Genomic DNA, 68,248 nt, shown 5'->3' on the forward strand with positions numbered 1-68,248 from the left:
AATTAAATTGTGATCAGTTTAGTCTGATTTTGTTTTCTTTTTAGAATTTTTTTTTCAAGAACCAAAAGTTAAAAAAAAAAGTATAGTGTGTTCCTTTGTACGTTTCTCCCAGTATTCCCCAGTGGTCACACCTTGCATAACTGCAGTACAATATCAAAACCAAGAAATTGAAATTGGTACAATCCACAGAGCTTTTTCAGGTTTTACCAACTTTACATGCACTTATTTGTGTGTGTGTGTAATTCTATGCAATTTTACCCTTTTTTCAAATGAACTATAACTGTTTTATTTTAATGATTGCCTTGGGATTTATAATATCTGTATCAGTCTATCTTCAAGTGATACTGTGTGACTTCCTGTATAGCACTGGTTCTCCCCTAAGGACAATTACAGATCTTTTTATCACATCTGGGGGGTAGGGACAATGGCATTTAGTGCGTGGAGGCCATGAGTGTTACTAAATATCCTGTGATGCAGAGGACAGCCCCATACAACAAGGAATTATCTGGCCCAAAATGTCAATAAGATTACAATTATAAAAATCTACATATCCATCTGGTGTCATTTTTCTTCTGCCTGAAAGACTTGAACATTTCTTGTAGTGCACATCTGCTAGTGATGAATTCTTTTTGCTTTTCAATGTCTGATAATGTGTTTTGCCTGTTTTTGAATGATATATTGGTTTAGAATTCTAGATTGGCAGTTTTTGCTTTCAGTACTTTAAAGATGTTGCTCCATTGTCTACATGCTTGCACTGAATCCAGCGAGAAATGTTGTAACCCTGTCCTTCTTCCTCTGTACATGTCTTACCTTTGGCTGTTTTGTAACTTTCTCTTAACTGTTTTTGAGCAATTTAATTCTGATGTACCTTGGAGTAGTTTTCTTTGGATTTATTTTATAGCTTATTGTTCTCCATTACTGAGGCAAGCCCCTTCTGAGTACTTTACCCAATGCACAAAGAAATTTTGTTTTTTCTGTCTGGCTGTGGGAACTGGCGCTATTTTGGCTTTGTTTTTGTGCCTGGAACTGTTCACTCAAATCCTTTGGAATGGTTTTCCTTAGCCTCAGATAAGCTTCATCATAATGTGCCAGTCAGTAGTACTCTGAATATCTTAGGGGGACAATTCACAGATTCCCCCCAATTCTGTGTTGTTCTCTTCCCTCCAGGACTGCCTTGTGAACCCTACCTGTCTTGGTTCTCCTTAGATTATCAGCTCTCATTTGAGTCAAGAATTTTGCTGGACTCCACCTTGTTCCTCCTCCCTGTGCCACTGCAGATTTTCTCAAGGCAACAAACTAGGGCACTTAACAGGGCTTACCTCACTTGTTTCCTATCTCTCAGGGATAGTTGTCTTTCATTGCTGATATCAATGTCTTAAAAGTCATTGTTTCAAATATGTTGTCTGGGAATTTTATTTCAGGCAGCTGTGAAATTCTGGTCCCTGTAACTCTGTTATGGCCAGAAGAAGGGGGTCTGACTCTCCTTCAGTTTTATTCATGTCTAAGTATTTTATAATTTTTGTTTACTTCTTTACCCATGAATTATTTAGAAATGTGGTGTTTAATTTCCATATGTATGTGAGTTTGTTAGTTAATTTAACTTCTATCCTAATTGCATTGTGATCAGTACAGATGACATTTTGTTGCAGTCTGGACTTCCCTGGATTGTTCCTTCTCCTCAATTTCACTAGAGGGACAGGCTGAAAGCCCTCACCTGTCAGCTCTCTCCAGGAGCTACCTTCAGCTGAAGAAGTCTACCTCGCCCAAAAGCATGCTTCTCTTCAGGGTGGTTTAGTGAGGCTTGTACTCAATAACTGGTCAATAAAGGGATAGGAAGGCCCAGACCTCTCACATCAAGTTTGGACAGTTTTGAAAGGTCATCCCAGTCTGAGTCTGAAGCCAACAAAGGCAACACAGGTAACTCTATTAACTGCAACATAGCTAAATCCTCCCACTACTAATCTTGCTTCCTTCCCTCTGTTTACAGGTGTTAATCCCAATACTCTCCAATAAATTTGCTGCCTTTTAAGTCTGTCTCAGTTTATTTCCTGAAAAGCTCAATTTAAGAGTTAGATAAATCATAGGAAAGTTCCATGTAAACTAGGAAATGTGCATATCTAATTTTTTTTTGGTATCATTAATCTACAATTACATGAAGAACATTATGTTTACTAGGCTCCCCCCTTCACCAAGTCCCCCCCACATACCTCTTCACAGTCACTGTCCATCTGCGAAGTAAGATGCTATAAAATCACTACTTGTCTTCTCTGTGTTGCACAGCCCTTCCTGGGCCCCCCACGCACTATACATGCCAATTGTAATGCCCTCTTTCTTTTTCCCTGCCCTTATCCCTCCCTTCCCACCCATCCTCCCCAGTCCCTTTCCCTTTGGTAACTGTTAGTCCATTCTTGGGTTCTGTGATTCTACTGCTGTTTTGTTCCTTCAGTTGTCCTTGGTTCTTATACTCCACATATGAGTGAAATCATTTGGTACTTACCTTTCTCCACCTGGCTTATTTCACTGAGCATAATACCCTCTAGCTCCATCCATGTTGTTGCGAATGGTAGGATCTGTTTTTTTCTTATGGCTGCGTAATATTCCATTTTGTATATGTACCACATCTTCTTTATCCATTCATCTACTGATGGACATTTAGGTTGCTTCCATATCTTGGCTACAGTCAACAATGCAGCGATAAACATAGGGGTGCGTCTGTCTTTTTCAAACTGGAGTGCTGCATTCTTAGGGTAAATTCCTAGAAGTGGAATTCCTGGGTCAAATGGTATTTCTATTTTGAGCATTCTGAGGAAACTCCATACTGCTTTCCACAATGGTTGAACTAGTTTACATTCCTACCAGCAGTGTAGGAGAGTTCCCCTTTCTCCACAACCTCGCCAACATTTGTTGTTGTCTGTCTTTTGGATGGTAGCCATCCTTACTGGTGTGAGGTGATATCTCATTGTGGTTTTAATTTGCATTTCTCTGATGACAAGCGATGTGGAGCATCTTTTCATGTGCCTGTTGGCCATCTGGATTTCTTCTTTAGAGAACTGTCTGTTCAGCTCCTCTGCCCTTTTTTAATTGGATTATTTGCTTTTTGTTTATTGAGGTGTGTGAGCACTTTATATATTTTGGATGTCAATCCCTTGTCGGATCTGTCATATATGAATATGTTCTCCCATACTATAGGATACCTTTTTGTTCTATTGATGGTGTCCTTTGCTGTATAGAAGCTTTTTAGCTTGATATAGTCCCACTTGTTCATTTTTGCCTTTGTTTACCTTGCCCGGGGAGATATGTTCATGAAGAAGTCACTCATGTTTATGTCCATGAGATTTTTGCGTATGTTTTTTTCTAAGAGTTTTATCGTTTCATGACTTACATTCAGGTCTTTGATCCATTTCGAATTTACTTTTGTGTATGGGGTTAGACAGTGATCCAGTTTCATTCTCTTACATGTAGCTGTCCAGTTTTGCCAGCACCATCTGTTGAAGAGACTGTCATTTCCCCATTGTATGTCCATGGCTCCTTTATCGTATATTAATTGGCCATATATGTTTGGGTTAATGTCTGGAGTCTCTTTTCTATTCCACTGGTCTGTGGCTCCGTTCTTGTGCCAGTACCAAATTGTCTTGATCACTGTGACTTTGTAGCAGAACTTGAAGTTGGGGAGCGAGATCCCCCCCACTTTATTTTTCCTTCTCAGGATTGCTTTGGCTATTTGGGGTCTTTGGCAGTTCTGTATGAATTTTTGAACTGTTTGTTCCAGTTCATTGAAGAATGCTGTTGGTAATTTGATAGGGATAGCATCGAATCTGTATGTTGTTTTGGGCAGGATGGCCATTTTGACAATATTAATTCTTCCTAGCCAGGAGCATGGGATGAGTTCCCATTTGTTAGTGACCTCTTTAATTTCTCTTAAGAGTGTCTTATAGTTTTCAGGGTATAGGTCTTTCACTTCCTTGGTTAGGTTTATTCCTAGGTATTTTATTCTTTTTGATGCTATTGTGAATGGAATTGTTTTCCTGATTTCTCTTTCTATTAGTTCATTGCTAGTGTATAGGAAAGCTACAGATTTCTATGTTAATTTTCTATCCTGCAACTTTGCTGAATTCCGATATTAGTTCTAGTAGTTTTGCAGTGAACTCTTTTGGGGTTTTTATGTACAATATCACGTCATCTGCAAATAGTGACAGTTTGACTTCTTCTTTACCAATCTGGATTCCCTGTATTTCTTTGTTTTGTCTGATTGCCGTGGCTAGGACCTCCAGTACTATGTTGAATAACAGTGGGGAGAGTGGGCATCCCTGTCTTCTTCCCAATCTCAGAGGAAAAGCTTTCAGCCTCTCGCTGTTCAGTATGATGTTAGCTGTGGGTTTATCATATATAGCCTTTATTATGTTGAGGTACTTGCCCTCCATGCCCATTTTGTTGAGAGATTTTATCATGAATGGATGTTGAATTTTGTTGAATGCTTTTTCAGCATCTATGGAGATGATCATGTGGTTTTTGTCCTTCTTTTTGTTGATGTGGTGGATGACGATGGATTTTCGAATGTTGTACCATCCTTGCATCCCTGCGATGAATCCCACTTGGTCATGGTGTATCATCCTCTCGATGTATTTTTGAATTCGGTTTGCTAATATTTTGTTGAGTATTTTTGCATCTATGTTCATCAGGGATATTGGTCTGTAGTTTTCTTTTTTGGTGGGGTTTTTGCCTGGTTTTTTATTAGGGTGATGTTGGCTTCATAGAATGAGTTTGGGAGTATTCCCTCCTCTTCTATTTTTTGGAAAACTTTAAGGAGAATGGGTATTATATCTTCTCTGTATGTCTGATAATATTCCGAGGTAAATCCATCTGGCCTGGGGGTTTTGTTCTTGGGTAGTTTTTTGATTACCGATTCAATTTCATTGCTGGTAATTGTTCTGTTTAGATTTTCTGTTTCTTTTTGGGTCAGTCTTGGAAGGTTGTATTTTTCTAGGAAGTTGTCCATTTCTCCTAGGTTTTCCAGCTTGTTAGCAAATCGGTTTTCATAGTATTCTCTAATAATTCTTTGTATTTCTGTGGGGTCCGTCATGATTTTTCCTTTCTCGTTTCTGATTCTGTTGATGTGTGTTGACTCTCTTTTTCTCTTAATAAGTCTGGCTAGAGGCTTATCTATTTTGTTTATTTTCTTGAAGAACCAGCTCTTGGTTTCACTGATTTTTTCTATTGTTTTATTCTTCTCAATTTTATTTATTTCTTCTCTGATCTTTATTATGTCCCTCCTTCTGCTGACCTTAGGCCTCATCTGTTCTTCTTTTTCCAATTTCGATAATTGTGACATTAGACCATTCATTTGGGATTGTTCTTCCTTCTTTAAATATGCCTGGATTGCTATATACTTTCCTCTTAAGACTGCTTTTGCTGCGTCCCACAGAAGTTGGGGCTTTGTGTTATTGTCGTCATTTGTTTCCATATATGGCTGGATCTCCATTTTAATTTGGTCATTGATCCATTGATTATTTAGGAGCATGTTGTTAAGCCTCCATGTGTTTGTGAGGCCTTTTGCTTTCTTTGTACAATTTATTTCTAGTTTTATACCTTTGTGGTGTGAAAAGTTGGTTGGTAGGATTTCAATCTTTTGGAATTTACTGAGACTCTTTTTGTGGCCTAGTATGTGGTCTATTCTGTAGAATGTTCCATGTGCACTTGAAAAGAATGTGTATTCTGTTGCTTTTGGATGTAGAGTTCTATAGATGTCTATTAGGTCCATCTGTTCTAATGTGTTGTTCAGTACCTCTGTGTCCTTACTTATTTTCTGTCTGGTGGATTTGTCCTTTGGAGTGAGTGATGTGTTAAAGTCTCCCAAAATGAATGCATTGCACTCTATTTCCTCCTTTAATTCTGTTAGTATTTGTTTCACATATATTGGTGCTCCTGTTTTGAGTGAATATATGTTTATTATGGTTATATCCTCTTGTTGGACTGACCCCTTTATCAATACGTAATGTCCTTCTTTATCTCTTGTTACTTTATTTATTTTGAAGTCTATTTTGTCTGATACTAGTATTGCAACACGTGCTTTTTTCTCTCTGTTGTTTGCATGAAATATATTTTCCATCCCTTGACTTTTAATCTGTGCATGTCTTTGGGTTTGAGGTGAGTCTCTTGTAAGCAGCATATAGATGGCTTTTGCTTTTTTATCCATTCTATTACTCTGTGTCTTTTGATTGGTGCATTCAGTCCATTTACATTTAAGGTGATTATTGAAAGATTTGTACTTTTGCCATTGCAGGCTTTAGATTTGTGGTTACCAAAGGTTCAAGGTTGGCTTGTTTACTACCTTATTGTCTAACTTAACTCACTTATTGAGCTATTATAAACACAGTCTGATGATTATTTCTCTCCCTTCTTATTCCTCCTCCTCCATTTTTCATATGTTGGGTGTTTTGTTCTATGTTCTTTTTAGGAGTGCTCCCACCTAGAGCAGTCCCTCTAAGATACTCTGTAGAGGTGGTTTGTGGGAGGCAAATTCCCTCAACTTTTGCTTGTCTGGGATTTGTTTAATCCCTCCTTCATATTTACATGATAATTGTGCTGGATACAGTATCCTTGGTTCAAGGCCCTTCTGTTTCATTGCATTGAATATATCATGCCATTCTCTTCTGACCTGTAAGGTTTCTGTTGAGAAGTCTGATTATAGCCTGATGGGTTTTCCTTTGTAGGTGACCTTTTTCTCTCTCTGGCTGCCTTTAATACTCTGTCCTTGTCCTTCATCTTTGCCATTTTAATTATTATGTGTCTTGGTGTTGTCCTCTTTGAGTCCTGTTTCTTGGGTATTCTGTGTGCCTCCATAGTCTGAGCAACTATTTCCTCCCCCAGTTTGGGGAAGTTCTCAGCAATTATTTCTTCAGACGCTTTCTATCCCTTTTTCTCTCTCTTCTTCTTCTGGTACCCCTATAATATGTATATTGTTCCTTTTGGATAGGTCACACAGTTCTCTTAATATTGTTTCATTCCTGGAGATCCTTTTATCTCTCTCTGTGTCAGCTTCTATGCGTTCCTGTTCTCTGGTTTCTATTCCATCAATGGCCTCTTGCATCTTTCCCATTCTGCTTATAAATCCTTCCAGAGTTTGTTTCACTTCTGTAATCTACCTCCAGACGCCTGTAATCTCCCTCCGGACTTCATCCCTTAGCTCTTGCATATTTCTCTGCAGCTCTGTCAGCATGTTTATGATTTTTATTTTGAATTCTTTTTCAGGGAGACTGGTTAGGTCTGTCTCTGCAGCTCCTCTCTCAGGTGTTGTCTGAACTATCTTGGACTGGACTAAATTTTTTTGCTTTTTCATGGTGATAGCAGTGGTTGTAGGCAGGTTGCAGGTGTGTCAACTGGGAGAAGAAAGTCCTTTCCTGCTTGCTGGATGTCTTGCCCTTCTGTGCTGCCTGTGTCGGTTACCTGCACTCCTGGAGCATTCACTGGGTTAATCCCCTAAGCTGCTGTGGGCGGGGTCACCGTCAGAGCAGCGTGGAGCCCTGCAGGGAGTGGCAGGCATGCCAGGTGCACTCCTCCGTGATAGCAGCACCCCTGCAGGGCAGCTGTGTGCCTGCAGTGGCCTTTGGGTCTGGCCCAGGTGGCTGTGCGTTGGGCTGGGATTCCAGTCGGCTGCTGGGAACGTGCCTGCGCCCTCTCGCTCTGCTGCAGGTGCACGCGAGGCTCTCCCGCGTGGGCCTCTACCAGGTTCCTCTGTCTCCACTGCTGCCGGTGTGCACGAGCCGCACCCGGGCTGTTTGGTCGCCACCGCTGCAGGCTCACACAAGCCTCTCCTGGTCCCGTCTGGCACCATTGGTGCACGGATCTGCTCCCGGTCCCTTTCAGCACCACCGCCCCCAGCACGTGCTGCCACTCTCCCACTACTGGGCTGGTGTGTCGGGGTCTGCACCGGTTGGAGGAATGACTGGCAGGCTGCTTAGTGCCGTGAGGGGCTTCAGAGCTGCACTGCCTCCCCAGGGTTTAGGGCGCCTAAGGTTCCCCGGGACTCCCAGCTCCTGGCTAAGTGTGCTGGGATGATTTCATCCAGCTATGGGGTCCCTGTCTCTTTAAGACTTGCAGAAAGCACTCGGTTTTGTCTCAGGGGCACCGGTTGCAGGAACCTGCCCACAGGTTTTGCTTTTCCATTTCTCTAATATCTAGCCCCCCATGCACCTTGTGTCTGTGCTGTGGGTGCAGATTTCTAGAGCTGGTTTTTTAGCAGTCCTGGGCTTTCACTCTCTCCCTGTTCCGACTCCTTTCTTCCCTCCAGGTTCTGGGGTGAGGGAGCGTTAGGGTCCCGCCTGGCCGTGGCTTGTATCTTACCCCCTTCATGTGATGTTGTTCTCACAGATGTAGATGTATCCTGGCTGTTGTACTGCATCCACAGGTGTCTTTTTTAGGAATAGTTGTATTTATTGTATTTTCATAAATATATATGTTTTGGGGAGGAGATTTCCTCTGAACTACTCACGCCGCCATCTTCCCGTGATCCTCCCCACACCTAATTTTATATTACTTTCTTGGCATGGTGTCTCCCAAATTTGAACCTTAAATTACCATAAAGATTCTAGTGGTTACAAATTAGCAGGGAGACTTCTCTTTTCCACTTAAAGCCCAGGACAAGTTCCACAAACTTCGCTGTTTTTGTCTACTCCTGATGACTTTTTTCTAATGCATGCTTTCACTGAGCGTATAGTTCTATAAACATCTGGGCTTCTTGTGGAGCTTTCAGTTTCAGTTCTCTCTCTTGCAAGCCCAAGGACTCAAATTTTGCCCTCCAGCTGATAAAAATGTTAAGTTCCTTGGTTACCAAGATCATTAAGCTGCCTCATAGCACCCAGTGCATCATCACCTGCTTAACCTTTCTGGCTTCCACTTCCTCTTCGTTTTAGGCTCTGAAGATTTACTTTACTTTCTTGAAAGCCCTTTAAAAGGATGTTTAAGTTTTTCCCAGCATTTCTAAGTTCTGTAGCCAAGGGGCTTTACAATTAGCTAGCTTGCCATGCTGTTCTGCCTTTTAAAAATAAGACTCTCTGCTCAGTTCTTTGATTAAACCAACACTGCTAATGTGATTCATTTTCTTTCAGACTGGGTGCTAATTTGTCATGATTATACAAACTGGTATATGTCTGAATTATTTTGTGATTTGTAGGTTCTTCTAGGGAAAAATGAACAATCTTAAAAATAATCATGTAAAGAGTCAAGGCTCCTAATTTAAAATTTTCTTCCAATTCCCACTGTGAAAATTTTGTTTTATATAGATTCCTAGGCCCTGTTCCAGAGATGCTGATTTGATGGGCCTAGGAAATTGATCTGTATGTATGAAATTACCTCTGTGACTTCCAGATTTGGAGTCCACTGGCTTCAGTTTCAGAGACTCATCACAGCTTTTGCACATCTACAACCCATATAGTCAAACTGTGCCATGTTCATTTGAAATGGTCAAAGACATTTTGAGGAGTGGGAACTAATCAGGTCTTGTATGTGTTACCCAGGAATGTGTCTGTCATCTCCTTTTTTACCCCTCACAAACCCACCTTCTGGGACAGACAGACTTCAGGGAACAGTTAGCTTTTACACAGCTAACTGGGGTTTACATATGGTACAGTTCTGAAATGCAGATGTGGCAAGAGAGAGAGAGTGGGACAATAACTGGCTCTGTAAGTCCTCTGAGGAAATAAGAGGACACTTTCTAATGACTAGAGAGTTCTCTTTTCTGTATTGTATGAAAATAACAAGCTTCATGTTGTGTTTGAATCAGAAACAAGCCAGAATCACTTCTTCATTCCAAAAAACAGCTGCTTTAAAGAAGACTGAACTGTTTTCTTCCCACTCTGAACAGAGGAAATGAAAAAAAAAATTCAGTGATGCCTTTAATAAGTAAATGACAAGTTATTTAACAAGTAGACATTTATTGAAGGAACTTTAGCTATTTCCTGCAAAAAGTTTTATGACTCATTTTGTAATATCAGAGGTATCAAAGACAGTCTAGTTTGTAAAAACAATCTACTAGTATGAGTATACTATTTTATTTATATTGAATAGAAAAAATTAAAAGAGGAAATCTGTCACCAATACAGAACTGAAATGAAATTTAGTCATGGGATTCAGATTCAATGGAATTACTCGGCTTTTTAAAGTTCTTTTTTATTTCAATTTTCTTCTCAGTTGCAAGTCAGACCTAACACAACATCAGTGAAAATCATCTCTAAGTCTAGGGAGACACTGTCCTCTCCATGCAGGATTCTTTGTCTTTATTTCCCCCCTCAATCAAGGCTATATAAGATTTTATTTCACACTTTTTCTCTCAGCTAAAGAGACATATATTTTTCTGTTCCACACAAGAGTAATCCTATACAACCAGGATGTCTGTGTCTAAAAAAAAAACTGCCTTTTCATATTCCTCATGAGTATTCAGGGTACTAAAAGCAATAAATGAATAAATGTGAGTGCACAGGAAGCCAGTAGACAAGAACAGGGATGGATAATACACATTGGTCTAGTAATGTACATTTCAAAAGAACTGGGTTTTTGGTGCAGAACAGACATGGCAGTACAGACAGGTAAATGGGTTGCAGGAGACAAAAACTAGCAACTGAGGGAATGCAGAGGGAACATTGCTATTAAGGAACAATCAGGTTTCCATTAGAAGAAGGTTAAAAAACAAACAAACACATTCAAAGAGACAGCCCCTGAATTGCAGAATGTATGGTAAAAGGCTTGAACTGCATAATGAAACTGACTGAAGTAAACAGCTGGTAGTCTTGAACAACAACTGGAGGAGGGTAGGTGAGATTATTATTTTTCAGAACACTTATCTGAAAGGGTACGGGACCACATGTCAACATTTACTCCTGCAGCTCAAGACAGGTATCAGCTGAGAAGATAGATGAGGGCCTCCTTTTCTTCAAGGTTCTGTTATCTTAACTTCCCTGGGGCAGGAAGTGTGAAGATCTGTATTCACATCTCAGTTTGAGATAACATGGTATCCTTCCTAAGGTATGCTTGAAGATTACAGTTTTGTGAGATGAAAAACCCTATTTGAAGAATCTCAGACACTATCACACAATGATAGGAAAATGTTTGGTCAGAGAATATCTATTTACTAAAAAAGGAAGCATCAACAACTCTGCTCAGCAATAATCAATGCTCAAAAAATATCCCAACAGGCACACACAGAAAGCTAATTACCTATTTTCTTAAAGTAGTTTTGGCAGGGTCAGTAGACATTAGTCATGGGGAATTTCCACATAGGCAGTCAGCAGGTGAGGATGGCTGGCATGACAAAAGGCATGGAATAATAATTACAGACGCTTTCTTTAAAAGGACATGTAACAAGGGAAAAATGGACTTGTCCTTACTACTGCAGTTCTGTTTAGCCACTGTCACATGTGGGTTACCCTACCGTCATGTCCACCCAGACTCTTGGGGAAGTGTCTACCCCAAGGTGACTACTTATGTAATAGACCTATCTCCTGAATGCAGCAAATCTGTATCAGAGCCTCCAAATCTTACTCTAAATAACTATGCAAAGAGGGAGCATTACATCAAAAAATTATATGTACGTCACAATCCTATCAAAATAAGACAAAACTAAACAATCCTTTTTCATACAAATATACTCTTCACACCTTCCACTTCTTTCTTCCCAGTAACAGCAAGGAAGAAAAATATAATCCTTAAAACTGGATTGCAAAAACATCCAAAATTTATAAAAAACTCACATGACTCAACACCCAGAAAGCAAATAACCCTATAAACAAAATGGGCAGAGGATATGAAGAGACAGTTCTCCAAAGAAGAAATTCAGATGGCCAACAGGCACACGAAAAGATGTCCCACATCGCTAATTATCAGGGAAATGCAAATTCAAACCACAATGAGATATCACCTCACACCAGTTAGGATGGCCACCATCCAAAAGACTAAGAACAACAAATACTGGTGAAGATTCAGAGAAGGGGGAACCCTCCTACACTGCTGGTGGGAATGTAAGCTAGTTCAGCCATTGTGGAAAGCAATATGGAGGCTCCTCAGAAAACTAAAAATAGAAATACCATTTGACCCAGGAACTCCTCTCCTAGGAATTTACCAAAGAAAACAACTTCTCAGATTCAAAAAGACATATGTACCCCTATGTTTATTACAGCACTGTTTACAATAGCTAAAATATGGAAGCATATAAACAGTGGAATATTATTCAGCCATAAGAAGAAAACAAATCCTACCATTTGCAACAACATGGTTGGAGCTAGAGGGTATTATGCTCAGTGAAATAAGTCAGGCAGAGAAAGACAAATATCAAATGATTTCCCTCATGTGTGGAGTATAACAAAGCAAAACTGAAGGAACAAAACAGCAGCAGACTCACAGACTCCAAGAAGGGACTAGTGGTTACCAAAGGGGAGGGGTGGGCAAGGGCAGGTGGAGAGTACAGACAGGCAAATGGGTTGACGGAGAAGGGGACTGAGGGGTATTATGATTGGTGCACATGATGTGTATGCAGTCATGGGGAAGAAGTGTAGCACAGAGAAGACAAGCAGTGACTCTGTGGCATCTTACTACACTGATGGACAGTGACTTCAACAGGGTATGGGGGGTCTTGATAATATGGGTGAAAAAATATGTGATAACCACAATGTTTTTCATGTGAAACCTTCATAAGAGTGTATATCAATGATACCTTTATTTAAAAAGCTTTTAAAAAACCCTGGATTACAAGATGCAGAGATAGGCTGATAAGCATCTTCCTTCTGAAGACATGATGAAATAATTTTAGATTCAATCACCCTCCTAGAAGTAGCTACCCAGAAGAATCCAACTGGTCTCCCACTCACATACAGAACCACCATGATGGGCAGAGGTACTTTGTTATAATGAACAAAGTACTGACTTGAAAGTCAGATCTGAGTTCAAATCCTAGCTCCACGTACTTATTAGCCAGTCATCTAACCTCACTGAAACTCAATTTTCCTGGACAAATGTTATGAGGTCTGCATGGGACAACACATCCTCAATTAATTCCTGAAACAATAAGTCACTATGTACATTGACAAATGTCATAGGCTAAGGAATTTGCTGTATACAAAGAAAGAGGAACGGTCATGTTAAGAACGAGGAGATTCGAAGTGTTCTCAGATGGATTTTGAGCTGACTTCAAAGTTTAAAATATTGGTTGAAAGTGGGTTAAGGCCTTCAGAGAGGCTGGATATAAAGAAAGGCAGAAGAAGCTAGAAAGTCCCTGAAGCATTGACTGCTCAGCCTCCTTCCTTCTTTTGGGAGGTTTTTCTCAATGATAAAAGAAAAAAGGAGAAAGATGAGAAAGCCTCAGCTCCCTTTGTCACTTCCTGACTTGGAAGGAATTATTTAAAGAAAAGAGTTTGCTGCTGTAGCCACTATCTTGCAACCATGAGATTGTAAAAAAAAAGAAAGCTAATATGCTGAAAATTGTGGAGCTAAGAAAGAAATGTGAATTGCTGAGTTGCCAAATCAAATTTGGGACTGCTTACTTCTAGACTTCCCTTTAAGTAAATAATCAATGTTTTAAAGTTTAAGCTGTTTGGTTCTTGGTATTGTGTGCATTACACCTGAAAATATTCTATATGCTACCTCAGGTAAAACTTCTCTTGAATCACTCTCATGAATCATTTAGAAGCACTACTCCAATGGCCTATATTTAAGCTATTATGATACCATGTGCCAGACTTGTCACACATTACATCCATTATCTCAGTTCTCACAACAACCCTATGAGGTAGGTAGTTATTCCCTTTTTACAGGTAAATCTGAGGCTCAGAGCAGTTAAGTGATGTTCAAAATTGACAAGCTAATGCATGGCAGATCTGGGATTGGAACACATGTATCTGACTCCAAAGTCCGCATCTGTGGCTACTAAACTCTACATAACATATGAAGGAGGGTTTTCTCCTAGTTTTAGATTATTCTGACTGTCTCTCTTTAAAGGTCATGACTCTGCAATTGTTTCAATTTCATATGGGGACATTTTTTTCTTGTTTTGTGGACATATATGGAAAAGATGGAGCCTAGATAGTTCTTAGCTCCCGAAGATCCTTCTAATCTGTGGGAGAGGAGGATGTAGTAAATTTTTGCTGTGTTCTTTTACCCTGAAAGTGATTAAACAAGTAAATTATACATTATGTTGACAACTGTAAAATCAGTACCTTAAAGCTGCAAAGGACCAATGACTGGTGTTTATAATTTAATAAACAAGAAACAGGGTCTAAAAGGAACTGACTTGCTCATGGTTCCACTGCCACTAAGTACCAATATTCGGGTGCAAACCTAGGACTTCAGAGTCTATGTTCTATGCACCATTCATAATAATGAAAATGAACATGTGCTCATTGCCTTTAAAAATACCATTATTTTCCCCTGATTATGAAAGTAGTATATTCTCATTGTAGAAAGTCTAAAAGGCATAGAAAAGTATAAAGAAGAAAATAGAAATAACCTATCATACTATCACCCAGAGATACTGTGAATGTTTTGGTTTGGAATTTTTTCATTCCCATTTTCTCCTGTGCATAAATGCTTCTTAAAAGTTTGGGTCGTACATCATTGTCTTTTCTTTCATTTATCTTCCGTTGTATCCACATCATTTCCTCCATGGCATATAGTCTTTAAAAATGTTAAAAATGGCTGCAAAACCATCATATGGATAGATCACCATTCATTTAAATCTTGTACTGTTGAAAATCTAGCTTTCTTCCTTCAGTTATATATGATACTGGCATGAATATCTCTTTTGTTAATCTTTGACTACTTCTGATTACTTTCACTGTACAGATTCTTAGAATAAGTTGCTGCTACTAAAAATAAACAGCTTTTCCAAAAAGTAGCAATTAGTCCTACTACCAACAGTGTATGTTATTTATGGGATTTCTTTCTCATTATGTTTTCTCTGGTGTTGAATAAGCTGTGAGCTATAACGATAGCCTTTCCCACACTCACTACACTTATAGGGTTTCTCCTTCGTGTGGGTTCTTAAATGTAGAATAACTTGAGAAGTTTGCCTGAAGGTTTTTCCACATTCATTACACTTATAAGGTTTCTCTCCAGTGTGAACTCTCTGATGATCAATAAGGTTTCGGTTAGAAGTAAAAGCTTTTCCACACTGATTACATTTGTAAGGTTTCTCTCTACGATGAAGTCTCTGATGTTCATTAAGGGTCTTCCTTAAGATGAAAGCTTTTCCACACTCACTACATTCATAAGGCTTCTCCCCTGTATGAATTCTCTGATGATCCATAATCTTTGTATTAGAAACACATGTTTTCCCACATTCCTTACATTTGAAAACTTTTTTTCCTTTGTGCATTCTCTGATGTTGTGTAAGGTTTGAACTACGGCTAAAGGCTTTCCCACATTCAATACAAGTATAGGGCTTCTCCCCAGTGTGAACTCTGTGGTGTGAAATAAGACCTGAACTCCGACTAAAGGCTTTCCCACATTCCTTACATTCATAGGTTTTCTCCCCACTGTGGATACCCTGGTGGCGAATGAGGTGTGACTTACCACTGAAAGATTTCCCACATTCACTGCACATGTAGGGCTTCAGTCCAGTGTGGATTCTCCGATGAACAACAAGGTTGGAGCTATGACTGAAGGCTTTTCCACACTCCTTACACTTATAGGGTTTCTCTCCTGTATGGATTCGCTCATGTACTATAAGGTTTGCACTCTGACTAAAGACTTTCCCACACTCAGTACACACATACTGTCTCTTTTCAGCCTGAATTCTCTCATTTGCTGCAGAGTAGGAGCACTGAGTATCACCCTTTTCAGATTCTTGGTCACTCACTTTTGTGAGTGTTTTATTGTCTTTTACTGTCTTCTGTTTCAAGTTTCTTGTCTTTCTCCTCATTTTCTCTTGCTTGGAGCATTCCAGTGACCTCCTGAGTCTTCTCTTTCCCTTTAGGGCAGCTTTCTAAATTTTTACTTCCTTGACAACACCTTTGTGGAGTTCTCTTAATGTGAGGTTCTGATTTTTTTCAAGAATGATACTTCAAAATTAACACCTCCTCAGTCATAGGTTCACCATCTGACAGAAGAAACAGAGACTGCACTTGTCACCTGTTCTCTATACTAGACAAAGAATAATTATCCAAGAAAAATAAGATGTGGTAGACCTCAGGGTCTCACATGGAAGGGACACATCAAGAAATATGAGAAACATGAGGTTACACAATGAGGCCAAGGTAAAGGCTTATTGAAAGCCAGGGGCTAACAGATCAACAGGCTCAGCATCAGAATAAGCAATGAGTAATACAAAATCCACTGATTTTTTCCTGTCTCAGGCTCTACTCCTAGAATTGGGGCCATCTAATTCCTGATCTGGTCCTCAGAAGAAAAATGAACTGTAAGACTCTTAGTTCAATAGCTCAAATGACTAATCTTCAGGTCAGTTTGGCTTTTAGTTTTTGCTGACCTATCCCCTTTGTACCAGTAGTATAGTGGGTGGCACAAAATAGGTGCTCAAGAATTGTTTTGACTGCAATTATCTTAGGATATGACTAAGATTTCATCTTTTGCTCTAAATCCAAGTACTAGGCCCCTGTCTACATCCCTGTTCTTAAGCTCTGTCTTGATAAGAGGTAACACAGTTCTTCCAATTTGGGGGCCTAGTCACATCATACTCTACTTTGTTGGGGCTGATCTGTAGGTGGATAGAGCTGTATGTGCTCATTCAGTCTGTTGGCTTTTCTCCAAGCTATCCCTCTGACAAACTATCACAGTCTACTGGGTAAATCTAAGCTGGGGAACAGGGCTAGTTAAAGCATGGCAGGGGAAACCCCTGACAGGATCTTGCATGACATAATTTTAAAGTATCTAAAGATGGCAAAAGGGTGAGAACAGGGGACAGCACAACCAAAAGGGCTGATACATGAAACCAGTGTCAGGAATGAGCAGGAATTTCCCTAGCAGATCTCAAATCTAGAAAGGGTTGGGTCATAAAAGAAAACTCAAAGATGATTCCATGGTACTAATACATGACTAATTTTTCCTTTTACATATTCCTTTTCAGACTTGTCCATATTCAAAGTTATATAGTTATAACATATGGTAGATATGATTTTGCATCCTACTTCTTCCACTTAATTTTTATAAGCATTTTTCCACACTATTTAATCTTCATATGATCACTTTATGACTGCATAATACAATTGCATTCATTACCTATAATTTTTCTATGAGACATTTCTATTTTCCCTGAGATTAACCACTATCAGTAATGCTATCATGATCATTTTATACATAAAGTTTTCATACTATTGAAATGTATTCCTAGGATGAAAGTTCCACAAGTGAGTTATTGGGTCAGACAGAATGAAAATGTTTTGCAGCATTGCCCCTTGCTTTTCAAAAATGTTTGTTTGATTTCCACTATCTCATGGCTTTCTAATAAACTGAGTCACAGTTTCTCAAGAAGAGACATATCCAATAGTGAGTGCTTAAGACCTTCAAGAAAAAACTATAGAGGTTAGAGTTCATGCCTCAGAAGTCTGGGTGCCACTGATGCCATACATAGGCACATCTACACAGATTAATGCCCAGGATATGAAGAGTAGGCACAGTAAATGGCAGAGCAGGGGGAGGGGATTCTTGCCAGGATCCTGAGTGCACTCACATCCAGCTGCTGCTACATCTCCTGATCAGAGAAGGAACCGTGGATGAAACTCAGTGAAAAGCCACGGGACTGCAGAGGAGAGCGGACAGCAAGTTAAGCCACCTCCAAAGTTGGCTCTGAGAAAGTTGATGGTTATATCTGAGTTTCTTTTCCATTTCTTACCTTCTCTGAAGCGATCTCTTTTCTTCATACAGGTCTTAAACTAGTAAATATTGAGCACTCTACCCTGTATACATCTCTGTTCTAAATCTAACACAGGTAATGTTTTAAAAAGCATTGTTGCAGAAAAGTAGAAAGTAACTATTTGTGGTATGAATGACTGGATTGGTGAACACCTGGGTGAAGTTTACATATTTACTGTTAGGAAGACCTCTCATTTTACTGGCAAACTGTCTTCGGCTAACTAATATTAATTCTTCTTCCTTTTACAGTACCACTTATTAAAATTTGGGAAATGACTTCAGAGAAACAGATTCCCATCATTACTAAAACAAAGCATTTTGGAGATTCAGATTGAGACAATGTCTTGAAGCTAGCACCTGAATATCTAAATTCTAGGCATGGCTGACCCAAAGCTCCCCACTTGGCTAGTACAGTAACTGTTCTATCCTTGAAGGGTAATGTGGAAAAGATCAGCCCCACTGCCTTCCAGAAAGAGGTGTCCCAGACAAAATGTTAATAGCCAGGTATTTGTACAGCTCTGTAAGAAAGCAACAAACAAAATTAACGCCAAAAAGGCGGGGGGGAGCACAGCTATGCACTGAGTGTGTTCCTGCCAAAGTCATGTTGAAGCCCTAAAAGTTAATATGATTATATTTGAAGATGTGACCTCTAAGAAGGTAGTTAGGTTAACTGCAGCCATAATGGTAGGGCCGTGAATCCCACAGAATTAGTATGTCCTTATAAGGAGACATAAAAGACTGAGAGAAGATTAAAGATGGTCGATTAGAAAGCCAAGATGGAAAAACCTCCTCCCAAAAACACATAAGAGGAAAATACAGCAAATACAACTAGGCCAGAAAATGACATGAAGTCTGCAGAACAAACCACCTACACCTGAGGAAGAAAGGACCACACAGAAAAGGGTGAGGTGGCAAAGCCAAGATCAAGTGGGCCCCCAGACTACATGCAGAAGAGGAATGGAGCAGGGAGGGGGAAGGTGCCCAGGAGTGCTGCATACCTGGCCCAGGAGATCTTCTCCGGAGAGAGAACCTACATTACAATGGGCTCTGGTGATTATCAGGGCTGGACACCATGGGCAGGTGGAACACTCTGGGAAGCTGAGACTCCAGCCAGGGTGGAGGTCTGGCACGCTCCATCAGTCCTGAGACTGAAAGCAGAGGTAACAGTTTGAAAGTCTTGCCAGCAGTGGGAGGGGTACTAGAGGGGATGAGGGTTGGACATAACTCTCTCCTCAGGAGAAAGGGCTGGTGGAGGATACCTCCCCCAGCCCTTCCTCGGTCCAACAGATCGGAAGTCCAAAAAGCTCCATCTTCCTTGCTGGCAATACAGCCCCAAGGCTCCTCCCTGTACATGATGCCAACAAACAACACATGTGGCCCAGAGGCAGCATCAGAGCTTGCTGCCTGACAGGCAGAGACCTTGCTTGGTTGCATTTCAGCCCAACTAGAGAGGTGCCTGGAGTAGCAAGCCCCAAGCACACCTCCCTCCCTGAGGGTTTCCAAAACCAGTGCTGCATGTTGGGCTGGGGTATACTGGTCTGCCCACTCCATTTTCCCTTTAGCCCTGCCATTGCTACAGGCCAGGAAGAGGGAGGCCCTGCCCACAGCTAGCTCAACAGAGATTCCTGAGCTGATCACAAAGGCAGATCAAGCACACTTCCCACCCAGACTTAGACCACTACAGAAGCGAGACAGAAAGGTGGCACAAGCCATAGCATGCGAAGAGTTGTGCCCCCCACAAAATACAACCAAGCATTAGGAAGTAAAGAATCCTGAGCTTCTGGGCACCATAGACACCTTCATCATAAAGCTATTACTCTTTAGACCAGAAAGCATAGCAGTGACATTTAATACAAAGTTAGAAACATAGAATCCTTGGCAAAATGAGTAAGAAGAGGAATTTGATCCCAACAAAACTACAAGACAGAACCCCAGAAACAGGGCTAAATGAAACAGATATCACCAAACTTCTTGATTATATTTCAAAATAAAAGTCATAAACATGCTCACAGATTTACAGAGAAATATTCAAAATCTCAGGGAGGACTTCAACAAAGAGAAAAAACTTTAAAAAGAGCCACTCAGAGCTGAAGAGCACAGAAGCTGTAATGAAAAAACATACAATAGAGGGATTTAAAAGTAGATTAAATCATGTGGAGGAGATAGTAAATGAAATAGAAATTAGAGAACAGGAAAACAAGCTGAGGAACAGAGAGAAAAAAGGATCTCTAGGAATAAAAGAATGGTAAGAGAGCTATGTGACCAATTCAAATGGAACAATATTCACATAACAGGCATACCACAAGGAGAAGAGAAAGACAAAGGGATAGGAAGTCCTTCTAAGGAAATAATTGTTGAAAACTTCCCCAATCTGGGGAAGGAAATAGACACTCAGGTCATGGAAGTGCAGAGAGCCCTAACAAAAGGAACCCCAGCAAGACAAAACCAAGACATAAAACAACAAAAATGGCAAAGATCAAGGACAAGGAGAGAGTATTGAAAGCAGCCAGAGAGAAAAAAGATCACTTACAAAGGAAGCCCCATCAGGCTATCAGCAGACTTCTCAACAGAAACTCTTCAGGTCATAAGGGAGTAGCATGATATAGTTAATGTATTGAAACAGAAGGACTTGCAACCAAGAATCCTCTACCTGGCAAGATTATCATTTAAATTTGAAGCAGGGATTAAACAATTTACAGACAAAGGTTGACGGAATTCACTACCACTGAGCCAGCTTTACAGGACATCTTAAAGGGACTGCTGTTGACAGAAATGACCCTAAGGCTAAATAGCTTTCACCAGTTAAAATAAACCCAGAGTAAAGGTAGTAGACCAACTAATTACCAGTAAGTATGAAATTAAAACAATACAAAAGAAGCAAAACCAACTATATACAATATCAGTCAAGGAATACACAGAAAGTGCAGATTATGATATCTAACACTAAAAATGTGGAGAAGGAAAAAGAAGGAAAAAATGTACGTTTAGAATGTGTCTGAAATAAGAGTAACCAGGTGAGGGGTTAAAGATGGTGGTGTGAGAGGAGAGACAGAGGCTTCCTCCTAAAACTGAATACAATTAGAAAATTTAATTGGCGCATCCTGAGAGAGCAACAGGGAAGAGGATGGCGTCAGACTGCACACAATTGGAGAAAAGAGCAGACCTCACCAAACGGGGTAATGTACCAGAGCCATGACCTGGCAGGACCCAAGCCCATCCCCCACCCCAGCTCACCAGCGGGAGGAAGAGAACCGGAGCAGGGAGGGAGCGGAAGGCTTGGGACAGCTGAATACCTAGCTCCGGAGATCTGCTCTCGGAGCACAAACCTACACTTCATGGTGCTTTCATGAGACTCACATGACTACTGGGTTGGAAAGTTAATACAGGCAGAGTTCCTGGGCAGACTGGGATTCCAGCTGCTTGAGGAAAGCAGGGGTCCATATCTGGCTGCTCTGGGACAAAAACATACCTGTGTAACTGGTCCACTGGCTCAGGCAGTGGAGACAGGCACAGGAGCCAGGAGGTGGAGAACAGCTCTTTCCTCCCCCCAGGTAGTAGTACCGCTCCCCTGCGACCCCCGACATTGCTTCAGGGGCTGAGCAGCTCCAGAACAGAGCTTCTGGACACTAGATGGCGCCATATACAAACATGAAATGCCAAAGGAACCTTGTCCAGAGTAAAATTATTAATACAACTCCCGAGAAAGATTTAAATGATATGGACCTCGTGACTCTTCCTGAAATAAGAGTAACCAGAAATTTAAGATAGATTATTATTTATTAAAGAGGCTATCCTTGAACCTCTACTAATCACAAAATAAGGCATACAATAAATACACACACATACAAATAAAAGAGAGAAATCCAATTACAACACTAAAGAAAACCATAAATAAGAGAAAAGCATAAAAGAGAAAGGAACAGAGAGACGATATAATAAAAAAGCCAGAAAACAATCAAATGTCAATAAATACATATCCATCAGTAATCACCTTAAATGCAAATGGACTGAATGCACCAATTCAAAGACATAGAGGAAACAAGACCAATCGATATGCTGCCAGCAAGAGGTTCATTTCAGACCTAAAGACATACACAGACTAAAAGTGAAGGGATGGAAAAAGATCTTCCATGCAAGTAATAGGAAGAAAAAAGCAGGAGTAGCAGTACTTATATCAGACAAAATATATTTCAAAACAAAGAAAGTAACAAAAGACAAAGAAGGACATTACATAATGATAAAGGGGTCAATCCAACAAGAGGACATAACCATTATAAATATCTATGCACCCAAAATAGGAGCACCTAAATATATAAAACAAATACTAACAGCATTAAAGGAGGAACTAGATTGCAATACATTCATTTTAAGAGACAGTAACACACCACTGACATCAATAGACAATTCAACCAGACAGAAAATAAATACAGAAACAGACGCACTGAAAAATATACTAGATCAAATGGACTTCATAGATACCTACAGAACACTCCACCCAAAGGTACTAGGATAAAGAATTTTCTCAAGTGTGCATGGAATATTCTCCAGACTAGATCACGTACTAGGCCACAAGAAGAGCCTCAATAAATAAAAAAGATTGAAATTGTAACAAGCAACTTTTCAGACTGTAATGATACAAAAACAGAAATAAATTACACAAAGGAAACAAAAAGACATACAAACACATGTAGGCTTAACAACATGCTTCTGAATAATCAATGGATCAACGAACAAATTAAAACAGAAATCAAGTAATACATGGAGACGAAATACACTACAGCCCAAAATCTGTGGGACATGGCAAAGGCAGTTCTGAGAGGAAAGTACATAGCAATATGGGCATACCTCAAGAAACAAGAATAATCTCAAATAAACAACCTAAAAAAAACAAAACAGGAAGAGAAGAACAAATGAGGCACAAAATCAATAGAAGGAGGGACATAATATAGATGAGAGCAGAAATAAATAACAGAGAAGAATAAAGCAATAGAAAAAAATTAGTGAAACCAGGAGCTGGTTCTTAGAGAAAATAAGCAAAATAGATAAACTCCTAGCCAGACTTAGCAAGAGAAAAACAGAGTGTACACACATAAACAGAATCAGAAAGGAAGAAGGAATAACAACAGTGGATACCACAGAAATACAAAGAAATATTAGAGAATACCATGAAAAATTATATGTCAATAAACTGGACAACTTAGAAGAAATGGACAACTTCCTAGAAAAAATACAACCTTCCACGACTGACCCAGGAAGAAACAAAATCTGAACAGACCAATTAATAGCAATGGAATGGAATTGGTAATCAAAAAAGTCCTGATAAAAAAGAATCAGAGATTCAGGATGGCGGCCTGAGAGGTGAGACAGAAAACTCCTCGCAAAACCACAAAGAGTACGAAAATATAGTTAATTGATACAACCCTAAAATAGCAACAGGAAAGAAGGCTGAACCAGACTGCACACAGATCTCATGAACAGAGCAGACCTCACGAAACAGGGTAACGTACCAAGCCTTGATCCGGCAGGACCCAAGCCCTTCCCCCACCCCAGCAGGAGGAAGAGAAACAGAGCGGGGAGGGAGTGGAAGCCTGGGACTGCTGAACACCCAGCCCTGGAGGTCTGCTTTGGGAGCAGAAACCTACACTGTGTGGTGCTCTGGACGTTGGGGAGCTGGGACAGGTGGAGTGCTTGACAGACTGAGATTCTGGCCATTTGTGGAGGAGGGGATCCACACCCGGCCGCCCTGAGACAAGGAAAAGGCAGACACCCTGTGAGGATTCCTAGCAACTGAAGCGGCAGGGTTTGCACAGAGCCTGCTGCATGGGAGAAGGGGTAGGGGGCAAGGATGTCTGGATGCACTCTGCCCAGCAGGTTAGGAACTTTCAGGAACTTCAGACACTCCATCCCCCTGGCTGGCTGCTCAGCTCCAAGGCCCCCAACTGTGACACGCTGCCTGCCGAGCCTCTCTCCTGGCCTGATAGCACCAGCTTGCAAAGCAGCAGTTACTGTGCTGGTGTCAGGCCAGCCAGAGGGAGGCCACACCTACAATAGCCACAGACGCCAACCACAGAGGCTTACACCTGTGTGCTCGGCCCACTGGCTCTGACACTGGAGACAGGCAACGCAGACGGGAATCAGGAAACAGCTCTTTCCTCCCCCCAGGCACTAGCTCCACTACCCTACAACCCCCAACCTCACTCTAGGGGCTGAGCAGCTCCAGAGACGGGAGCTTCAGGGCACTAGAGAGCACCACATAGAAAGGTGAAAAGTCACAACCTGATTCAGACACAAATATCACAAACCCCAGAAAAAGGGCCACTGAACAGATCAATCCTCCTGAAAGAGAGTTCAAAATAAAAATCATAAACATGCTTATGGAGTGTTGAGGGGGAGAAGCCAAGATAGTGGCGTGAGTAGGGCAGCAGAAATCTCCTCCCAAAACCATATATATTTTTGAAAATACAACAAATACAACTATTCCTAAAAGAGAGATCAAAGGATACAGTACAACAGTGAAGCTACATCTACATCTGCGAGAACTCAGCATCTCATGAAGGGGGTAAGATACAAGCCGTGACCTGGAGGGACTAAAGCACTCCCCTCATCCCAGCTCCCTGGCAGGAGGAAAGGAGTTGGAGTTGGGAGTGAAAGCCCAGGACTGCTAAACAACCAGCTCTAGTAATCCACACCGGGAGCGCAGACACAGAGTGCACAGTGTGCTGGATATTAGAGAAACGGAAAAGCAAAATCTGCAAGTGGGTCCGCCACAGCAGGCTCCCCTGGGACAAAAGAAAAGCGAGTGCTTCTTGAAAGTCTTAAAGGGACAAGGGCCTCACAGCTGGATGGAATCGTCCCAGCACACTCAGCCCAGCAGACTGGGATTCCTGAGGAACATCAGGCACACTAACCCCCTGGGTGGCAATGCAGCTTTGAAGCCCCTCAGGGCGATAAGCAACCTGCCATTTGTTCCCCCAGAGCAGCACTGCACTGCCACAGTGGCAGAGCACCCAGAGTGGCCCCACCCACAGCAACCTCCCAGAGTCTCCTCCGAGCACACAGCCACCCGGGCCAGACATTGGCTGCCACCAGTGCACAGCTCCCCAGCAGAGGCAAAGGAGGCTGGGGCAAGGCGTGGAGGGGTGCCATTCTAGCAGGAGAGCACATGCGGAGCACCTGCCACTCCCCGCATGGCCCTAGGCTACCCTGAGGGCTGCCCCTAGCGTGCAGGTAACTGACACAGGCAGCGGAGAAGGGCAAGGCAACCAGCAACCAGGAAGGGACGTTGTTCTCCCAGCTGACACATGAGCCACCTGCCTATGACTACCTCTATCGCCATGAAAAGACAGAAGAATTTGGTCCAGTAAAGAATTACCCAGACAACCCCCAAGAGAGGGCCTGGTGAGACAGATATAACCAATCTTCCTGAAAAAGAATTCAAAATAAAGGTATAATCATGCTGATGGACCTGCAGAGAAATATGCAAGAGCTAAGGGATGAAGTCAGGAGAGAGATTACAGAAATGAAACAATCTCTGGAAGGACTAAAGAGGAGACTGAATGAGCTGTAAGAGACTGTTAATGGAATAGCAAACAGAGAACAGGAATACAGAGAAGCTGAGGCAGAGAGAGATAAAAGGATCTCCAGGAATGAAAGAATATTAAGAGAACTCTGTGACGAATCCGAACAGAACAATATTCACATTATAAGGGTACCAGAAAAAGGAGAGAAAAAGGGATAGAAAGTGTCTTTGAAGAAATAATTGCTGAAAACTTCCCCAAACTGGGGAAGGAAATAATCAGTCAGACCATGGAAGACCACAGATCTCCAAAAAAGGGAACCAAGGACAACACCAAGACATATAATAATTAAAATGACAAAGATCAAAGACAAGGACAGGGTATTAAAGGCAGCCAGAGAGAGAAAAAAGGTCACCTACAAAGGAAAACCCAGACTATCGTCAGACTTCCCAACAGAAACCTTACAGGCCAGAAGAGAATGGCATGATATATTTAATGCAATGAAACAGAAGGGCCTTGAACCAAGAACACTGTATCCAGCATGATTATCATTTAAATATGAAGGAGGGAATAAACAATTCCCAGACAAGCAAAATTTCAGGAAATTTGCCTCCCACAAACCACCTCTACAGGATATTTTAAAGGGACTGCTCTAGATGGAAGCACTCCTAAGGCTAAATAGATGTTACCAGAGAAAATACAATCACACCAAAGAAAGCAGACCAAGCAAATACTAACTAAAGGCAAAAATTAAAATCAACTATTCACAAAAGCAGTCAGAGCAAACACAAAAGAGTACAGAATAAAACACCCAACATATAAAGAATGGAGGAGGAGGAATAAGAAGGGAAAGAAATAAAGAATCATCACACTGTGTTTATAATAGCTTATTAAGCGAGTTAAGTTAGATGGTTAGATAGTAAAGAAGCTACTCTTGAACCTTTGGTAACCACAAATCCAAAGACTGCAAAGACAATACATACATATCTATCGATAATCACCCTAAATATAAATGGAATGAATGTAACAATCAAAAGACACAGAGTAATAGAATGGATAAAAAAGCAAGACCCATCTATATGCCACTTACAAGAGACTCAACTCAAACCCAAAGACATATACAGACTAAAAGTCAAGGGATGGAAAAAGATATTTCATCCAAACAATAGGCAGAAAAAAGCAGGTGTACCCATACTTGTATCAGACAAGATCGACTTCAAAACAAAGAAAGTAACAAGACATAAAGAAGGACATTACATAATAAAGGGGTCAGTCCAAAAAGAGAATATAACCATTATAAATACATATGCACGCAATACAGGAGCACCAACATATGTGAAACAAATACTAACAGAATTAAAGGAGGAAACAGAATGCAATGCACTCGTTCTAGGAGACTTCAACACACCACTCACTCCAAAGGACAGATAAACTAGACAGAAAGTAAGTAAAGACACAGAGGCACTGAACAACACACTAGAACAGACAGACCTAACAGACATCTATAGAACTCTACACCCAAAAGCAGCAGGATACACATTCTTCTCAAGTGCACATGGAACATTTTCCAGAATAGACCACATACTAGGCCACAAAAAGAACCTCAGCAAAAAGATTGAAATTCTACCAATCAACTACTCAGACCACAAGGCATAAAATTAGAAATTGTACATAGAAAACAAAAAAGCTCACAAACACATGGAGGCTTAACAACATGCACCTAAATAATCAATGGATCAATGACCAAATTAAAATAGACATCAAGCAATATATGGACACAAGTGACAACAACTGCACAAAGGCCCAACTTTTGTGGGACACAGCGAAGGCAGTTCTAAGAGGAAAGTATACAGCAATCCAGGCCTATTTAAAGAAGGAAGAACAATCCCAAATGAATAGCCTAAAGTCACAATTATTGAAACTGGAAAAAGAAGAACAAATGAGGCCCAAAGTCAGCAGAAGGAGGGACATAATAAATATCAGAAATAAATAAATAAAATTGAGAAGAATAAAACAATAGAAAAAAATCAATGAAACCAAGAGCTGGTTCTTTGAGAAAATAAGCAAAATAGATAAGCCCCTAGCCAGACTTATTAAGAGAAAAAGAGAATCTACACACATCAACAGATTCAGAAATGAGAAAGGAAAAATCACGACAGACCACACAGAAATACAAAGAACTATAAGAGAATACTATGAAAATCTATATGCTAACAAGCTGGAAAACCAAGAAGAAACAGACAACTTCCTGGAAAAATACAACCTTCCAAGACTGACAAGGAAGAAACAGAAAATCTAAACAGACCAATTATAGGCAACAAAACTGATTCGATAATCAAAAAACTACCCAAGAACAAAACACCCAGAACAGATGGCTTCACCACTGAATTTTTTCAGATATATAGAGAAGACATAATACGCATTTTCCTTAAAGTTTTCCAAAAAATAGAAGAGGAAGGAATACTTCCAAACTTATTCTATGAAGCCAGCATCACTCTAAGACCAAAACCTGGCAAAGACACCACAAAAAAAAGAAAACTACAGACCAATATCCTGATGAACATAGATGCAAAAATACTCAACAGAATATTAGTAAACCGAATTCAAAAATACATCAAGAGGATCATACACCATGATCAAGTGGGATTTATCTCAGGGATGCAAGGTTGGTACAACATTCGAAAATCCATCAACATCATCCACCACATCAACAAAAAGGACGAAAACCACATGATCATCTCCAAAGACGCTGAAAAAGCATTCAACACAATTCAACATTCATTCATGATAAAAACTCTCAACAAGATGGGTATAGAGGGCAAGTACCTCAACATAATAAAGACCATATATGACAAACCCACAGCCAACATCATACTGAACAGCGAGAAGCTGAAAGCTTTTCCTCTAAGATCGGGAACAAGACAGAGATGCCCACTCTCCCCACTATTATTCAACATAGTACTGGAGGTGCGAGCCATGGCAATCAGACAAAACAAAGAAATAGAAAGCATCCAGATTGGTAAAGAAGTCATACTGTCACTATGTGCAGATGACATGATACTGTACATAAAAAACCCTAAAGACTCCATTCCGAAACTACTAGAACTAATATCCGAATTCAGCAAAGTTGCAGGATACAAAATTAATATACAGAAATCTGTTGCTTTCCTATACACTTACGATGAACTAGCAGAAAAAGAAATCAGGAAAACAATTCCATTCACAATTGCATCAAAAAGAATAAAATACCTAGGAATAAACCTAACCAAGGAAGTGAAAGATCTATACTTTGAAAACTACAAGATACTCTTAAGAGAAAGTAAAGAGGACAGTAACAAATGGAAACTCATCCCAAGCTCTTGGCTAGTAACAATTAATATTGTCAAAATGACCATCCTGCCTAAAGCAATCTCCAGATTCACTGCAATCCCTATCAAAATACCAACAGCATTCTTCAATGAACTGGAACAAATAGTTTTAAAATTCATATAGAACCCCAAAAGACCCCGAATAGCCAAAGCAATCCTGAGAAGGAAGAATAAAGCAGGGGGGATTTCGCTTCCCAAGTTCAAGCTCTACTACAAAGCCACAGTAATCAAGACAATTTGGTTCTGGCACAAGAAAAGAGCCACAGACCAGTGGAACAGAATAGAGTCCAGATATTAATCCAAACATATATGGTCAATTAATATATGATTAAGGAGCCATGGACATACAATGGGGAAATGACAGCCTTTTCAACAGCTGGTGTTGGCAAAACTGGACAGCTACATGTAAGAGAATGAAACTGGATCATTGTCTAACCCCAGACACAAAAGTAAATTCAAAATGGATCAAAGACCTGAATGTAAGTCATGAAACCATAAAACTCTTAGAAAAAAACATAGGCAAAAATCTCTTGGACATAAACATGAGCAACTTCTTCATGAACATATCTCCCCGGGAAAGGGAAACAAAAGCAAAAAGAACAACTGGGACTATATCAAGCTGAAAAGCTTCTGTAGAGCAAAGGACACCATCAACAGAACAAAAAGGCATCCTACAGTATGGGAGTATATATTCATAAATGACAGATCTGATAAAGGGTTTACATCCAAAATATATAAAGAGCTCATGCACCTCAGCAAACAAAAAGCAAATAATCCAATTAAAAAATGGGTAGAGGAGCTGAACAGACAGTTCTCCAGAGAAGAAATTCAGTGGCCAACAGACATATGAAAAGATGCTCCACATCGCTAGTCATCAGAGAAATGCAAATTAAAACCACAATGAGATATCACCTCATACCAGTAAGGATGGCCACCATCCAAAAGACAAACAACAAATGCTGGCGAGGATTCCAAGAAAGAGGAACCCTGCTACACTGCTGGTAGGAATGTAAATCAGTTCAACCATTGTGGAAAGCAGTATAGAGGTTCCTCAAAAAACTAAAAATAGAAATACCCTTTGACCCAGGAATTCTACCCCTAGGAATTTACCCAAAAGAAACAAGTTCTCAGATCAAAAAGACATATGTTTATCTCAGCACTATTTACAATAGCCAAGAAATGGAAGCAACCTAAATGTCCATCAGTAGATGAATGGATAAAGAAGATGTGGTACATATACACAATGGAATGTTATTTAACCGTAAGAAAACAAATCCTACCATTTGCAACATGGATGGAGCTAGAGCGTATTATGCTCGGTGAAATAAGCTAGGTGGAGAAGACAAGTTATCAAATAATTTCCCTCATTTGTAGAGTATAACAATTGAAGCAAAACTGAAGGAACAAAACAGCAGCAGAATCAGACTCCAAGAAGGAACTAGTGGTTACCAAAGGGGAGGAGTGGGGTAGGGTGGGTGGGGAGGGAGGCAGAAGGGGATTGAGGGGTATTATGATTAGTACACATGATGTGTCGGGGGTCATGGGGAAGACTGTAGCACAGAGAAGACAAGTAGTGAACTCTAGCTTCTTACTACAGTGATGGACAGTGACTTCACTGGGGTGTGTGTGGGGGGTTGATGATATGGGTGAATGTAATAACTACAATGTTTTTCATGTGAAACCTTCATAACAGTGTATATCAGTGATGCCTAAATAAAAAAAATAAATAATCCATGAGGTCCCAGAAGTCCCTGAGACTGATGGGTTGAGTGTTCTGATCTCAGGATCACCATTGATTTCAGGCTGTGAAGAACTCACAAAGGGCAGAGTCCTAACCGCAGAGAGAGGTTTTACCTAAGGAGGAAGTATTCCTTTAATTCACCAGCATCACCTGCCTGTTCAGGTTCCTCTGAGCAGTGATCACATGGTCCTTCGTTATTGATTAGCTGCAATGGAGTAAGGAGCAAGAGGCAATACCTGAAAACCAATTCCAGAGAGACAGATGAGTGAAATATAAAATAAACAGGAAAAATAAATGAGAAAATATCAGGGAACTAATTCATTCTCAGGGAGAGAAAGGCCTAAGCCATGAACATAAAATAAAGGCTGACATTGTAACAGAAAAGCTAATAGATTTGGCCATATAAAATTTTCTGTACTTATAAAAAAAAACACCATCACAAATCTGTAATACAAGCTAAAGTTGCCTTATACTAGAATTATCTGTGTGTATGTCTGTGTCCTTTCTTCCTGCATGTACACAGTAGGCTCTAAGTCCCAGAGATCCCAGAGAGCAGGGCCCATGATATTCACATATGGATATAACACAGTGCCTAGCATAAAGAGGGCTCAGCAAATGCTGTTTGATTTGAAATGTTAAACAAGTTCAGGGTACTATCTAATTTTATCTGGGTGTAGGGGTGGTGACAAGAGCCTCTGCCACATATGCCCATCACCATCCCTCCTTCACCCGTTCAACCCTTTTGAGCTTCATATTGTCTGAACCCCATGACAGTATACTACTTGCAATCTTGGCAATTCTCAGAAGAGCCATCCAAGGGCCTAAATTCCCTAAGAGATTGACATAGTCCACTACTCAGATTTTCAAAATGTCAAAAGCTGAAAGGAACCCTCCAGCCTTATGTCAAACTAGAGATGGGAAAATCAGAACATAGAGGAGAGCTTGGACTCAAAGTCTTAAGTCTCCTGACATTCAAATGTGAGTTCTTCTGTATCACGATTACTTCCAGCGCATAACTCTACTCCTCAAGGTCCAGAGGCCCCCTCCCACTTCTCTTCTCCATAAATAATCTAGAAATGCTCCCTTTCAGCCGTGGTCCCCATATTCTCTAGCATGCAGGATTCCTATCCCCAGATTAATTTCACAATATAGGTCTCACCTGCCCAGGACAGACAGCCTTAGTCCAAAAGTTCTGCCCAGCATATATCCTGCCTAAAATCGTCCTTGGGTTTGGTGAGAAAGTTCCTAATGGGGTCTTGAGTCACTGTAAACAGACAGAAATGACTGAGTTCTCTGAGTGCTCAACTCCAAGAGGACAGTAAGGGCAGGGTCCCATCCTACACAACTGTGGGCAGTACAGATGATTTTTATTTTAACAATGAGGAAATGAAGCCCCCAGCTTGAAAGACTTTCCAAAGGTTATATGCTAGTGAGAGACAAGACTTCTGTGTCTGAAGGAAATCTTCATGCCATCACACCACAGTCACTCCTTTTCACCTATTCTGTTCGTATCTAAGTCTCCATATTCTCCTCTAACTGCAATATGCATTCCAACTGCAATCCAGCTTTCCAGTGAAAGTATGCAGAGGAGGGATGAGAGAGGAACTTTGCAGTCAAATGTCTTTAGAAAGAGAGGAAGAAATAAGACTTTAGAGGGGCGCTAGAACTATTTCTTAAAAAATTATTACCCACTTCTTAGGATTACTAGGGCACAAAACCTGTTTTGTTTTTCCCCTTTCAGATTCCCAGATTCTGCTTCTAACTCTCCAAGTTTATTCCATTTCTTCCCAGAATATAGCTCTGTCTTGTACACGGCTGTAACCCCAGGACAGAATACACCAGTAGGTAGGTAGTCAATAAGTATTTGTTGAATGAATAAAATAATCTTGGCAAGATTCTGCCCTCATCTCCAAGTCCGTTTCCTCACTGATGAGCTGGATTTAATATATCGGACAGGTGACTTGAGTCAAATACTCCGGGATTGTGGAATTCTTTGAGCCTGGGCCGGACCTCGACTGTTATGACCAGGGCTGCCCCCTGGTCGGGGGCGGGGATGACACGGTTCTGTTACTACTCTCAGGCCAGTCAGAGCAAGCAGCTCCGCCGAGTGGGAGACCCAAGACAAAGAGGCAGCGCCAAACGAGGACGGGGAGGGGGCCCCAACTACCCCCGTGGGCCGCCGCGCCCCCGTCTCCGTAGCAGGGAGTCGGGCAGTGGGCCTGGATCCCGGCCGGTGCCCCCCAGCCACTCGCAAAATTCGGCCCGAACCCCCACGCCAGGTTGCCGCAAACCCCCTCACCGACAGCGCCCGACCCGCATCTTGGAACGGAGCGGAGGAAGAACTACGTCACCGGCTCCCTAGTAACTCCGGCCTGGCCCTCCGGTCCTTCTAGGCAGCGGGAGGTTCGGGCATCTCTGTGCCCCTGAGGCCGGAGCTCTCCCTGCCGGCGCTAGGGCCCGCGGACTCCGGGGGCGCTCTGGTCCCGCCTCCCGCCCAGCTTTCGCCCTATCACTGGCTAGGAGGACGAAAGGGCTTGGAGAGTTCAGCCCATGAAAAGAGGGCTCAGAAGGGGTGGAGCCCGGAACACCCGTTGGAGCGGGAAGGGGAACCATTGCATTGGACAGCCAGTTTTCCTTCCCCTCCCCGAAGTCGCACCGCTAGCTCTGGCTGCTGAGCAGAAATCATCTTTCCGCGGATACCGCGCCTTTCAACCTCAAAGCCACCATCAGCTACCGTTTACAGCAGCATAAAAATATACATATTGGGTGTCTACTTTGTCACTGTTCTGGGCTCCTTAGATACAGCAATGGAGAAAATGAACTTGCTGCCCCATGAGCATTACTTTCAAGTCAGGCGAGACAATGATACATACGTGAGCGATTAGGGTATGTGGGGAACTGAGGCATTTGGGGATCCTAATGGATCATCTAAAGCAATGCCCTTGAATCAGGAGGGAGGGGGCACACATTCTGGACTTTAAAGGCCATAACGGCTTTGGATGTATCCCGAATAACTTGGAGGGTTTCGGGACTGAGGAGTGACATAACCTTTTAATTTTTTCCCTGGCATACGTACATATATCAAAGATTAGCTACCAGGAAAGGAACCAAGAAACTCGTTCCTGTAAATTGTCTTGCTCTCAGTCTTCATGCAACTAGACATAAACCTTGCGTGCAAGTTTCACACAGGGACATAACATTATAAAAATTTGCTCCAGCTGCTTTGTTGAGAATAGTTTGAAGGTGGGCAATAGCAGAAGCAGGGAGATTAGGAGGCCATTGCACTCTTCCAGATGAGACATGATGGTGGCTTGGTCTAGTTTAGAAGTGAGGTAATGAGAAATAGTTCTGCATATGAGAAATAGTTCTGCATATATTTTGAAACCATGCCCAGCATGATTTGCTAATTAATTGGTTGTTGGCTAAAGTTCAAAGTTATTGGTATGAGCAACCAGAATAGATTACCTTTTGGAAATAGAGTAAACTGAAAGAATAGTTTCAGGGGATATGGATTAACAGTTTTGTTTTGGATGTAAGTGAAAATTGCTAATTAGACATTCAAGAGGAAATGTCAAACAGGTGGTTAGGAGTACAGAGTTTGGTACTGAAGGCATCACCACCAGAGCTGTAAATCTGGGAGGTGTCACTATATAAGGTAGGATGGGATACTCCAGGGAATGTTTGTAGATAAAGAAGTTGTCTGAGATTGAGCTTTGAAGCTCTTTATCTATCAACAAATATGTATTGAATACTTAAAGTATACCTGGAGTTTTTCTATCTGTCAGATCAAGTAGGTGGCACAACTCTGCCATGTTCTACAGAGACTGAGGAACAGATTCAGAGAAATCATGACCTACACTTCACACCCTCCAGTGGATGCTAGAAGTCAGGAGCACAACTATTGCCACTAAACCAGGAAACTCTTAAGAATATTCATGTATATTAGGACAGTTATAATCAAGTTAAAGTCCTCTTTTTCACCTATTTTTTTAAACTGGGGGAGAGGTCATTAATTCTGATTCAAGCTGCTAACTCAGCATTTGGCCCCAGCAGTAATGATTACTCATTGATATTCTGAGAGCCCAATAGTTCTAAATTTTAGAGAGTTTTAAGAATCACTTGGATATACGTTAAAAGTGCAAATTTCAGGGGCTCCTATCCTTACTGCAATTTCCCACAAAGGCAGTTCAATCCAGATATGCCCTTGAGTTAAACTGATATTAAAACAATACCAAAATAATCCATTAACATTATGGGCTAACTTGTGTCCCCCACAAATTCATACTAAGTCCTAACCCCCAGTACCTCACAATGTAACTGTATTTAGAGATAGAGCCTTTAAAACGATTAAGGTTAAGTTTTAAAGGTTAATTAAGGTTAAATGAGGGTATTAGGATGGGTCCTAATCCGATATGAAAGGTACCTTTATAAAATGAAGAAATTAGGACCCAGACTAACACCAAAGAAAGACCATGAGAAGATAGAATAAAGTGCCCATTTACAAACCAAGGAAAAAGGCCTTAAAAGAAATCAACCTGCTGACACCTTGATCTCAAACTTTGAGCCTCTAGAGCTATGGGAAAATTGATCTCTAGTTTAAGCCACTCAGCCTGATGCTTTGTTATGCAGCCCCAGCAGACTAACATACCTGACTTTCTTGAGGAGCAACAAATTTGGTGGTGACCAACTCACAATCCCAAGGAAAAAGGGTGTTCCAGTACCAGGAGATGCAGAGCAGGTGGCATGTCGGGGAATGGCTTTGCAAACTTGGCATCAATTTTAGGCCCATGACTTTATAGTTTCTTGTTTGGGGCAGGGCAGCTGAAACACATCTTTACCTCTGTCTCTATACAAGCTGTTCAGAACTTACTGTAGCATATCGCTCTTGACAAATCAGAGCTCCCTGACAGACGTGCAACTTCTCATTCTTACAGACTGTTGGGAATTTTTCAGCTGTTCCTGATCCTACTTGTTCAAGTATCCCACATGTCCACTCTAAATGGAAACCTTAGGGAAGGCTAAAAGGTGAATTGTTGTCAAGTGACTCTCTATGGAAAGTCTTTTAAAGAATAACCACAACTATCTCATTGTTCTAGTGACCCTCACTAGGATGGCCATAGTAAATACACAGCTTAAACTGGAGAATACAGTTGTCAGTGGCTTAACTTTAGCACCATACCAGCTGCCATGACCACTTTCTCCATAAAAGGCCTCTGTAATAAATAGGCTGCACATATCTCAAACCCTAGAGGCACCAGTAGTGCGGTCCCTCAGTAAGAGCTTGATTGTCATTAATTTGTGAACATTGCTGAGGCTGACTGGCTTGCCATAGGGTGCTACAGGCATGGTGTAACTGCAGTTGTTCTGCACCCCCCTCCCATGGGGAGCAACATAACACTGCTGTCTCAGTAAAGGAATATAGCATTTTTCAACCTTCCAAAAATGGGAATCAAAGTATGTAATATAAACCCAGATGTATATAACCTGGGCTGGGCATGTAGACATGCCCCATGGTCCTGAACATCTAGCTGTGGTTACCATTCAGTTCGAGAGGAATACATATTATCTTGTTGATTTTAGTCCAATTATTTCATTGTACCCAAATCTTGAGTAACTACTGGCCCTGTGCATCTCTCAATTTTGGGGGTAAAAGCCTGTAAGCCATCTCTATAAAATGCCACCTGTACATTCATTCCTAGAAACTTTCAAGTCTATGGACTGGGCCACCTAAAGTGGAGATTTTTATTCAGCTGACAATTCCTGACCAAGCATAACTTGAGGAATACCCACAGATTAGAAGAGGCAGTTCACCATACATTTCTCTCCTACTGTGTTGTCATGTAAAGCATTCACATGCCTTAAAAGAGTATCTCTACCTCACCTTACTTGGCACACACCGGGGTGCATAAATTAGTGAGAAGACTGTTGTGGTTCAGTGAAGATTAAGTCCGTATTCTATACTAGGTCAAACACTTGGACCATTAGGAACCTGAAGCCAGGTGACATCCCAACACCTTCCAGCTAGCCCCATCAGGAAAGAACATATTCCAACATTAGGGGCAGGGGATTTATTTTCTACAGAGTAAACCCACTCTGTGGGTATTCACCAATTGTCCCTAGCTCCTAGAGGTTTCCAGGAATGTGTCCTTGGTATCACCCCAGGTCAGTGCCTTACCAGAAATGTCTCCCAACATAGGACAGTACTCAGTAACTTGTCAGTACCTACAATCTCTTGACCTTTCCTACTGGATTTAAAAGCTGAATGACCAGGGTTAGAGATACACATAGCTGTGGAGTATTTTCCTTCTGTGTATAAGAGTTAAGAGGGCAAGTGCCCACCTCCTAGCACCTTTACCATATTTGATCACTTGAATTATCTACTGGGTATAAATACTAATTTTTAAAATAAATCAGAAGTTCTTTATGCCATTAATTGACAGTCCAGTAAAAGTTTCCAGATATATATTACTAAAAAAGTAAAGAGAGGTTAAAAACCTAAAGTGCAACCACTAAAGAAATAAAAATGTTGTTAGATATGTCACTCCCAATTCCTTCCCTCCCAAAAATATCAGGCTGAGTTATTTCTGGCCTTCAAAGAATAATTCCCACATTATGTAACTCTTCATAGAAGTAGAAGAGAAATAAACATTCCAAATACATTTTGAGAAGCCAGTAAAACCTTAGTAAAGTCAATCTAGTTCTACACATGACAAATAAAAACCACCACGAACAAATGGATTTTATTCCAGGAATGCAAAGGAATTTCAATTATTAGGAACCTTCTGAAAAAAAATGAAGTACAAAAAGAATAAATGATATGACCCATAAAATCACACTAATAATTTTTTTTTTAAAACTTGGCAAAACTTAGCTATCATACTAATAAATACAACAATAATGGCTATAGCGTGTACTAAGTGCCAAGCACTGTTTAAAGCACCTTGTACTCAGGAACTGATTTTATCCTCAACCCTATCAGGTAGCTCGATTTTATAGATGGAAGAACTAAGACATGAGGAAGCTAAGTGACTTGGCCAAGAACACAAACCTAAGAAGAGTGGTGGAGACAGGATTTGAACCTACTGTGCTACACACAAACTCTGGGTTCTTTATTGTACCATAATGCTTTGCTTCTTCTAAATAGGAATACAAGGAAACTTCCTAAACATGATATTTATAAAAAACGTACAACGAAGTAACAGTAGTGAGACTTCTAGAAGTACACATAGAAGATATTAATGAGGCCTTTTTGTGATATTCTGTAAGATTCCACTTTCATTTTTAGAAGCTTCTAGTCTGGTTGGCAGCATGGGGGATATAATGCCCAATTTAAGGATAGTTCAGTTGGAAAGCTGACTTAAAATATATTATTTATTAAACAAGTATATGAAAATTATTATCCATGTGCTAAAAAAATAGCTATCACACCTACCCTCAAAAAGCCTACAATAGTTTACACATATGCATTGAGAAAAACTTACAAGGCAATTCAACAATTGCATATTGTAACAACAACTAAGGTCAAATGAATAGAAGCTGAAGAGGAATGAAGAGGCATTTGAAGAAGAAAATCTTTCAGGGATGAGGAGGATCTGGAAGGCTCTAAGGTACATAGATTTAGCAAATGGGAAGAAAAGGTCACCTAGGTAGGGAAAACAAGTGCAGAGGATCTGGATTAGAATCGAATTAAGAAGTATACAAGAAGGGCCATATCCAAGAGAAAGGAAAAAATTAGTCTTGGAAAATAACGTTCTGTAAATGCTAAAATAGATTAGTGGGAAATGAAAAGGAAAACACAATCTGTCCTTGAAAAGAGTCTGATTATGGTTTGAATAAAAATGAAACCGGTTTTTAAACAAATGAAAGAAAAAAGGACATCCATCAAATACATGAATGTGTAGTCCTTATATCCCTAAAGGTGGGGAAGGACTGTATTGACTCCCTCTCCCCAACCTTTGAGCCAGCAATAAAGGACATGGCCTACTTTGATTAGTGGTTCCAGGAGATTAAGATGACTATCCTTCTTATAATGAAAACTTAACTCAAATTCCATCCTCTATCTTGGAGAATCAGGCCTTAAGAAACTGATGGAGCCACACCTGAGTGCTTATCACCAGTGTGAGTTCGCTGGTGGTGATTGAAAGTGGAACGCTGGCTGAAGGCTTTCCCACACTCAATACATTCATAGGGTTTCTCTCCAGTGTGAACTCTCTGGTGCACAATAAGTTGTGAGCTGTCACTAAAGGCTTTCCCACAATCATTGCATTTGTACGGTTTCTCCCCAGTATGGGTTCTCTGATGCACCATAAGACTGGAACTATAACTAAAGACCTTCCCACACTTATTACATTCATAAGGTTTCTCACCAGTGTGAATTCTCTGGTGTATAATGAGGTGTGAGTTTTGATTGAAGGATTTTCCACACTCATTGCATTTATAAGGCTTTTCACCTGTGTGAAGTCTCTGATGTCGAATAAGACATTTACTCAAACTGAATGCCTTACCACACTCATTACATTCAAAAGGTTTTTCTCCGGTATGAATTCGTTCGTGGTCTATAAGCTGAGAGTTCTGGTTGAAAGCTTTCCCACACTCACTACATTTGTATGGTTTGTCCCCAGTGTGGAGGCTTTGATGTCGAATGAGACATTTACTCCGACTGAAGGCCTTGCCACATTTGTTACACTCATAAGGCTTCTCCCCAGTGTGGATTCTCTGATGGTCAATAAGATTTCGATTAGAACAGAAAGCTTTCCCACATGCATTACAGTTGTAGGGTTTCTCACCACTGTGAAGTACCTTATGTCGGACAAGACTTTTACTCCGAATGAAGGCCTCCCCACACTTGTCACACTCATAAGGTCTTTCCCCAGTATGGGTTCTCTGGTGGTCAATGAGTTGTGAACTCTGAGTGAAGGCTTTTGCACATTCATTACATTTATATGGTTTCTCCCCATTGTGGAGCCTCTGGTGCTGAATGACATGGGAGCTGTGCCGATAGGTCTTCCCACACACACTGCATTCATAGGGCTTTTCCCCTGTGTGAATTCTGAGATGAACTATGAGCTGAGAGGTCTGCCTGAAGGTCTTACCACACTCATTACACTCATATGGTTTCTCTCCAGTGTGGATTCTCTGATGGCCAATGAGGTGTGAACTCCGACTGAAACCTTTGCCACATTCACCACACCTATAGAATTTCTGTCCCTTTAGAACTCCTTGATGTTCAGTGGGAATGGAGGATAGATTTGAAAGCTCAAGTTCCTTATATTCATCACATCCATCTTTACTGAATTTATTTTTATCCTCATGTATTTCCAAAAAACCACATTTTAGTCTGCTCCCCTGCTCATCTGACTGTGCTTCTAGCTTCTCTAAAGCATCTTCACAGGCATTTTTAGCCTCTAGTCCCCCAGGAACCACCCCATGGAGGCATCCTGATATCCTGTCAAATGACTCTGATACTTCAGAAATTTCTTCCTTCGGAGACAACTCTGAACTCTCCATTCTAGATTCAATTGCTGCCAAAAGAAAGAAAACTTATTCATTTCTTGTCCCACTGAGGGAACAGATTAATCAGGAGCCTAGGTACCTGGAAAAAACTTCACATTATGGGTAAAGAATGAGGTGAAATACTGAGAACGGGAGAGAAAATGAGAAAAAAAGTTTTCATGGACAGAAAGATGAAAAGGGAGAAGATGGTTGGTGGAGGGTGGAAGAAGGGCTATCAAGACAGACAAATGTAGTACAAATAAGAAGGGCAACTGGAAGACAAGATACCAGATTGTGATGGTGTTATAGAAGTCACATGCTATATCTCCTTAGTAAAATGATAAACTATAAAGTCTGTCTTTTCCAACTATGATATTGTATGGTTCCACATTTCTAAGCAAAGACATTGCGGAAAGAGAAGCATGGCAAACATCTCAAGTGATAAATGAATGATATGTTTGTACAAACATGGGAGTGATGGATAGGTAGTTTACATTATGAGGGTGTGATTAGGAAATGTATATACTAAGAGGGAGGATTCTGCTGTGACAGCACAGTGATAAGATCTGGAGAAGGCAGCAATTCAGAAATGCTGGGGAAAAGTATTGACAAGACAGACCTCTAGTCCCAAGTAGCGATCCCTTAGTTCCTGGAGCCCTGGACTGGCAGGAGCCAATATTGCTCGCGTATAAAAATTCAGAAGGGCATCAGTAATTTAAAATATAAATCAAAATACGTCTTTGGTATCTTGATAATCTGAAATCACAAGGGAACTGATCAGTTGATTATTTGCCTTTGAATTCTGGAATCATTGAATACAAAAGCTGGGAGAAGGCAGAGCAATCATGGTCCTAGTTGGACACAAATATCTTGGTTCCTTTCAATCACATCTTAACCAGGGCCACAAATCATCATGCCACTTTAAGATGTGGAAGCTACAGATGTGTGAATCCCTGACTCCAAGCCCACCCTCTCCAGAGATGGCTATTGTGCTAGGTTTCTCATAGAACTTGCCAAGCAAACATCCCATACAAGGAAGCTGTCCCACCCCAGTCTTTGCTCAGAGGGAAGCTGAGACAAACATGCTTTATGCCAATGAACCAGGCTCATCCCATGATGGACCACAGGTGACTGGACAAGGGCCAGGCGCTAGACCCTAGGATAGCTTATCTGTAAACATCAGCCTCTTCTGTGGCAAGGGCCAAAGTTTTGCCCAAACAGAAATGATATTTAATGGCTGAACCATGCTTGTGGTAAATTCTGAATTCTGAACTGGAAGTAGAGCAAAATCAAGGAAACTACAATGTAAGTAAGAGTTCTAAGCAGAAATGATGCATGGAGAGAAGGCAAGCCACTAGAAGCCACAGCAAGCAGTAACTACTAGGGAACAGATAGTCTATTCAAGAAGGAGACGTGAGAGAACAAAAGACACAGAATGAAGAGAGTGGGTAGCAGGCAGAGGACAAAACAGGTATTCAGGAAGCAGCTGTGTTCCAGTCTAGTAGAACCCTAGCATAAAAATTCATTTACTTTTGGTGCTCAAGCTCCCAGGCACCCAATGCTCCACACAGCTTTGTTGACCCAAGGGTAGCTTAGCTGGTGGGTTTGTTCAGGGTGTCCATTCCTCTACCCTTAGCATAAGTAACACAGCTCATTATTTACAAGAACATGAGGGCTCTCTATCCTTGCAACTACAAACTGGAACTAAACGACCCAAGGCCATTCAGTGATGAAGTCAAGCCAGTGTCAATAACTGATAAAGCTGGATGATGGGATCAGAGAGGTTCATTACACTATTCTCTGTACTTTGTCTGTGTTTGCAATTGTTCACAATAAAAAGTTTAAAGAGAAAAATAACATAGCAAACAGAATATAAAGAATACAGACTCACTTTCCAAAATATAGAAGAGGAGGGAATACTTCCATACTCAATCTATGAAGTCAGCATCACTCTAATACCAAAACCAGGCAAAAACACCATAAAAAAAGAAAATTACAGACCAATATCCCTGATGAACATAGATGCAAAAGTACTCAACAAAATATTAGCAAACCTAATTCAGAAATACAACAAGAAGATCAGACAAATGATCAAGTGGGATTCATCCCAGGGATGCAAGGATGGTACAATATTCGAAAATACATCAACATCATTCACTCTATCATAAAAAGGACAAAAGCCACATGATCATCTCCATAGATGCCAAAAAAGCATTTTACAAAATTCAACACCCATTCATGATAAAAACTCTCCACAAAATGGGTATAGAGGGCAAGTACCTCAACACAATAAAGGCCATATATGACAACCCCACAGTCAACATCATACTTAACAGTGAAAAGCTAAAAGCTTTTCCTCTAAGATTGGAAAGAAGACAAGGATGCCCACTCTCCCCACTTTCATTCAACATCATACTGGAGGTCCTAGCCACAGCAATCAGACAACACAAAGAAATAAAACGGCATCCAGATTGGTAAGAAAGAAGTCAAACTGTCATTGTCTATGGATGACATGATATTGTACATGATATTATACATAAAAAAAATCTAAAGAATCCACTCCAAAACTACTAGAACTAATATCCGAATTCAGCAAAAAGGCAGGATACAAATTAATACACAGAAATCTGTTGCATTCCAATACACTAATGATGAACTAATAGAGTAATCAGGAAAACAATTCCATTCACAATTGCATCAAAAGGAATAAAATACCTAGGAATAAATCTAACCAAGGAATTGAAATACCTATACCCTGAGAGCTACAAGACTCTCATGAGAGAAATTAAAGAGGACATCAATAATGGAAATTCATCCCATGCTCTTGGGTAAGAAGAATTAATATTGTCAAAATGGCCATCCTGCCTAAAGCAATCTACAGATTCAATGCAATTCCTATCAAAATACCGACAGCATTCTTCAATGAACTGGAACAAATAGTTCTAAAACTCATATAGAACCACAAAAGACCCCGAATAGCCAAAGCAATCCTGAGAAGGAAGAATAAAATAGGGGGGATCTTGCTTCCCAACTTCAAGCTCTACTACAAAGCCACAGTAATCAAGACAATTTAGTACTGGCACAAAAACAGACCCATAGACCAATGGAACAGAATAGAGAGTCCAGATATTAACCCAAGCATAAATGGTCAATTAGTATATGATAAAGGAGTCATGGATATACAATGGGGAAATGACAGCTTCTTCAACAGCTGGTGTTGGTAAAACTGGACAGCTACATGCAAGAGAATGAAACTATGGAACTGGATTTCTGTCTAACTCCATACACAAAAGTAAAATTGAAATGGATCAAAGACCTGAATGTAAGTCATGAAACCATAAAACTCTTAGAATAAAACAGGCAAAACTCTCTTAAATATAAACATGAGCAACCTTTTCATCAGCATATCTCCCTGGGCAAGGGAAACAAAAGCAAAAATGAACAAGTGGGAGAATAACAAACTAAAAAGCTTCTGTACAGCAAAGGACAGCACCAATAGAACAAAAAGGCTTCCTACAGTATGGGAGAATATATTCATAAATGACATATCCGATAAAGGCTTGACATCCAAAATATATAAAGAGCTCACATGCCTCAACAACCAAAAAGCTAATAATCTGATTAAAAAATGGGCAGAGGAGCTGAACAGACACTTCTCCAAAGAAGAAATTCAGATGGCCAACAGGCACATGAAAAGATGATCCACATCACTAATTATCAGATAAATGCATATTAAAACCACAATGAGGTATCACCTCACACCAGTCAGGATGGGCAACATCCAAAAGACAAACAACAACAGATGTTGGTGAGGATATAGAGAAAGGGGAACCCTCCTACACTGCTGGTGGAAATGTAAATTATTTCAACCACCGTGGAAAGCAGTATGGAAGTTCCTCAAAAAATTAAAAATAGAAATACCATTTACCCAAGAATTTCACTCCTAGGAATTTACCCTAAGAATGCAGGGTCTCAGATTCAAAAAGACATATACACCCCTGTGTTTATTGCAGCACTATTTACAATAGCCAAGAAATGGAAGCAACCTAAATGTCCATTAGTAGATGAATGGATAAAAAAGATGTGGTACATACACACAATGGAATGTTATTTAGCCATAAGAAGAAAACAAATCCTACCATTTGTAACAACATGGATGGAGCTAGAGGGTATTATGCTCAATGAAATAAGCCAGGCGGAGAAAGACAAGTATCTAATGATTTCACTCATTTGTGGAGTATAACAACAAAGCAAAACTGAAGGAACAAAATAGCAGCAGACTCACAGAACCCAAGAATGGACTAACAGTTTCCAAAGGGAAAGGGACTGGGGAGGACGGGTGGGAAGGGAGGGACAAGGGGTGAAAAGGGGCATTATGATTAGCACACATCAAATGTAGGGGTGGGCACCACAGGGAAGGCAGTATAACACCAAGGAGACAAGTAGTGATTCTATAGCATCTTACTACGCTGATGGACAGTGACTGTAATGGAGTATGTGGTGGGGACTTGATAATGGGGGAAATCTAGTAAGCACAATGTTGCTCATGTGATTGTGTATTAATGATACCATAAAATTAAAAAAAAAAAAAAAAAGAATGCAGGCTCTAAGTCACCAGAGAAGAGAACCATTACCCAATGAGGCCATGCTGTGGTAATTTTGCAGCATGATGTTCTGGCACCGGGCTCTCTGACTGTACGCCAGACGTTTCCACCTCTTCTGAGTATAGTCCACAGGCAGGAACTCGTGTGCTGCAGACCCCTGGAATGACAAGCTTCTATTGCTCACAGACATTCCCAGCCTGAAGGGAAGAGCCATCGGGGATGCAGAGAGCATGGGGCAGGGCCCTGGTGAGCAAAAGGCTGGGGAAAGGGAAGAAGCTAGGGCGACATAACTAGAGGACAAATGCAGGGCTAGACAGAGTCCATGAACTCAGCAGGCAGGACCCAGTTTCAGGGCAAACAGTTAGGCAGGGAAGCCACAGGAACAGTCTCAGGGTGGGCCCAAGCCCTGGAGATGAGCTCTGCTATTCCTGGGCCACAGACTTGGGAATTCAGAAAAGTCAAAAAGAACCAAGCTCACCTGGGGCCTGACCATGGGAAGCACAGTTGCTGCTGCTTGGTCTCCTAAGTTCCCAGGCTGAGGAGGGGCAGGAACTGGGGAAGTACGCTGAGCTGAGGGAGGAAAGAAAGCTGTGAGTAGGACAAGACTTGCCTTGGAGCCCAGAACATCTGTATACCAGCAAGTGGATTCAAGGGAACCCAGGCAGCTCCACAAATACTGACTGTCATGCCTCCTCCACAGAGGTGCTGTCCTGTGTGTGCTGTGAGCTTGGCCTGGAGGACCCAGTGGAAGGCCCCTGCTCACACTGAGAGCTGGCTGACCCTCCCAGCCCTCAGGTTCTTCAGCCTCTCTGAAGGAAACTATACTCCTGAGCACTTTCTCAACCCCATGGCTGCCCTAGTACCAGCCTAGCCTAATTTTTCTCTTGGACCTCTGGCCCCCCATACCCTGGTTTCTCTGCCTTCTACAACACCCTCACATTATGCACTCTAGGCACTCAGGCCTCAGACTTCCCTTTTCTCTGTTAAGAGATCTTACCAACTCTCATTGCTCTAATGCCACTCTCAAGTTCTCATTCTCTTCTATGTTCCTATCACAAACTTACCGTTGCATATTGGACATTTCATTTGTGTATCCCACAACGTCTTAAGTTCGGGGTCTAAGAGACATGTTCTTCCCATCTTCTCTTGACTTCCCAAGTTCTGTCAATGATTCTAGACATTGGGAAAATCTTCTAATTCCCTGTCCTTTCTGTTTTCCTATGGATTCTCCTTCAGTATCACATCTATAACTTTTCATTCCATTCAACCCCACTCAAGTAATAACTATCTCACATCCATTCTCCTACATTAGCCTCCCACTCAAGCTCCTGGCCAGTGGTCTCCCCATTCAATCCACAGTGCTGTCACAAGCCAGAGTTATTCTTCCAAAATACTTTCTCTAACTCATCACCCTCTGCCCATCAGTCTTCCTCACCTCAATCCTTTGCCCTGCACAGGCAGTCCTCCGGGACCCCATCTCAACTTGATCCAAGGAACCCCTACTTAAAATCTTTTGTTTATATCCTGTTCTGGTGCCTACCACTTTTCTCTCCTCTTTAATTTCTCCCCAGCTTTCCCACTGCTACTTCTTCCATGAAGCATCCCCTATCTACTCCAGCCCATAGTGATTTTGCTCAGTTTATATGGTCCACATTGTTCATGTGTGAGGACATTGAATGCCTGTGGACAGATACCACCCCTACGTATCTTACAAGGGTGCCTCTTCTTGCATGCATGACTAACTCTCTGCCAACTGGATGCTCTTTGAAAGCAGTAATGATGTACCTTATTTCTGTGGTTCCCAACAGTGCCTTTCACGTGACCTGTGCTTGAGAATAACTTGCTAAATACATGAATGGAGAAAAAGCAAAAGGAACAAAGACACTAGGGAAGGAAGACACAGGGCAAGGCAATGAGGGATTCCAATAGGGTGGACATGGTAAGATGAATGAAAGGAGACTTAGAGGTGAGAAGGGAGTTGTGACTTGAGGCTGGGGGGAGGGGTGAGTACCAGGGTGCCCATGGGGGAAGTGGTGTGGCCCTGCATGGTGAGGAGGGTCCAGGTGGACTCCAAGAGCTGAATCCTCACTGAGGGGTGAAGTAGGAGGAGATTCCTCTATTGCACCCAGGGCTGTTGTCTCCTCCAAATGCATTTCTGGTTCCTGGGCTGGAACTGAAACCTAGAGATGAGAAATTACAATGTATTCAAAAGAGCACCTTGAAGGTAAGGAAACCAAAAACTCTAAGGAGCACTCTCCAGAAAAAAGCAAGGGACAAAACAGCCAGTGTCCTTCCAGCCCCACCAGTACAACCTACTAGGGAAAAAACTGTCAAAGCAGGATCTACAGCTTACAATCCTAGTTGCCATTTGTTGAGAGTTTGAAGACCCTCCTGGTAAGAGCTTGAGGCCCAGATTATACAGTCATTTCCACTTTGCCAGTTCTTCAGACTCAAAATTTGCTTATGAAGAACCATCTAGAAGCAGGAGCCAGGAAAGCAATTCAGTATATTCCCTATGACCTTAGCCTACAGAAGAAACCGACTGGTACCAAGTACTTGGTACAGAAGTACCAAGGAAATAAAAAATGATAGGTGTGTGTACCTTTGCATGCACAAACAATACTTCTGAGGCTGACAGCTAAAGCAATTCCCAGAACAGCAGCTGATGAACCTTAACAGAGATTTTCCAATTTCTCTTAGCAAAAGGGTTTCCTCTTTAGAGAAGCAATCTCTGACCTCACTGACAAAGCAAGGACAGTCACTTTCTCTTGAATTATCTGATTATATTTCTATATAGCATGTACTAATTTTTGTCTTATTTAAACCTTCATTGTCTATTCCTCCCTTAATAAAATATGTGCTTTTTGAGGGCAAGAATCACTAGTTCCTAGAACAATGCTTGGCCCAATGTTGGTGTTCAATTAGTATTTGCTGACTTCCTCTCTATATTTGCTGTTTTAAAGATTATCGGCAAACTCAGTTTTTAATATGTACTATCCCTCCCCAATAATTTAGATAAAAGAGTCAAAGAGAATCAGATAATACCAATCTTTAGAGACCTTGAGAATACCTCAAAGTATAGACCTTTTATTTCTAACCCTTGCTTGTTGTCATCAAAATAACTCCTCAAACTCACAGTTACTATCTTTACCAGCATTTAGAGCAGAAAACTTCAAAGATAAATCACCTACTCACTCACTCTGGCATGTACACAGTAGAGCAAAAGGTGAAAATAACTTCTTCAATGAACCATGATGGATCTGCCCTACTGGGTTACATCTGCTGAGATGTGGGGGAATCTCCCCTTTAGTGGATGTCTCTCTAGCATAGTGGGCAGGACTAAGAGGCTCCCCAGGGTCTGTGGTTCCCAGGTTCTCCACTGGCTGGTTCTTATAAGAGTTACAGCTCTTAAATACAGCAGCTGTGCGTAGTGGCAGAAGATAGGTAACCGTACTGTGACAATACAATCTTATAATTCACCAACAAATCCTGGCACATTTCCTGCTCATTATCAAGGACTCAGACTCATAAGTTTCCTTTCTTCTCAGGCATGAGAACCCCATTCCATGTTTCATTCTAAGATGGCATTCTACAGCGAGGTACTAGGGAAAAGCTAGTGGCTTAAGAGTCCACAGATCTGGAAAATTCTGATTCTTCCACCTGGTGTTAATCAGCAATTACCACACTTTGGCTAAATCTCATGAACAAAGAGAAAACTCACCGTCATCTTAGATGAGTCAATTAAACTCTCTGTACTCGTAATCACTTGTCAAATGGAGGTAATGATTACTATTTGCCTATTTTGTAAGCCTAGCAGAAGCTGAAATAAGGTACGGAACATAAAAGCATTTTTTAAGTTGCATGGTTCTGCAGCCCAACAGGGATCACTCTACAACCCCCTCCATCCCCAGTGTGCACACACGCGCACACTCACTCCTGCCAGGCAGAATGACTCTGATCTGCCCTGATACTCCTTCATCTACTCCTGGCAAACTGCCATGAAAAAGCCTGTTTATTCATTTAGCCATAAATACATTTTCTGAGCCCTCACGAGGAAAGACAGTCCTGTTCTAACGTCTTCTTGTCAGAAAACTTAAGCTTAATGGCAAAGTAAGAATGGAGTCCAAAGACCCTCCTTATAGGCTGGAGCCATCATGTTCAGTTACCCTGTCAACTGTTAGTCACTCTCCTGGGTCTGTAACTCAGTCATCTTTTCTGAGGCTCCCTGGATAAAAGATTGAGTTTAATGGAGGGAGAGCTCCTTTCTGCTTAAGCCAAAGGAGGTTAGAAAAAGGAAATTTTCCTTCCACTGTCCCCACTAAATGGCACTTTAAACACTTCTTCAGCCACTTATCTTTGCCCATGGCTGGGCCTAGTTGCTTTCTAGAACATGACAATGGTTGTTTTATTCCTGTGTTTACTTGTTTACACAAGGAAATATTAGTTGAAATGGATGCAATAATGCCAAATGGGCAGTGGCTAGTACTCCTGGAACAGCCCCAGGACTCCAAACAACTGAAACTGAATCCCAAGGCACAAATAAGCAATCATTTTTTTTAAAGTATTGAATAAAAGTATATGCTGGGTACTCAGGAAATTTCATATACTGGTTTTCCATAGCAGAGCAAAAGGAGAAAGTAACTTCTACTTCAATAAACCATGCTGGATCTGCCCCACTGGGTTTCATCTGCTGAAATGTGAGGGGACTCTCTTGTCTAGTACATATCTCCTCAGTGTAGTGCGCAGGACTGGCAAAGCACAAAGGAGTGAAAGAACGGGACTCTAACCCACCCCACTCAGTTACAGGGGGCAATTTGACACTCAGGAGGGACTAACTTATCCATGCTGAGATCATCTTTCAATGTGTAAGTTTAGGATGGATTAGGTGTTGCTGTGAAGGTATTTTGTATATATTAAAATCCATCATTAGTTTAAGTAAAGGATTATTTGAAATAATCTGGATGGCTCTGATTCGATCAGTTGCAAGGCCTTAAAAACCAGAGCTGAAGGTTCCAAGAAGAAAAATTCTGCCTGTGGACAGCAGCTTCAGTCTGTGCCTGAGATTTCCAACCTGCCCTACAGATTGCAGATGTGCCTTGCCAGCTCCCACAATCACATAATGCACTTTCTAGCCATAATGTAAATGTACATATTTATACATACTGGTTTTGTTTCTCTGGCTGAACCCTACTACACATGGTTACTGAGCTAGTTAGTTCTATGGCCTTAAAGACAGATTTCCTATTGTTACTGAACTGCTGGTTCCCCAACTTCTCCTCTGATTTGAGTTACCTTGGATTTAAACTTGACAGAGCTCCAGGAAATAGGAAAAATAAAAATAAGAAGTAAAGAGGCAAAAGATCCCAGCTGGTCTTAGAAAGCTAGGAAAGGAACAAATGACTCTGAAGCCCAGAAATGTCACCTCTCATAAAGAAACTAAAAGGCAGGAAGAGAGAGAACTGACTATGAGTAGTCTAAGGAAGTGCTTAAAAAGAACTTCTCAAAAAACCCATGTTATCAGTATATCCAAAGATCAACCTCTCCTAAAGACACTGCTCCATTCTAACCAGAGTACAAATCTTCTGCCTGCCAGGAGTCCTATGTACAACCCAAGCACTACTGGCTCTCCAGGCTGAAGCTAGGCTCATGACAGTATTTCAAAATGATTCACAGAGCCTGGCTGGGATTTGCCTCTTTATCTACCTTGGAACACAAAATCATTCCCTTTTATCCATGGAACTAGCTCAGGAATCTTACAGGCAAACCAGCCTGGATTAGGGAATGGAGAATGCCTACTGCCAGGCTAACCCAAGCACTACAGACTGGTTCTAGATGCCACTCCAGGCTCAACTGCTCACCTCTGCTGGTCCACCGAAGTGTCTCTGGAAATCCTCCACCACAGCCACAGCCTCCTCACCGCTCTCAGGGTGATGCAGCTGCACCCAGGTCCGAATCTCCCTGGGCAGGATGCTCAGGAACTGTTCCAGAACTAGCAGCTCCAGGATCTGCTCCTTGGTGTGCACCTCTGGCATCAGCCACCAGCGGCAGAGCTCCCGGAGACGGCTCAGTGCCTCCTGCGGCCCAGACATCTCATGGTAACATAACTGCCTGAAGTGCAGCCGGAAAATTTCACAGACAGGAGGGTGGTTCTTTTGGAGGCTGCAGCCCTGCCCCCAGATCTGGCTCTCTGGCTCCTGCTTCACGGTTGGAAGGCCCTCCTGCTTCTGGAGAACAGCACCCCTAGGGATGAGTCCTAAAGTTCCCCTGCCATGGGTGGCCATCGTGATCCCTAAAAGCAGCCTGTTGCAGCTGCAAATCTGTCTGATTAAAATGATGGTCTGTAATTCAGATCTCAGGAGACCTTTTTCAGAGTTGGGGGTGTGGAGTGATGGAAGGGTCACCTATAAAAACATGGAGAGAGGAATCAGAGTCCCCGGAGTGTTCAGCCACTGGCTGAATGGATAAAAAAACGCAACATTCCAGGAAAAAAGACTACAACCAGAGCAGCCTCTCTTAAGTGTCTCACTTAGTGACTCTCTTCTTAAACCTTCAGTGGCTCCCATCACCTACAGGATAAACCTGAATGTCTATGCTTAGTACTGATAGCTCTTTACATCCTGGGCTTAGGCCTCTGTTCTAGCCACACACTCTACCACTCTCCCCAGGCATCCAGGCTTAGAAAGACAGCAATGATCTCCAAATGTGGGATACATAAAAAAATACTTGTTATAAGTAGTTATTTAACTCCTACTTAGTATATGTTCTTTAACATGCATTGAAATTTGTAAAATAGTACATGTCTTAAATTGATAAGTAAACCTATGTTGGAAGTGCATGCTCAAAACTCTTGCACTTCTATCATGACAGACATGCACAAGAAGATAAGTTTGGGACTAAAGCCCTAAATACAAAGCTAGAAGCCACATATACTCTTTCCCTATTTGGAGTTTTCTTACTCCTTTCAACTTTTGACAAACTCCTATTCATCTGTCAAGACATAGAACACATACCACTTTCTCTTGAAGGCTCTCCTGATTGCCCCATGCAGGAAGAGAGCTAGTAGCCTCTCTCTGTACCTCTCACTGTAACAGTGTTATTCACAGTTTATGCACAACTCGCCACTTACACCCACCAACTGCTGGAAGGCTACCAAAAGAAAGAAACCTAATGGAGTCAGAAAATGCCAGACCTTTTTCTACTCAATCCACCTGCCTTAGAAAGCCTTCCTGCTTTCTCCAGCCTTAAGTGTGGTTACTGCCTCAGCAAGCCTACAGTACCGTTTTCCTTTAAACCTCTGCCAGAGTACTTCTCACATTGTGTTTGTGGTTTACACAGCTCTCTCTCCTTTTCTGGGATGACAGCAGGTCTGGTTCCTTTACATCTTTATACACGTGTGTGTACACAGCACACAGAAGAATACTGGTAAACGAATATGGTTCATTTAGCTGATAGTGAAATGGGGAACTTCTATCCAGTTTACATATTGTAGAACTGTTTGAAAATCAGCATCTTAGCGGTAACTAGGACATCTGTGCTATGCTTCCAATTCATCATGCATCTTAGCTTACCCTCAGTAAGCTACTTCTCTCTAGGCCTCAATTTCATTATAAAGACAAAGATGGACTTAAAATTAACCTGTACATTCTGCTGAGATCCCTCACCTGTAGAAAGTTCTGGTCACTTTCCAATTTTTCATACTGCTCTCAACAGCTTACCAAATCTGGATTTTTGTCTCCAGGTCACACCCCACGTTTGAAATTCTGAGACTGTGCGACCCACTTCCGATGTTTCGTACTGTCTCTCAGTGCAAGACTGGGAAAACATCTACCTACATTTCGCGTTAAACCGGGCCTCTACGGCGCCGCTCACCTGGCCACATCTGCCCTGTTCATCGCTGTACCCGCAGGTGCGCGGCTCCGTGCGAGGATCGACTAATCGGCGAAAAGGTACAAAGGCGGCTCTGTACCTGGAAGCTTCGGGACATTACAGGGAAGGCACCGCCGGCCGCGGGGACGAAGCGTGGGCCCAGCCGGCGTCACCAACGCCGCGGACGGCCACAGCTCCAGCCTAGCGATCCCGGGCCCGGCAACGCCTCCATCCCCGCCGCGAGTCCGCTCACCAGGGCCAGGCGCCTGCCACCCTTCCACAACCAGACACCGCCGCTGCCGGCAGAAGCAAACACAATGGCTGTGCCGGAACAAGAAAGGCCCCACTTCCGTCCCTCCGTCATCATTTCCGGTCCTCCAGGATCCCGGAAGTACCGGTTGCGTAGGTGGGCGCGCACCTCCTAGTTCACCGGTGGAAGAATGAGTCCGTGGAGCAATGTGAACCGACTTCTCTGCACGCTGGAGGGCTGGCTGCGCTCGGAGCGCAGACTACGCTGTAGCTCCCTGGCGAAGACGGGCCATCTGTTAGGAGAACGAAGGCGGGGCTCAACTGAGGCTCCAGGCTGCGTATACACCCCTCTCAGAGCTTAGAAAGTCCGGTCTGCCCCCGTCCACAGTTGGCGTTGGATATTGACCGTCCCTCGTGACTCAGTTGGGGAGACAGGCCAAGAGCGGCGGGGACCTGCCAGGGATCCCAGCGCATCCGTGATGGCGTTTGATAGGAATGCAGTGCCTCTACCTCCGCACTTAGTACCGTCCTGGTTCTCCGTGCTTCCTTCCTTCGGTTCCTTCTCCATGGTTCTACCACAGTGGTCTTGGGAGAGTGGGGTATTATACCTCCTGTACTCTGTTCTGGCTAAATCCCCGCCCAGAACCTGCCATCCTGACCACCAGCCTTCTTACTGGACCTTCCTGCTGCAAATTTCTGAAGTGGAAGGAGCATTTTCAGCCCATCTTACCCACAGCTTTCAGCTACCAGGGTTGTTAGCAAGTGCTCATGGACCGCACAAGCATCCTAAGAGGCGCCGGTCCAGCTACCACATTCCTAGTTTACCGGTGGAGGAATGGGCTGGGCCCATGGAGCAATATGAACGGACACCTCCTGCCTCCCATTCCAGAGACCTTGTCTCTTTTTTTGAGCCAGTGTCTGTGACTTTGATTCCCCTAACACATAGTTTTGGTCTTGAAAATTATAAACTTGACACTACTGGTCGTAGTCTTCCAGTTTTTGGGTATTGTTGAACCGTAAGTTTGAAGTACAAGTTCTTCCAGAAGCATTTCAAACATAGACTGGAATTTCTTCCCAGCCTGTGAGTATGACAGACCCTAGCTCTGCCACTTTCCATCTGGGATTTCTGACCTTGGACAAATTATGTATCCACTGAGTCTTAAATTTCTTCATTTGTAAAATGGAAAAAAAATCTGCCTTGCTTACCCCTCAGGGTTGGGAGGATTAAGTGAGGTAAGTTGTAAGCTTTGACATATCCTATTAAGCACTACACAAATATAAAGAAGACATCTATGCGAGTAACTGTTTGGATTCTAGGAGGGAGACTGGTAAGACTGGACCTTGGAAACATCAAGGACAAGGGGCAAGCAGATACCAATGACTAACAAAAGTCCATATGTTACACCCAACCAAAGAGAAGTTCAGAGAGCCCAGAAAGAGATTGGTTTTGAAAGGGCTCAGAGGCAGTCTTGAAGGGAACAGCATTGAATTGAGACTTAAAGATGGATTTCAAGGTGTGGAGGGAAAGGGAACAACATGATCATTTGTCAAGAGATACACATTTGGGGACAGGTTATTAGTCCAGATTACTTCCTATTGTAAGCTTTAGAGAATTCACAAAAAGTGATGCAATCTCTAATTTAGACATATAAAATCTGTATATCTGTAAATGACTATAACGTCCCCTGTTGATCCTTTTCTCCCACTGTTTTAGAGAACAGGTGCTAGTTACATTCTACATTGCTAGTTGAACAATGGGAAGGAAGCCAAGAAGAAGCTGAGCCCTGAAATTCCAAGGAATTTGAAAATTCCCACAGGATGCTTTCATCTTCCCCTGGGGCTCTTCCATGGCTAAGTCTATGTCTTCTTTTTGAAGAGTATCTAGCAGATTACCCTATAACACCAATGATCCACACACTGTTGTTTCTCGGATTAAGCAAGCAGAATTCCTTGGTGGATGTTTCCTCCTTCCTTGGAGGAGGCGTTCTGAAGGGCCAACTGGATTCTCCCCAGTAGCAGATGGACAGGAGTATTGTTTTCTCCTTTCTTTCCTAGCAGTGTCTGGAAAAAATCTGTACCCAGGGTTACTCACCTGAAATGAGTTGGGCCTGTTCCCCAATCATCTTAATTCCATTTTTGGCTTTCTTCTTCTGAGCAGAAACTGATGGAGCCTGGGAGGAGAACAGTGAAGAAAAATCTGATTCCTCTCTAAATACCTTTTAGGATTAGAGGGGCTTGTTTTTTAACCACTGGCATCAAGTTTACTGATGGGATGCAAAATAAAGATTGAAGAGTAAAGCTAGGTAGGAGCTTCTCAATGTGAAAAGGTCAGTTGTGTATTTGAATTTGGCTTGTGTTTTTGCTCTTTGCTTCTTGGATTCCAACAAATGCTATAATTCTTCTCTAGATCCTACCCCCCTCAAAGTTTTAATGTATCTTTACTTTTAGGAGTTTTCCAGTATTTGGTTTATCTCATTAGCCCTAACCACACACCTCTGTTCCAAATAATTCCACTCTGCTGTGATGTCTTCTAATTTCAAAACTCATAACAAATACTAACCATTAACAATTTCTGTAAACACTGTATAAAAACGAACTTCTTATAGCTGGCTTCCACTTATACCTTTGTATTCCTTCCTCCAGTCTACATTACTTCAACTAGTTTCTGGGATGTCAGTTTCATTTATTCAGGCTATCATTACATATACATATTTGTTATACTCCAACAGATTGAATGCAGAAGCAGACATGAAAATCCGGCTATCTGTTATTAAAACAGTCTTTAGTCAACTAATCAAGTGAACAATGTGCCACTTCAGTCCACTCAAGTCCAAAATCTCTGATAAATGCACCTAGAGCAATAAATTCATCCAAATCTAAATAAATTCAGTCCAGTTCTTCTCTCTCTTGCCAAATTCCCTGCATCCATTACTATGCATATTCTTTGGATCCAATTTATGGGATTCTCATAAAACTCCAGGCAGGTAATAGAAAAGCCTTATTCTCTTTAATTTCTACTTTTGTCATTTTATAGGACTCTGCTGAAAGCAGTAAGATGTAAACAGCACACACCAAAACTCCAAGTCTTTTCTGACATCTTCTCTAATGTTACAGCTTTAGTGAGCATATTGTTTGCATCATAATAGGCAACATGTGAAAAAATGCTTTTCCACTGTATAACCAGTGTTGTCAGCAGCATCCCACTACTTCAGGGTTTCTCAATCCCAACGCTTTTGGATCAATTTTTTGTTGGGGGAGGAGGGGCTGTCCTATACATGTAAGATATTAAGAGCATCTCTAGCCTCTACCCATTAGATGCCAGTAGGACCCCACCTCCAGTAGTGACAATAAAAAATGTCTATAGATGCCCCTGGGGAGTACTACATGTTCCAAATTCTGTATCAATGAATAATGCACTGAGCAGTAACAGAAACCTGAAAGCCAGTAGGCATTGCATCTGTATGCTAAGCAGAACCGAGGGGGAAGGTCAAGTCTTGTCCCCAAAAGGCTATAAAACAATTATGCAACAAGGGATACCCTCATCAGGGACTTTCTCTTATACATTAGAACTGGCCTCCCTTAGTTCTAAGAGGACCTGGAAGACGGAATATTTTAGGTTTCTGGCCTCTATAGTAGCTCTGTTCAATAAAATGTTCTGTGATGATGGAAATGTTCTGCATGTGCTCTAATAATATGATAGTCACCAGCTACATGTGGTAATTGAACACTTGAAATGTAGCTAGTATGCCTGAAGAAATGAATTTCTAATTTTAATTATTAGTCATATGTGGCAAGTAGCTACCATACTGGACACCCACGGCTCTAAAATAAAGGAAGTCAAGGAGTAGGGACTAGAAAAGATATTCAGAAAGTCAACTTAAAGTATCTGCCACCGGTATATTTTTACTTTCTTGAACTTCCCTTATTACTTGACTTCAGCAATAACATACTCTCAGTTCTACTTCTTTGATTCACCCTTTCTAGTATATAGCATCAAAGAAGTACTGGGCTTTCAATATGAACCAAGCTTTTCCCCACCCACCTGTTAAATGTTAATGTTCTCCAGGGTTTTCCTGATTTTCTTTTCATCTCACTTTTTACACTTTCCCTCTCTGAGTGAGCTCATCTAATTGTTTTATCTACCTCCCGCAGGCTGATGACTTCTAAATATCTACTACAGTAAACAACAGCTTCATACATCCATCTCTCTACTTGTCTCTACCTAAATGTCTCTACCTCACAGGCACCTCAAAGTTGTATCACGTTGAAGGAAACAAATATTAATTTGCCAGGCAGTGAGTTAACTGAGGAATAAAGATACAAATAGGCTGGACATGGTCCTTCTGGTTCCTATAGTTTAGCAGGTGCAATAGGTAGGTTTTCTCTACTGAACTGGCTTCAACTGTCTTCATTTAGTTACATTCCTTCTCACCCAAATAGAAGGGTTTTTTCCTTTCATAATGTCATTCTTCTAGATCAGCAGTTCTCCAATTCTTTAGTCTTAGGAACCTCTGAAACTCTTAAAAATTGTTCAGGTCACCAAGCAACTGTTGGTTGTGTGGTTGTATCTCTTGAGATTTACTTATTAGAAATGAAAGTGAGTCACTATTTATTCATGTATTTAGAAATAACAATAGTAAACTCATTACATGTTGATATTTTCATTGTTTGCAACATATTTTTATGAAAATTAACTTCTAAAATGAAAAAGTAGAAAAATGGCACTGTTTTACATTTTTGCAACTCTTTAAATATTGGTTTAATACAAGTTGGTTGGATTCTCAGATCCGCTCCAGCTGAATTTAGTCTCTTGTAATATGATATGTAGCCTCTGTATACTCCACTGTGCAGTCATGAGAGAATGAGAGTAAAAGAGGCAAGTAACATCTTATTATTATTATGAATACAGTCTGAGCTTTGTGGACTCCTGGAAGGTGTCCTGGGGATGCCAGTTGTCTCCAGAATACACTTTGAGAACTGTTTGTTCCCTGGACCACCAGGGCCACTCTCCTGTTTTAGGAAGCTTACAAATGACCTACGTTGTTGAAAAGGTGGTTTGGATGGGCTGTATGTGCCTCAGTCATAGACTGTGTCTCCTCTGCTGGTTGAGCAAAGATAATCTGTGGGCAGCTGTTACATAAAGATCCTCAACAGATGGATCCTGGCCACAGCAATGGCACTTGAAATTCGGGGAAAGGTCTTGAATCACTGGCACAACAGCATGGAGTGGATTCCCAACAGAATGACTCATCACTCACCCATTCATTCATCTTCTCATTTAGAATGAGAGCACTTACATGTGCTTTGGATAGAGTGGGAATAGAAGCAAAACAGCAGTTAAGGAGTGAGTCAGGCCTTTCCATGGTGATGGCTAAGCCACAGCACCTTTCTGCACAGCTGGCAGTGTTCAAACAATTTGATGATGTCACCAATTCTAATATGTCTGGTTGAAAAGGCCCAGCAAGCAGTGACTGGGCACAAACTGGACTTGGAAAGTGCCAGGAACCTAGAACTGATGGAACTAAGACATCCCCAGAGCACTTTCCTCTTGAGAAGAACTGTAATGCCTCTGTGGGAATCATTTTGCAGCTCTGTAACTCCTCACTGTAATACTTTCTACTAACCATGTGATTTTGGGCGTGGGACTTTATCTATCTGATCCTCAGTTTCCTCTATCTGTAATGTAAAATGGAGATAGCTCTCTCTAGGTGGTTGTGAGGACTAAAATGGGATATCACTAAGAAATCAAACACAAAGTAAGGTGCAGAGTAAGATTAAATGTTAGTTCCCTTCACTTTCCCTTGCATCTGTAGAGAGATGAACCCTGCCAACCGCACCCAGATATGAGGATAGATGTAGAAACCATACTGGCAATGAGTCATTATTGTGTAAAAGGGTGACTGCCAGGCACTTATGCTCGGAGGTGTATTGTGGAAGGCAGGCTTGCTGCATGTAGATGTGCATTCACAGATGTGGATGGGGTTCTAAAGCTCTACCTGCCATGGTGACAATAAAGCTTGGTAAAAGAAGAGGTAGATAGTCCTATAACCCAGAGAAGACAAGTAGTGACTCTATAGCATTTTACTACACTGATGGACAGTGACTGTAATGGGGTATGTGGTGGGGAATTGATAATAGGGGGAATATAGTAACCACAATTTTGCTCATGTGATTGTATATTAATGATACCAAAATATAAACAAACAAACATATATATAAATAAAAACAAAGGCAAAGGTTAGAAGTACAATGATTTTTTCAAAAGAGGTAGGTGGTCATTTCTTTGGTCACACTGAATCCATAGCGAACTTGCCCGGAGCTGAAACACATTGGCAAGACAATTGGTGACAGTTGGCAGGATTCATTGTTGACCAAGGAAAAAGACAGACTGCCCTTATGGAAGGGATGCTTCAGCGGGCTGCCCCTGTGAATGGGGAGACAGTGGATTGTCCCCCAATGGGTATGTGGTCTGAGGTGGCTTGCCTCCTAGAGGACTGGGCCCCACCCCAGGACTGGAGGCAGGTGGAGGTGACACCTGAGGCAGTAGGGGTGGCCTTTGGTATAGTGAGTAGGTCTTTTGAGAAACAGAGTGCCTGTGAGGCAGTGGGAACTGTGGGTTAGCTGCTTCTCACAGTATTAAAAGTCTACAGAGGAGAAGGACATGCTCCTGAGAAAGACCCAAGAAATGGTGGCATGAGAATGTGAGCTGCAAACTGCTGTGGATTCCCTGAAGAAGGAAATGGTATTGATACAGAAAGAGGCAGCACAAGAACACCAGCAGCAAGGCGCCATTGAAGAGGTAAAAGATTCCTTACAGAATGAGACAGCAATGCTGACAGGTGCTCTGAAGGAGGAAAAGACCATCAGGAAGAAGAGGAACTCCTGAGGGAAGCACAGGTGGAGGTGGCATGAGAATGCCAGCTGCGAAGCATTGAGGTGAAGGTAAGTGAGCTTCTGAAGACTGAGCTAGCATTGCTGCAAGGCACAGTAGAAAAGGTAAAGGTTGTAGCAGAGGAGGCACTCAGGAGAGGGGAGAGAAAGGTGCCATCAGCCCCAAAAATGGAGGAGCTGGGGAAAGATGAAGGGGTGATGCCAGAGGCACTGGCGCCTCCTGTATTGAAAGCATGCCCACTGGCTGTAAAGAAAATAAAGACCTAGCAGCTGAAAGTTCCCAGAGGAGAAAAGGAGCCTCCTCCCCAGGTCATGGAGCACTCTATGGTCTGCCCCTATACTCAGGCTGAGGTGATGGATTTGGGCTCCCAGTTTAGGCAGAAGCCCTTGGAGTCAATATCAGCTTGGCTCCTGCGTCTGTAACACTTAGGGGTGGATGGAATTGTTCTGTCGGGATCAGAGATGGGAAAGCTGTCTTCCCTGACAGTGCAGCCCGTCTTGAGGCAGCAATTGCAAAATGCACAGCAGACCCCAGGGAGTCACTCCCTCCTTGATTGGCTTATGGCTGCACAATGTGCTGTGTGGCCCAATCAGGGTGATCGAACATCCTCTCCTGTTAGATGGCAGATGTATGCTGAGCTCCAACAGGTATTAGGGGAGCTAGGCATAAGAAATGCCATCTATAGCCCAGAGAACTATGTTCCACATGAAGAAACTTTCACTACAGGGGTGAGAAATATTGTGCTTCAAACGGCTCCCACATCCCTCTTTGGGTCTCTGGTGGCCATTCTTGTCCCTCACTTAGGGCATCCCATAAGCAATGTTACACATACAGTAGCAGACTTAGGGGATGGTGAAGCAATGAGAACATGGAAAGAAATAAGGTCTGCTACTTACAAGAAGAATTTACAGGGCCCCATGAAGGTTACGAGGTCCCAGATGTCAGTTCATTTAAAATGGGCAGGAGCAGATGGATGGAAATCAGCTGGGAAGTCAAATAGGATCTTACTAGAGCTATGGCAACAGCTGAAACCAGAGCAGTATTTCCACCCATTAAGACCAAAGAGGCAGCGGCAGGAGACAGAGCCACGAGTCCGACTTGTGTGTCTGCAAGACTTCCTGCTGAGCCAACCTCACTTGAGCCCCCACAGGAAGGTGATTGGGGAACACAGTTTGACTGAGAGAAAGGTCAAGGTATCTGCCCTGAGGGACCTCGGGGAGACCGGAGGACACATGCTGAAGTAGCTATCCATTGGTCCCCAGTGAGCATACAACATGTCCTGACAGTGCAGCCTGCCTTGAGGCAGCGATTGCAAAATGCCCAGCAGACCCCAGGGAGTCACTCCCTGGTGGTGAACACAGGGGCCGAATGTTTACTGATTCGTGGTAACCCTGATCAGTTCCCCGGGACCCCCACTATCATAGATGGATGCGGGGGTAAGGCTATCAGAGCAAAACAAGCCCAAATCCCTTTGGGAGTAGGGTGTCTACCACCAAAGGGGTATAGTGTGTATATATCACCCACCCCTGAGTATATTTTGGGGATTGACATACTGTAGGGTCTATGGTGCAGACCACTGCAGGTGAGGTCAGACAGAGTACATGTGGTGAAGGCAGTTCTGAGGGGACATGCTAGGCACCTGCCCGTAGCTTTGCCTGTGCCTCAGCGGGTGACTAATACCAAACAATACACTGCCTGGAAGGCATAAAGAAATTGGAGAAACTCCTCAGGAGCTGGAAAAGGTGGGTATTATAAAGCCCACCCATAGTCCTTTCAGTTCCCCAGTGTGGCCAGTAAAAAGCCAGACAGCTCCTGGCATTTGACTGTGCATTACAGAGAAGTGAATAAGGTCATACCCCCTATGCATGCTGTTGTCCCTCTATTGCAGACCTAATGGATACCCTCATTCATGAACTAGGAACATACCTTCATGTGGTAGATCTTGCTAATGTCTTCTTTTCCATTTACATTGAGCAGGAACAGTTTGCCTTCATGTGGGAGGGACAGCAATGGACTTTCACCATCCTTCCACAGCCCCACCATCTGTCATGGACTTGTAGCCCAGGACTTGGCTACGTGGGAGAAACCACCAACGGTGCTGCTGTACCATTATATTGATGATGTCATGCTCATGTCTGATTCTCTTTCAGATCTAGAAGGTACGGCACCTAGACTGCTGTAACATTTACAGGAGAAAGGATGGGCTGTGAACAGCACCAAGGCTCAGGGACCTGGTTTATCTGTCAAATTCTTGGGGGTTGTCTGGTTGGGTAAGATAAAGTTGTACCAGAAGCAGTTATAAATAAAGTCCAGGTCTTTCCTACCCCTACAACTGTAGCATTGCTACAGGAGTTTCTGGGTCTTCTAGGCTACTGAAGAGTGTTTGTTTATCCCGCACTTGGCACAAATTCTGAAGCCCTTATATCAGGTGGGACTGGGATGAGATATGTGCATCTGCCTTTACTACAGCAAAACAGGCAGTCAAGGCCATGCAGGCCTTGAGTCTGATAGACCCATCAAGGCCCTGTGAGCTGGACATTCATGTCACCGAAGATGTTTATGGCTGGGGTCTCTGGCAGTGGCTTGAATAACTCGCCAACCTATTGGATTCTGATCACAACTCTGAAGGGCACAGGTACGATACACTTTGACAGCAAAACACTGGTTGCCATGTATCACACCTTGCTGGCGACAGGACCCATCACTGGAATGGCCCTGATAAAGGTAATAACCACCTATTCCATCTTGGGGTGGGTATGAGACTGGACCCAAAATCCAAGGTGTGGTGTGGCACAAACGCCCACACCAGCCAAGTGGGGTGCTTACCTACAGCAGCATAGTGCCCTCTCTAGTAGCCCCTTGAGTGAAGAATGCCAATGCTTGTTAGGGCCAGTGACATATACTAGTGAAAAGCAGGAAGAACTTGCTTTTGGACCATTAGTAACAGAGAGTCCCTATTGGGAGGGAAGAGCCCCTATACCTGAAGATGCATGATACACAGATGGTTGCAGCAATGGGCAGCCCCCAAAATGGAGGGCCATAGCTTTCCATCCTCAGACTGAGACACTATGGATGGAAAATGGTGAGGGGAAGAGCAGCCAATGGGCAGAGTTGCGGGACATGTGGCTTGTGATCAGCCAGGAGCCCTCCCCTATATTTCTTTGCACTGACAGTTGGGCCATCTATTGGGGCTTGACCCTGTGGCTACCAACCTGGTACCATGCCAACTGGCTGGTTGGTCACTGACCCCTTTGGGGACAAGAATTCTGGCAAGACTTATGGGTCTATAAGACTAAAACAGTTCCAGCATATCATGTGACATATCATTTGCCACTGGCATCCCCAGGAAATGATGAAGCAGATAAATTGACCCAGATATGTTGGTTAGAAGGAAAGCCTACCTCTGATGTCGTCAAGTGGTTACATCAGCATTTGTTGCATGATGGGGCAAAAGTCAATGTGCGCTGTAGCCAGTCGGTGAGCTTGCCTTTGACCTTTGAAGAAATTAGTAGAGCCCAGCAGGAGTGAGTCATGTGCTCAAAAAGAGACTTAAACCAAGTTCCACAGCAACATGGGACAATAGCTAAGGGGCCTGTACCCCTCGTCAGGTGGCAGATAGACTATATTGGGCCTCTACCTGTGTCACAAGGATATTGGTATGTGATGACTTGTGTGGACACAGCTACTGGACTTCTGGTTGCTTTTCATACCCATTGTGCAGACCAGCAGATGACCAAAAGAGGCCTGGAGCATCTCTTTGCTGCCTATGGCTGACCACAGGTAATTGAGAGTGATTAGGGCACTCATTTTACTGGACATACGCTGCACGAATGGGTACAACAGCTGGGAATCAAATGGAAGTTTCATGTGCCATACAGTTCTACCACAGCAGGCATGATAGAGAGGAACAATGGCTTGTTAAAATCTGGGGTAAAGTCAAATACCAATAGTCTGCGTTTGAACAAGAGACCCCCGAAAGGGAGTCCTGAGCCCCGTAGACTTGCTAACACATATGGCTGCCTCCCCTATACAACTTCAAGTACAAACCAAGGAACAGTCACTGAAGCTGAGGTTCGGCCACCAGAATAACATCTTGCTGCCAGCACCAACCGCACTGAACCCCGGAGTCTCTATTGAGTGGATGTGGCTTTGGACCTTTTGACACATGGACCAATGATCACTGGCTCTCCTGAAATCTTGGGGACAAGGCCTGGAAGCTGGCCTCCTGTGTATTCCTGGAATAACAGCAGGGTGGCTGCTAAAGGTCATTAGTAGTACATGCTGAATGGCCAGAAGGTAGGAGCATCTTAACAGGGAGTTTTGTTTTATCATTATGGCCAGTGCATGCACCTCCAGTAGCACTATATATAGACCCCTCAGTAACACCCACAGGGAGAGGGGCAAAGATATGGTATACTATACCTGGATGGGACCCCCTTCCTGCCATGGTCCTATCACTGGACCACTCTCTTGCATGCATCCTATCTGATGCACAAAATTTACCTATGTTGGTGTCGTTAAAACCTAGGTCTTTGTGGATTGGTGTGGATAAAATGAGAGTTCCTGTGGCCAGGATTCTCACCTGGCCCTGGTTGACTAGCTCACTGCACACCTGTGGGCAGTATATGGCTGTTGACTCTATAAAAAGAGCTCTGCCCAGTGCTCTGGGGTGACATGGCGGCAGGGGCAGGAGAGCAGAGCAGAGGCTGGAGTGGTGGCAGCGCCAAGGACAGAGGCCCAGAGGATGGCTGTGCGGGATGGCTGTGGAGGACGGCTGTGCAGAGAAGCCCAGAGGATGACTGCATGGACGAGGGGCCCAGAGGCAGAGACCGGCTTGCTGCACGCAGACTCACTCTGAGTGATTGGAATTCTAGTGACTGACCTGCCACCTGGAAATAAAGTTGGGTATAACCCTTTCACCCCCAAGAACATTTTACTGTCATTTTCTTTGGTCACACTGAATCCATAGTGAACTTGCCCATGGCTGAAACCCATTGACAAGACAATTGGGCATACACCATAGCAAAAAAACCTGTTACTCACTCGGGGTCACAGAGCTCCCTATCTGTACCACTGTGTGAGTCATGAACTCATCTATGTAGAACTGATTTTGAATACAGCTGAAATAACCTCCTCAGTCTTGAGGATTATTATAATTTTTGTTACCTGTATCAAAATCTTGTTGTATCTTAATTTTTGTCATTATCCCTATGTTGTTGTTATCCTCTGTTGCTGTTGTGGAATCTGGTTACACTGCTACAGCTTTCTCGCATGGGCACCGTTGTGGAAAATTGAGAGCATTTAGATTCTGAGGGCAGAATACTGGAGTGGTGGAGTGTGGATAAAGTGAAGGTTCCTATAGCCAGGATCCTCATCTGAACCTAAACTACTTGATGGTATAACTGGCCTGCTGCTAGGCTACTGCTTCCACACCCTAGACAATGAGCTATTATTGACTGAGTCACTATATAAAGGAGCTCTTCCCAGTGCTCTGGGTGGAGGCAGAGACAAAGGAAGATTACAAACCTGCAGACTATTGGATGAAGACATAATTCTAGTGCTTCACCTATTGCCAGAGAACAAGCTGGATAATAAACCCTTTCACACCAAGAACATTCCATTGTCATCCCTCAGTCTCATTGAATTCATAGGGGACTTGTCTAGGGCTGAAACCTATTGGCAAGACACTCTAATAGCCAATCAATTTCAAAAAAGAACTTTTAGTGCCTAATCCAAACACTTACTTATTTAATGTTATGGTTGGCAAGCTTCATAGGATATCATGCCTACCTTGGAAAGCTGTCATAGGACCAGCTTCAAACACTTGAAGGGGTTCTGAACAAGCACACCTTCCCCACCTCCTTTGCCACCCCCAAAGAGGCCACTTTGGCATGAGGATTATTTTGTGCTGAAGGCAATCAAGATCCAGCAGACTCAGAAAAAGCTCTTTATCTCCCCCCTAAACTGCCTGAAATAATTATAAATTTCTCCTTTTGTGGGGAAAAAATGCAATTAGAAATAAATTTACATTGGAAAGGTTGCCAATATCAAGAAAAGCTATCAGAGATAACATTTAAAAAAAATTTTGTTGTCATTAATCTACAATTACATGAAGAACATTATGTTTACTATGGTCCCCCCTTCACCAAGTTCCCCCACACAAACCCCACTACAGTACTATCAGCATAGTAAGATGCTGTAGAATCACTACTTGTCTTCTCTGTGTTGCACAGCCCTCCCTATGACCCACACACACATTATACATGCTAATTGTAATACCCCCTTTCTTTTTCCCCACCCTTACCCCTCCCTTCCCTCCCATTCTCCCCAGTCCCTTTCCCTTTGGTAACTGTTAGTCCATTCTTAGGTTCTGTGATTCTACTGCTGTTTTGTTCCTTCAGTCTTTCTTTGTTCCTATACTCCACACATGAGCGAAATCATTTGGTGTTTGTCTTTCTCTGCCTGGCTTATTTATACCCTCTAGCTCCACCCATGTTGTTGCAAATGGTAGGATTTGTCTTCTTCTTATGGCTGAAAAATATTCTATTGTGTATATGTACCACATCTTCTTTATCCAATCATTTACAGATGGACACTTAGGTTGCTTCCATATCTTGACTATTGTAAATAGCAGCTTTTGGATGTAGAGTTCTATAGATGTCTATTAGGTCCATCTGTTCTAGTGTGTTGTTCAGTGCCTCTGTGTCCTTACGTATTTTCTGTCCAGTGGATCTATCCTTTGGAGTGAGTGGCATGTTGAAGTCTCCTAAAATGAATGCATTGCATTCTCTTTCCTCCTTTAGTTCTGTTAGTATATGTTTCACATATGTTGGTGCTCCTGTGTTGGGTGCATATATATTTATAATGTTTATATCCTCTTGTTGGACTGAGCCCTTTATCATTATGTAATGTCCTTCTTTATCTTTTGTTACTTTCTTTGTTTTGAGATCTATTTTGTCTGATACTACACCAACACCTGCTTTTTACTCCCTGTTGTTTGCATGACATATCTTTTTCCATCCCTTGGCTTTTAATCTGTGCATGTCTTTGGGTTTGAGACGAATCTTTTGTAAGCAGCACAGAGATGGGTCTTGCTTTTTTATTCATTCTATTACTCTGTGTCTTTTGATTGGTGCATTCAGTTCATTTATATTTAGGGTGATTATTGAAAGATAATGTACTTATTGCCATTGCAGGCTTTGGATTCGTGGTTTCTAAAGGTTCAAGGTTATCTTCTTTAGTATCTTACTGTCTAACTTAACTCACTTATTGAGCTATTTTAAACACTGTCTGGTGATTCTTTATTTTCTCCCTTCTTATTCCTCCTCCTCCATTCTTTATATGTTGGTTGTTTTATTCTGTGCTCTTTTGTGTTTTCTTTAACTGCTTTTGTGAGTAGTTGATTTTATTTTTTGCCTTTAGTTAGTATTTGATTGGTCTGCTTTCTTTGCTCTGATTTTATTTTCTCTGGTGACATCTGTATTGCCTTAGGAGTGCTCCCATCTAGAGCAGTCCCTCTAAAATACCCTGTAGAGGTGGTTGTGGGAGGCAAATTCCCTCAACTTTTGCTTGTCTGGGAATTGTTTAATCCCTCCTTAGTATTTCAACAATAATCATGCTGGATACAGTATTCTTGGTTCAAGTCCCTTCCTTTTTATTGCATTAAATATATCATGCCATTATCTTCTGGCCTGTAAAGTTTCTGTTGAGAAGTCTGCTGATAGCCTGATGGGTTTTCCTTTGTAGGTGACCTTTTTCCGCTCTCTAGCTGCCTTTAAAACTCTGTCCTTGTCCTTGATCTTTGTCATTTTTATTATTATGTGTCTTGGTGTTGTCCTCCTTGGGTCCCTTCTATTGGGGGTTCTGTGCACTTCCGTGGTCTGATTGATTATTTCCTTCCCCAGTTTGGGGAAGTTTTCTGCAATTATTTCTTCAAATACACTTTCTATCCCTTTTTCTCTCTCTTCTTCTTCTGGTACCCCCATAATACGGATATTGTTCCTTTTGGATTGGTCACACAGTTCTCTTAATATTGTTTCATTCCTGGAGATCCTTTTGTCTCTCTCTATGTCAGCTTATATGCGTTCCTGTTCTCTGGTTTCTATTCCATCAATGGCCTCTTTCATCTTATCTATTCTGTTTATAAATCCTTCCAGAGATTGTTTCATTTCTGTAATCTCCTTCCAGACATCATCCCTTAGCTCTTGCATATTTATCTGCAGCTCCATCAGCTTGGTTATGAACTTTATTTTTAATTATTTTTCAGGGAGATTGGTTAGGCCTATCTCCTTCTCAGTGTTTGCCTCTGTGATCTTGGTCTGTAACAAATTCTTCTGCCTTTTCGTGGTGAAAGAGGTATTTGTGGGGAGCTGGCACGTGTGTTGGCTAAGAGAAAGTCCCTTCTTGCTGGTTTGAGGCCTTCCTCTCCTGGGAGAACAGCGACCCCTAGCGGCTTGTGCTGGGTTGGTGCATATAGGCGGGGTTTCTAATTCTTGCCCAGACTCTGTGGAGCTCCGCGGTTGCTGTGGGCATGGCCAGCCTCAGGCTACTTCTCCAATATGGCAGAGCCATGTCAGAGGGGGAACAGGCAGGAGGCTGTTTATTGTCATGAGGGGCCTCCGAGCAGTGCTGCTGCCCCGGGGGTTAGGGCGCCCGACTTCCCTGGGATTCGC

At 42.1% G+C, this 68,248-nt stretch overlaps 1 protein-coding gene across 5 annotated transcripts; it reads right to left on the reverse strand.

Annotated features, from left to right (window-relative positions):
* Window positions 1–15,930: 15,930 nt before the first annotated feature.
* On the reverse strand, window positions 15,931–52,791 carry ZKSCAN7 (zinc finger with KRAB and SCAN domains 7). Of its 5 annotated transcripts, XR_008995869.1 has the most exons (8): window positions 52,439–52,788; window positions 50,428–50,970; window positions 46,581–46,749; window positions 45,048–45,139; window positions 44,600–44,726; window positions 31,633–31,737; window positions 30,624–30,709; window positions 15,931–16,078 (listed from the first exon to the last, which is right to left on the reverse strand). XR_008995869.1 is itself a non-coding variant. In XM_057497258.1 (7 exons), exons 2-6 carry the CDS (start codon window positions 50,848–50,850, stop codon window positions 31,652–31,654), a joined length of 897 nt encoding a protein of 298 aa, XP_057353241.1. In that variant the 5' UTR covers window positions 50,851–50,970; window positions 52,439–52,787; the 3' UTR covers window positions 30,588–30,709; window positions 31,633–31,651. The 5 variants fall into 5 exon arrangements, 4 of the variants coding, with proteins under 4 accessions (XP_057353241.1, XP_057353237.1, XP_036753030.2 ...); XM_057497258.1 differs by lacking the exon at window positions 15,931–16,078 and having other exon boundaries at window positions 30,588–30,709; window positions 52,439–52,787; XM_057497254.1 differs by lacking the exons at window positions 15,931–16,078; window positions 30,624–30,709; window positions 31,633–31,737 and adding an exon at window positions 37,195–39,994 and having other exon boundaries at window positions 50,428–50,643; window positions 52,439–52,790.
* Between the last annotated feature and the right edge of the window lie 15,457 nt (window positions 52,792–68,248).

The sequence above is a fragment of the Manis pentadactyla genome, chromosome 1, assembly GCF_030020395.1.
Source record: "Manis pentadactyla isolate mManPen7 chromosome 1, mManPen7.hap1, whole genome shotgun sequence".
Taxonomy (NCBI): domain Eukaryota; kingdom Metazoa; phylum Chordata; class Mammalia; order Pholidota; family Manidae; genus Manis; species Manis pentadactyla.

What these genes read in the sequence shown, in the direction of transcription:
- ZKSCAN7 (XM_036897135.2), bottom strand. Translation starts at nt 50,850, where the DNA reads ATGGCCACCCATGGCAGGGGAACTTTAGGACTCATCCCTAGGGGTGCT. An exon ending in CTTCCCCCATGGGCACCCTG is followed by an intron (nt 45,140 to 46,580) that starts GTACTCACCCCT and finishes TTCCTCCCTCAG; the next exon opens with CTCAGCGTACTTCCCCAGTT. An exon ending in TTCCCATGGTCAGGCCCCAG is followed by an intron (nt 44,727 to 45,047) that starts GTGAGCTTGGTT and finishes TTGTCATTCCAG; the next exon opens with GGGTCTGCAGCACACGAGTT.